This window comes from Eucalyptus grandis, chromosome 1, assembly GCF_016545825.1.
Source record: "Eucalyptus grandis isolate ANBG69807.140 chromosome 1, ASM1654582v1, whole genome shotgun sequence".
NCBI classification, from domain to species: Eukaryota; Viridiplantae; Streptophyta; class Magnoliopsida; order Myrtales; family Myrtaceae; genus Eucalyptus; species Eucalyptus grandis.
In genome coordinates this window covers 43802869-43865707 of record NC_052612.1, presented here as the reverse complement: position 1 = coordinate 43865707, position 62839 = coordinate 43802869, and the positions used below count along the sequence as shown (strand labels likewise).

General features: G+C 39.4%; 3 protein-coding genes across 3 annotated transcripts; 2 read left to right on the top strand and 1 right to left on the bottom strand.

Annotated features, from left to right (window-relative positions):
• Window positions 1-2252: 2252 nt before the first annotated feature.
• LOC104441546 (pathogenesis-related protein 1A) lies at window positions 2253-7539 on the top strand. Its single transcript, XM_039299508.1, has 2 exons — window positions 2253-2426; window positions 7051-7539. The coding sequence occupies exons 1-2, from the start codon at window positions 2253-2255 to the stop codon at window positions 7528-7530; spliced, it is 654 nt and encodes a 217-aa protein (XP_039155442.1). The 3' UTR covers window positions 7531-7539.
• A 6040-nt stretch (window positions 7540-13579) lies between these two features.
• Window positions 13580-17463, top strand: LOC104441548. Its single transcript, XM_018872180.2, has 4 exons — window positions 13580-13893; window positions 15439-15534; window positions 17054-17120; window positions 17313-17463. The coding sequence occupies exons 1-4, from the start codon at window positions 13749-13751 to the stop codon at window positions 17461-17463; spliced, it is 459 nt and encodes a 152-aa protein (XP_018727725.2). The 5' UTR covers window positions 13580-13748.
• Window positions 17464-21906: 4443 nt separating this feature from the next.
• LOC120286904 (putative receptor-like protein kinase At3g47110) lies at window positions 21907-23160 on the bottom strand. Its single transcript, XM_039299500.1, has one exon. The coding sequence runs from the start codon at window positions 23158-23160 to the stop codon at window positions 21907-21909; it is 1254 nt and encodes a 417-aa protein (XP_039155434.1).
• Between the last annotated feature and the right edge of the window lie 39679 nt (window positions 23161-62839).

Below are 62839 nucleotides of genomic sequence, written 5' to 3'. Positions count from 1 at the left end.
CTAATCGACTCACCAAAAAATATATTAGTGGCGACTCCTGATTGAAAATCAATTGCATGTTAAGAACTTGAACCTAAAGTTGCGAATTGGTATGGGCTTGAGAGAGTCCGAGTTAAATCTAGGCTTAACAATCCATTAACCAAACCCTAGGTAGTTCACATCCGAAAAATTGGGTCGTGACAAAGTGCTTTAAGTATACTTTCTACTATTTCTTTTTATATTTTTATTTAATATATATTTTAAATTTTAATTTATAGTAATTGTTCAGGCCAATCCAGGCCAGAGATGTTAAAGCCTAAAATGGTCCTTGAAATCACGGCACTGACCTATTTGAGCTCGAAAATTCAGGCTAGCCTAGTCCAAGCGAACTCAAGCTTTTAGTCTTTGTAGCTCATCTGTAAAACTAATTGCCATGTATAACAAAGTGTTACCTCATGGGAGCCACTTTTTGAAACTCACAAGGGTAAAGTGCTATGTGGAAGGAACCAGATCTTGAATCTATGAGGGTCAGCTCTAGAATCTTTTATGTTTGACCGCTTGGTTACATTAGTGGGACTAATTCTATAATATGTTTGATGTACTATTATAGGACTTATGATCCCTAGAAGAGATGGTAGATTACTTGGTTGGTGATTTGCTTATGTAATAGTGAGGCCAACTCACTAACAAGTTTGCTGGCTGGAACTATAATATCCTAATATTTTGACACCTAGTGATATGTCAATGTCCATTCAAGATGTTATTCAATTGTGATAAAAGGAATATATCTGTTGGGATTTGGCATAAGAAGGCTTGTTTTTTGGGTTGCACCATGTGGATATAATGTTTAGTGGACATTTGGAAAGTACCTCATGTTCACATAAATTATGTAAATGCCGAAGAAATAAAAGTGTATCTATAAATTAAATAATATATAACAATTTTATATGGTTTATTTGATTCCTAGAAATTGGCCGACCAAGAGCCATGTATGAAAATATATTAGTCCATCATATCTTTGATTCCTAGAGAGTGGATACCATGTGTGGATGAAGTTTGGAGGGAAGTCTAATTAATTTCAGGGTGTTTTAAGTGGTTTTTCATGAGATATAGCTGGTGTCCAGATTTTCCAGATTTGAAATTGGACAAATTGTGATTGAGTTTTCTTGATTTTACTTAAGATTGATCCTCAATACGTTGACGTATAAATAGTGGGGTTATTCTCATATGTTTTCTCAAGAAAAAACTCGTTTGAATGTCTAAATTAGTATAATAGACATAGAGGTTGTGATATTAAATCTGTTCTTGAAATACTATATATAAACCTGGCGTGTTCAGAATAAAATGAAATGGTTGAATCTTAACATGATTTTGATGTTATTGAATCTCAACTTTAGTTTAGACTTTAAAACAGGGGAATGGATGAACCTCAATTGTAAGATTTATAGTTTAGCTCAATATTATGATTGATTAAATACATTGTTTTACTAGCCTTAAATTGCTATGGGCAGGTTATTGATTATTTGCCACAGATGTATATATGTTGAGTTCAGACTTGAGTAGGTCCTTAAATTGCTCCATTTGGGTCTCGTGCAAACCTCAGCATCCTTGGACATAAAACACATAGAGGGTAGAGTTAGGTATGGAGCTCGATAAAGATACCACACCAAATTTGGGAAGCTGGGTTGTACGGGTATTGGCACATTAAAGTAATAAATGCAGTTTTGTTAGCAACCAATGATATAAGTGTTGAGAAGGTGGGGCGGTCCTCAGTGGGTGTCACAATACACCTGCTTCTTGATGAAGAATCCTGTACAAACCCCAGTTGAATTCAAATTTAAAAACGAAAAATAAAAAATAGTATATTTAAAGTAATCTTTATATTCGACAAATAATACAAATAAGGTTAAAGATAAAATACCTTGCATTGGCTTGTGTCTCCATGGTTGATTTGGATTGGGATCAAACTTCAGTGGATGTCCGATTAGCTGAACGGGACGAGATAGACTTCGAGTTCCTCAGCGACGTGTCCGGGCAGCCTTACATTCTCCAAACCAATGTATTTGCTGACTAGTTCGACAACCGCGAAGAGCGGATTTACCTGCGGGTTAATAAATGCGTGAAAAATCTGATCATCCGTGAAATAATGGATGGAAAACTCTTTGCAGTTTCTTTATGGATTCGATCCCGACTTGGACGTACCGAAACCACGCGGACAAGTGGGTGGGCGTTCCCTAAGTGGCAACAGATGGGTGTCAAAGCCACCCTAGGGGATGGCGACATCTGGGGGACACGAGGTAAGCGTGACATGGTCGATTGGTCGAAGGGCCCTTCGTGGCCTCGTTCGGGGACTACAAGATTGGCGCCTGTGTCTGGAAGGGCAATCCGAGGTTTTGCAGGCCGAGAGCCCAGAAACTGGTGGAACAACGAGGAGGTGGTTCAAATGGGTCAGGAGACAATGCAAGGTTCCAAAACAACCTGCCCAAGGAGTGCTCTCTTCCCAAATACTAAACTAGCTGATCCATAACACATCATCTCCAATTCTTTCATCTCATTTTCTTCTTTCCTTCCACATTTGATTCAATGTGCCGCCGAAATATTTATGAAACTGGTTTGCCAGAGCACATAGCATGTGGTTATTGCACCCTAAGATTTTCGGCACGTACGTGATCCTTTGAGTTTGATATTATATGAATTAGTGATTTTCAGTGTATGATTGATAAATAATTCTTTTGTTATATTTTGGACAGTGCAAATGTTCTCTTTTTAGAGTGAATCAGCTTCAGTTGGAATATTTTAATCTTAATTAGGCTCGATATATTGGGTGAGCTATGCTTGAACTTGTCGAGGACTCGATCATACTGGAAGAAACATGATGAGCGGGCAAGAGCTAGACCGAGCCTTCCAATTGGGCCAACATTATGGCCCAGTCCAGCCTATCAAATAAAAAAAAATCCAGCAAATGCGGGAGAATTGCAATATATCCCTTAGATTTTCATATCATTACAAATTGCCTCCTAATTTTAGAAAATTTGCAATGTAACCCATGATCTTCTAAAGCCGTTGCAAAGTGCCCGATATATTGATTGTCAAATAAAACAAGTAATTTAGATTAAGTAGAAATTGAAAATTTAATGAAAAATGACACATATTTTGGTCGATGAGTACTCAAATCATTTTCCTAATGGACCCTTAGTTTCCATTTGTTAACATTTCTAGTTTTCTATTTTTCTGTTATTTTGTTCTCCGGAATAAAAAAATAATAGAAATCTGTTTGATAACGTTAATTAATTTTTCTATTTCCTAGAATAAAAAATGGCTAGAGAATAGATTTAGAGTATGAGCAAGAAGTAAAAAAATAAAAAAAATAAAAACCTAATTCCTATTCCCAGGAACAAAAACAAGAAACTGCTTCTTTTTTAGAGAAAACCCTGAAATTGCCTCTCGTCTCTTTTTCACTCTTAAACCTGAAGGTTGCCTTTCATTTCTTCTCAGCTCACCTTCGCCTTTGTCCAGTCAACTCTCTCCAGTCGTGTCGCCTCTGTCTGATTGCCTCTGCTCATTCTCGCCTCTCTCCGCATTACTTCTCTCGTGCTACTCTCGCCTTGAATCCAGGTTTCTCGCTTTAATTCCTTCTTGTTGTACATTTTCTAGTTTTGATTCTTACTTCTCGAACTTGAATCCTTTGTCCAGTCGCCTCTCTCCGGTCGAGTTGCCTTTGTTGTGTTGCCTCTGTTCGATCGCCTCTATTCATGCTCACCTCTCTCTCCGTTGCTTCTGTCGTGCTTGTCTTGCATTGAATCCAGGTTTCTTGCTTCAATTCCTTCTCATTGTACATTTAATAGTTGTGATTCTCAATTCTTGAAGTTGAATGGCTGCGTTCTGCACACGGATTTGCTCTGCTCCTTTGGAAATTTGAAATCCTAGTGTCGATTGTGTTTAAAGTGGTTCTCCAACGTGATTGTGAAAGTACATTCAAAGGAAAACTTGGAAGACTTTGGCATAGCATGAACTTGTCTTCTTCCTTTTTGTTCTTTTTCTTCTGTATACTCTTGGATTTTCCTCCCTAGATATTGATTTTTTTGGTACACCATCTCTTGTCAATCGGCTCCACTTTTTCATGAGCTTCTTAACTTCCATGATTTATTAACAACCCGGATAATATGCGTTTTAGTATTTTCTCAATGAATCAGTCTTCATTCATTTAGTCATCTTTTGCTGTGAGGAAAAAAGAAAAAACCAATTGCTAAATGATAAATATTGTTTTATGGATCTTGAAGTGGAGGGTTTGGAAATTATCGAATAAGGTTACTACTGGAGCTTTGCACATGTGCAGACATGTTTGAGAAAAGTATCCTGACCTATATGTATTATGTCATTTGCTGGGTCTTTGTAAAGATGTTAATGCTATTCAACTGTCGAATTTGATAAGATCTAGGTGTGACTTACATATGACCCAAACATTTTCTACAATTCAGATTCAATTTATTACATATCCCCAACTCATAATAATTTCTATATTATAAGACTTATTTATGGGGTGATAGACTAATACAGGATGCACATCCAACCGTTCAATGGCAAGTGGGGATGTGAGGGCGTGCCCTTCGCATCCATGCCAATTACAGAACCGTAAAGGTAGCTGCATAAAATAAAAAACGCAAATTATACGGTTTTCATGCGTGGATTCATCAAAGAACAATTGGATGATAACTTAATTGAGACAAAAGAGAAGTACATGTACATGTCAGATAGCTTAAATTAAGGAAAATGGCAGAGACACTAAGAATGATTTATAAATTTTATCTTTTTTATGGAAGATTGATTTATTAAGCAATATGTTGCCTCCATTTATGTATACATCGCCTGTCGCTATTACGAGATCATGTCACTTGTCTAACTTATTTTAAATATTACCACACCAATGAGCAATGGGTGGCCACCTGCCCGGTGAGGACGACGGATCCAGATCCCACTTCCTCTAGACTTGGAGTGGAGGGATTGAGTCTCTAGCTAAGGAGGATGCACCTCTAGATCTGGACGCTTGCCGCAACCTTGATAGCATCAAGGCCTCAAGGGCCGGTTAGGGCTCGTTGACATCTCAACGGCAGCCATTGCAAGGAGTGAGAGAGGGGAAAAATTTAGTAGAAGTGTCAAAAGTTGTGTGTAATGCTAATTTTGGTGTCAATTTTTTTTCCAAATCACTCAATTGTCACTTTTTTAAAAAATAAAATGATCATTTAAGTATCAATTCCGATCTCGAGTGCCGGAAATTTGGTATGGCAATATTTTGATTTTTTATCTACTGACGTGGCTCGCCAGCAGTTTGACTTAGGATAAAAAGCTCAAGACAACTTCATTTAACAAGTTTCACTCTCCTGCATGACCCAAAACGACTTTGTCCAACAAGAAAAATCAATTTCTTGCTGAACAATCGACGGAAAGGGGATGAACGGGGAAAAAGGGAGTACATCAGGGAATTTCTCTCTGGCTTCTTATCTGGATTCATCAAAGCCACCTCAAAATCCGCCGTTAATGAAGCTGATTCATTGAAAAACCCGACTACAAACTAGAGGCTCGGTTGGATCCATTCTCGGCGAGTTCAAATTGCGGTTGGTGTTGCCTCCTTCACCGGCCAAGTCCCTCGAGGCGGTTTCTAGAGCCAATTTTGTTCCGATCTACCTAGCAATCGCGTCCGGCAACTTTCCTTTCGCAGGATACGCCCAAGCTCGTTTTCCCCTATTTTGTCGAATCGATGGAATGGGGCTCGCCGGCCCCAGTTTCGCGCGTTCTGAGCCTGCTCATTCCTTTCTCTGTGTATTCCTAGTGTTTTTTTTTCTGGTTATGGTTGGTTCTGGCATGAATTTGCACGCCTGAATGCTTTCTGGTTGTTGTACCCTTAGGTGTTCGATGAAATGTCTGGGAGAAGTTCGCGCGCTTGTTCTTGGTTTTCTGTCCAACCTGGGCATTCATTGATTGCTGGACGTGCTTCATGGCTTTCTAATTCGATGAAACCAAGCGATCTTGACTGAACAAGACTCCTTTCACAGATCTGAACCATCTCGTTCCTTGCCTGGACCATATCATCCATCGATTCTTGGCGTCGTTTGTTGAGATTGTGGCGCAGCTCGGAGGTTTGGACGGTGATGGGTGAGCCTCGATGAAGTTGTGGTTGACGAGTCCATTTACAACGTGAAGTAGTGAGGGTGCACAAGGGAGAAAAGAGAAGGAAAAAAAAATAGAAAAACAGGAAAAAAATTGACGTGGAGGGAGATGAGGAGAAATGTACACATGGAAATGCCACGTAGACTTTTTTTTTAAATGCCAGCTCATATTAAAATTTTATTCATAAATGCCATGTATATATTTTAGTCAGAATTTCTCTCCGGAGACATAATTAAGTAATCGTTTTTCATTAAATTTGGTACTTAAGTATCCGGTGAAAATTTTTGATATTAAAGTGAGTGCTACACATAATTTTTGATATCTCGGATATATTTCTCCTATGGGAGGATAGTGACGTATTGTTTTAAGGTGGGGGACGCTGGAGATTGTAAATTTAGTTGAAGATGGACAGTGGATCTTCAAAAACGAAGATGGATACGATGACGAGTTGGTGGTGGCTTTTGATTGGCGTAGAGAGAGAGACCTGTTTGTTCATCACACTTGGACAAAGTTTTTTAGATCCCATAATAATTTAATTTCATGCACTAATCTCAATGTCTTTAGCATTACTCCAAATAACGTCTAACATTATACTTTAATTACTGCATCAAACTTGCTGAAACTTCAAACTTTGCTAAAGCCTTTTACTTTACTTCCATTTGAGGAAAGAAAGAACATGCAAAACCAATTACCTAGATGCCGCATTTACTAATTTTATCATTTCTTGATCAGTCTGGATTTTAACGCAAAGTTGAACTGTCCAAAAGGAGATGTTCCGGATAAGTTCATCGCACACAATGAGTTGAAGCCCTGAAAATCTCCATGTTTTTTTTTTTTTTTTTTCTATAAATAGCCTAATGATCACCAAAAATGTCACCTTGAACCAACATCAGCTAATTCCTTGAGCATCATGAATTCTCGACCATCATCATCTCTCTTGTTTTCATTTCTCTCTTTCAACCTAGTCATGCCCAAAACTCACCCCAAGACTATCTTGACTCTCATAATGTCGCTCGGAAGCAAGTTGGTGTGGCGAATGTGACATGGGACAACGCCCTTGCTACCTACGCCCAAAGCTACGCAAATCAACGGGTCGGCGACTGCAGCCTTGTGCACTCCAATGGGCCCTACGGCGAGAACCTTGCCAAGGGCACTAGCACATTCACCAGCACCTATGCCGTTAGCTTGTGGGTCGCAGAGAAGCAAAACTACAAGTACAACACCAACACTTGCTCGAGCGGGTGCGACTGCTTGCACTACACTCAGATGGTTTGGCGTGACTCGGTCCGAGTCGGGTGCGCTAGGGTTCAGTGTAACAACGGGTGGTGGTACGTTGTGTGCAACTATGATCCTCCAGGCAACTATGAAGGAGAACTTCCATACTAGGAAAGTCTTTTAGAGTGACAAGCTTACTTATGACCTATTATTATACGCATCATAGGGTATTATATAAAAAGTAAAGGACAAATAAAAGCGACTAGCTTAATATGACTTATGAGCTAGTTTAGGAAAATATGGATGTATAACATGTTGCTCATAAGAGCAACTTAAATAGATTATTACAAGCAAAGTAGCAATATTTCGCTACTGTTTGCAATGGCTTTGGCAGATTCAAAGTGTTCTTGATCATCAACTGGTTATATATACCTTTGTAAGTGTTCCTTCGGCTTTTATGCTTCGCGATATAAGAGAAAGGGCTTTTTACGTGTGGCGATTCATGGATGTGCCAATGGTTTGGAGTTAAATATCCCATATTAGATTACTTCCCTTTTTCAATTGCACAATACACAATTCAATATTCTCACTATCTGACTCCATATTGTTCCTATTTTGATCTCAATCCATGTTGATATTGATCCTGATGCCGAACTTGAGCTTCTTGACAGCATTCTATTACAAGTTGTCGTATGCTATTTGTGATTGATCAGCAGTTTAGTATATATCTCATGGACATTTGCCTAATATAGCCTATGTTGTCCATATTGCGAGATAGTTTTTGTTTGCTCCGTACTTTACTCACTATGCCGTCGCGTTATGTATTTTATACCACATCTAAGGCATTGTATTTTATCGCCTTCACTATCACTATTCATGTCTCTTTGTTAGGGAAATCCCTTATGATGTTTTGAAGATAACAAAATAAATCAAAGGCTACTAACATGTTTGATGGTTGAGTAATAGACCATGCAGATAATAAAACATGTAGAGGATATTATCAAAGTCCGAAGACTGCCGACTCAAGACTCAAAGTCTGAAGACTCAAAGTCCCGAAGTTAGACTCAAGACTCAAAGTTCGAAGACTCAAGACGGACTTTAGTGTCAAAGTCTGTTCTACATCAGAAGTTTGTTCACTCTGACAAATTCCAGACTGAACGTGAATGATGAACCAGAAGACTAAATCTATGCTGAAGCTGAACTGGGTACAAACCCAGATTGTAAAGTCTACAGACCCAGATTGTAAAGTCTACAGACCCAGATTGTAAAGTCTAAAGACTCAGATTGTAAAGTCTATGGCTATCAGACTTTACATCCAAATTCGATGAATCGTAACTCAAGCCCAATCATACAACGGCTAGTGATCTGGTTTGGATTCCACATCAAGATTGATTTGATTGATTCAATCTAATTGATTGATGATTGGATCTTGAAGACAAGAACTTTCTAAACGAAGAAGCTTTACTTATGGAAACCAAGATTTCGTTTGTATGGGCGATCGGAATCAATTTGGAATTTTACCTTTGTCACTCAACGGCTACCAAATCTTCTAGATACAGAGCTGTCCAATGGGTATATTGGAAGACGATTCTCCGGGATGCTGTCCAACGGTAGTTTGGAAGTGGAGGAGTATTTAAGAAGATGAAGGACCGATGAGCAAGTAAGAGACGGAGCGTAGAGTTTATAATTCCAAAGTCGAGCGACTTTAGATCATATACTTGTCTCTTGAGAGCTTAAACGTTTGTAATCGTGAGAGAAATACCAAGAGAGTGACTTAGTGAGATAGTGTGATCTACTAAGTGTTTGCACTCGAAGTTGTAATCTCTTGTTGATTGCATAGTGGAATCCAGCCAAGAAGGCTGTTATCGTGGGAGAGTGGACGTAGGCTTGGATTAAGCCGAACCACTATAAATCTCGTGTTTTTATTCTCTTCCCTAACTCCTTTATTTTGTCCATACTAGCACTCTCAATTGGTATCAGAGCCAAGTGCTCGGTTTATAAAAGTGTTTTTACTTTTGAGCTAAAGATTCTTTATGGCTAGTATGTTGGCACCAGGACTTATGGAAGGGCAAAGCAACACAAGGCCACCATATTTTGATGGAAAGGAATATGACGTATGGAAGAACAAAATGAAAGCATTCCTAAGATCCAGAGATCTCTTACAATGGGATGTTGTGGAAAGAGGAATCAACCCCATCGCTCCTATGTCTCGGATGGAGATGTCCAAAAGAGAAGCGCTTGATGCGAAAGCAATTTTTTCTTTATATTGCGCTTTATCTCTTACTGAATATAATAGAATCTCTTCATGTGAAACAGCAAAAGAAGTTTGGGATAAACTTCATGTTACATATGAAGGGACCGATTGTGTAAAAGAGACAAAAGTAAACTTCTTGCTCGGCAAATATGAATCCTTCAAGATGAAGCAAGGAGAGTCAATTGGAGATATGTTTAATCGTTTTACAGAAATTGTAAACGGTTTGGCATATCAAGGTCATCCAATTTCTTCCCCAATGAAGGTCAACAAACTCTTGCGATCTCTCTCAAAAGATTGGAATCATGTCAAGACCTCAATCCGGGAGACTCAAAGGATTATGCCACTCTCCGTTGATGAATTAATCGGCACTCTTCAATCCTATGAAGTGGAGCAACTCAACGATGAAGATCCCGAAGGTAAGAAGTCCATTGCTTTAATATCTAATGCTGTTTTTGATGAAACAGACTCAGAAAATGACATGGACGATGAAGAATTAGCCTTTATGGTCAAGAAATTCAAAAAGCTGAGTAGAAAAGGAAGGAACTTCGATGGAAGAAGTCAATACAAGCATAATGACTAGAAAAGAATAATAAAAGAAGACGATGAACAAGGAAATCTATGCTTGATGGCACATTCAGAATCTGAGTCTAACTCAGACACAGACTCAGAAACAGAGTCTCATTCAGAACCAGACTCAGAATCCGATGAGGAAATCAAGGGGAGAAATCAAATCCAAAAGAAAAGGAAAAGAATCGTGATCATCTCAAAAAGGCAACAAATTGAGGGGGAGCTTTGATCAATTATGGAAAAATCTTTTTGATTGATCGTGATCTTATTATGGATGGAAGGAAAGGTAATTGTGTCAGAATTTATTCTACAAAATCCGGTTAGTGCATCTCTTATTACCTTTTGTCATTAACAAATCTCATATTGATATTATCATGACAAAAATGGTACGTGAATTTTATGATGCATCCGTGATTTTTATTGGATATTTGCTGATATGATCGAAGATAGCTATATTGCATATCTTTAATATTCGATAAAAGCTTATTTTTCGAAATTGTGATTCATGCAAGATATTTGTTATCATTCTTTACGTGAATCCATCATTATCGCTTTTTGATTATGACAAAAAGGGGGAGAAGTTATGAATATGCATATGTGCTAATTGGTTAATATTATATTATCTATGGCATAATATTGAGCTGCGATTATTTTCTATATATTATTATGCTCAATTTATTTGCTATCTTCTAATATCCTTTGATTTAAATTAAAAGCATGTTTACAAATCTGCATATTCAGAGATTGTTTTGTCATCATCAAAAAAGGGGGAGATTGTTAGGGAAATCCCTTATGATGTTTTAAAGATGACAAAATAAATCAAAGGCTACTAACATGTTTGATGGTTGAGTAATAGACCATGTAGATAATAGAACATGTAGAGGATATTATCAAAGTCTGAAGACTGTCAGACTCAAGACTCAAAGTCTAAAGACTGTCAGACTCGAGACTCAAAGTCTGAAGAATGCCAGACTCAAGACTCAAAGTCTGAAGACTGCTAGACTCAAGACTCAAAGTCTGAAGACTACCAGACTTTAGTGTCAAAGTCTGTTCTACATCAGAAGTCTGTTCACTCTGACAAATTCCAGACTGAACGTGAATGATGAACCAGAAGACTGAATCTATGCTGAAGCTGAACTGGGTACAAACCCATATTGTAAAGTCTACAGACAGATTGTAAAGTCTACAGACCCAGATTGTAAAGTCTACAGACCCAGATTGTAAAGTCTAAAGACTCAGATTGTAAAGTCTATGGCTATCAGACTTTACATCCAGATTCGATGAATCGTAACTCAAGCCCAATCATACAACGGCTAGTGATCTGGTTTGGATTTCACATCAAGATTGATTTGATTGATTCAATCTAATTGATTGATGATTGGATCTTGAAGACAAGAACTTTCTAAACGAAGAAGCTTTACTTATGGAAACCAATATTTCGTTTGTATGGGCGATCGGAATCAATTTGGAATTTTACCTTTGTCACTCAACGGCTACCAAATCTTCTAGATACAGAGCTGTCCAATGGGTATATTGGAAGACGATTCTCCGGGATGCTGTCCAACGGTAGTTTGGAAGTGGAGGAGTATTTAAGAAGATGAAGGACCGATGAGCAAGTAAGAGACGGAGCGTAGAGTTTATAATTCCAAAGTCTGAGCGACTTTAGATCATATACTTGTCTCTTGAGAGCTTAAACGTTTGTAATCGTGAGAGAAATACCAAGAGAGTGACTTAGTGAGATAGTGTGATCTACTAAGTGTTTGCACTCGAAGTTGTAATCTCTTGTTGATTGCATAGTGGAATCCAGCCAAGAAGGCTGTTATCGTGGGAGAGTGGACGTAGGCTTGGATTAAGCCGAACCACTATAAATCTCGTGTTTTTATTCTCTTTCCTAACTCCTTTATTTTGTTCATACTAGCACTCTCACTCTTGGATGTAGATCCATTGTAACGTTAATTTACTTATCTGCTGTCTCCACCACCAGATCAAACCATGAGTCTGTTATTAATTTTATACCTCACCCAATCACTCCTCAAAATCCCAACACCGCTCTCTCTTCTCCTCCCCATCTTTTTCCCTCCTTATGGAGCCCACCCCACAACCACGCGAGGCTTGTGTCATTTGAGGGCGAGGGAGAGGGCGGAGGCAGCGGAGGGAGGAGGAGGAGGAAGTTGGTCTTGGCATTCGAGCCGCGGAGGCTGCCAGCGGCATCGTCATTGGCGAGAGCAGCCTCCTCGGGGTGCTGAAGGTGCCGAGTCGGAGCGGCATCTTCTTCAAGGGGTCACGTATCTCCAACACATGGTGGCCTCACGGCCTCTTTGCAGACAACGCCATACTGGCCCTCCTAAGGCGGCGACGGCGGTGACAGCAGTGGCGACGGTGATGAGGTTAATGACGAGGAAGGTGTATATTAAGAAAAAGGAGGGTGGGACACACTTGCGGTCCACGCCCGTGATCTTCTGCTGGGACGACAACGCCGTTAGTTTTGTAACACAAAGCACAATCAAAAGTACAAAACATCGCCAAAAGAAGCGCGAGATCCACCTCAAAAGCTGAGATTCTGGCAGTTCAACCACGTGTAGCTATCTCTCTCCCTCTCTCATTTAAGGGCGACCATGATGACATGATGGAGAAAGTGGCGAGACGTGGAGGAGGCAGCGGTAATGATAGGTGGCCACAATGGGCGGAGATGGTGGCAAATTGTGAAGAAAGAGAGAGAGAGTTGGTTGACTGGGAAGACTTGACAGGATTATTAGACAATGTGATAACCCATCGACAAGTGCAATAAATATGTGTCTGCGTTTCCTTTTTGATCTTGTCTCATTTATGTGTTTGTCAACTCTATATCTCTATTGATAAAAAGAAGAAGAAAAACTCTGTAATTCGATCACATGGCAAAGAAAAAAAAAGATAAAAGAAAAGGAGGCTTGGAGAGGAGGTAGGGGCCACACACGGTGGCCGCCGGTGACACCCAACATTATTAACATAATTTAGTTGGCATAGCAACGTTGACAGTTGGCCTTGAGCTCATGATCTTGTGATGAGGTTGCCTCCCTTTCCTTGTCTTTGGATTTGATCAAGCTTGGTCTCCAATTGACTACGGGCTCTCAGTTAAGTGTGACATTAAGAGTTGGCCATGAGATCATGACCTCCTCACAGTGAGGCCACCTTCTAGTACACAAGCAAGCACGGAGAGAAAGAAAGGTGAGGGCAATGGCCTAGTTATGGTAATTAAGCAATGCATCGATCCACAGTGGCATCAGAAATGAAGAGAATAGGACAAATAAGCAAATTCATCAAATTTTACATAATTACTTGGTGGAAATAGGTAAACATAACTCCATACATCCACTTCTGTTTTCTTTCTTTTCGACCCCCCCTGCGAATGTCTTCTTTTCCTTTTCTCCTTATTACTCTTCTCTATTCCTTTTTCTTTCAGCCTCATCGCTGTTTCCTTTGAGCACGCCCAGAACGCCCGAAGGTTTGCTTCCCGATTCCATGTCTACAACACACTCGCACGTTGACTTTTCCACCAGCGCGCGATGCTACGCAACCAGTGTGCAGTTCCATGTCTCGTGATGGCCCCGACCTCTTCAAATCTTCAGGCCGTGAAGTCCGACGAGCTGAGAGATTTGCTGGAGCTTCTTCTCAGACGCAGATCACCTGTGACGACGTCTTCGGCTGTTCTTGGCCAAAGACGGACTCTGAGGGATGTACGTCATTGCTCTGTTTTATTCAGTTGAATCCGAGATTTGTTATTGAGGTCATGAGTGAAAGTAGAGTGGTGATTGTGGATCTGTTAGTAGTTTAAATATGTTCTGGTGTCATTGAAGTTGTCTATATCGGAATTGACTCTTCGATTATGACTCCGTTCTAATTTTTGAACTGACCACCAAATATTCGCTAAATGCCTGAACGAATTCAGAATACGATTTTGAGAAGCGTTCTTATGCTTTAGTGTCTGGAATGATTGTTGCGTAACGTACATGTTCGACTCACTTACAGCTCCTCTGTTTCCAGTGATTTTGGACTATGGCCAAGATCTCCATGTGCCATGACTACTTGAATTGTTGTTCAAATCCATCCAAATATGTTGTCTCTGATTCTGATGTTATGCCAAGTATAGATTCGTGTTAATCATATATCTAGATTAGCAAATCATGTTGACTTACGTATACCCAAGGGTTTTAGCATCTGACGGATTGTATTCACTGGATTGAGAATATGCTCACTGGTTGTGTATTCTTTTGCTCGGCTGATTGGTGTTGTGGTCTCAATTTGGTATTTGCTTTAATGATGCTTAATAATTATGCACTTGCGAATTTGATTACACTCGTGAATTTCCTTTGAGCTGTTGTGTGGGCTAATCGAGGATTTCTCAATTGCGTTGATTGCTATTCGTCATAGTGGCTGGGGAAGCTTTCATATTGATATGATAGGATAATTTCTCAAGAGCCAGATGCGCCTATTGGCTTGCATCATAATGCGATTTTTCGTCCGGAAGGTAAATCCGTTTGTCGTGCAAAATACATGGACTGGTGAATTCTGAGTGGGGTAAATAGGAGAGATGTCTTACTCTTGAATCTATAGAGAAACTGGAAGGTCCAACCTTGGATGGATTAGTTCTTGGACATGAACTAACATAAAAAAAGCCTGAGGAAAAACAGAAAGCAGTGAGGTGCTTGGGAAGTGCTTGTGCATGTATGTGTGTTAATGAGTGAAGAGTAAAGAAGTGAGTATCTTTTAGCTAAATCTTCACAGTGCCATGCTAACATCTTCTCTGTTTGCTATTCATGCTTTCAGATTGTAAAGAATTTCGGTCCTCAGTTAATCGGTGGTACATTGGTCGTTGTCCTTTCTTGCACATGGAGTCCTATATGAAACTAAATCGATACTGAAGTATGTTTGCCAAATTCAAGTGGAACCGTGTTGATTCTGTTGTTCATATGCTTATTGTTGGTTTAAACTTGTTATACTCTTTTTGTTGGATTAGACTTGTCGTCTTTTTCTACAATGTTATGTTTACTGGACACGTCTCCCTTGTGAATGAGCAATGGTTTTCGCTGAAATCTGCTGAATATGCTGCCGAGAGCTTATCTCTCAAGATAGAAGTTCAGAGAAGCTTGTTGACTGGACTTGACGAGGCCACGATCATTAATATGGAGTCTCTATCTTCTCTCTGCTTTTCGTTGTCTCTATTACATGTGTTTTTTCTTTTCTGTCTGTCATTCACATCTTTGTTATTGCTGTGTTTCAAGGCCCTGGGAGGATGAAGTCGAAGTTGGACAGCACTGGGAGAAACTCTAGCTCTTTCCATATCCGCATTGCTCTTGACTTGAAAGGTTTGAGTACGGGTATATGCACGTAAATTTGGTGAGGAAAGATCAATTCAGTACAGGTGAATCCTTCTTTCCTATTCTCTCTCTCTCTCTCCTCATTTTCTCTTTTTGCTTTTCTTGCGAATTTGAAACCAAGTTTTTAGTAGGCTTTGCTTAACAGTTACCTCAGCACCTTTATGGATACAGAAACTCATTCGATTGATTGAAGCCAGGGATTAAACAAAGTTTTGATTTGCTATTAAATCATATTTGCAGTGTGTGTTTTGTATTCTGCTTTGCAGCCTGGACGTTTATTCATCTAGCCGATACTTGCATGTACTTTTCATAAAATTAGTGAGCAATGAATGGGCGTTAAGAACACATGTCAATTTTGAAAGAAATAGAACCTTTGGCATATTTGACCATGGTGGAATGAAATTTGGATTTGCTGGCTTATCTAATTGGAGTTCAATTTGGACTTCTTGTGATGTCATTTTTATCATTTAAACCTGTATGATGATTTAGGAGATTGTTAGGTGAATTGGTGAAATTTTTTCGACAAATAACCATTTTGCTGTGCCTTGAACTCGCTGGATATGGGCTGTCATCACCATTCCTTTGCTGGTCACTCTCTTTTGGGTGTAGATTGAATTGATCCAAAGGCCATCCAAGTGTTGTTCTAGTTACCCGCGATGTGGTGTTTTTATTTTCATAATTTCTTAATCACTGGGCATGTTTGTTACCAATTGCTTTGACTGAAGTGATGCTGAAATTCATGGAGTATCTGAGTGAAGATTTGATTCAGAGGAGGGATCGAGAATAAGATAAGAAAACGAAAATAATTCTGGAAAATAAAAATGGGAAATTGGTTAGAAAAATAGGCCTTGATTAGGTTGTTAGATTTTAGTATTAGAAATAGCTAGTTTTGAAAAATATTTGTGCTTAAAAGCAACTTAAGCAGATTAGCAATATTCTGCGACTGCTTGAAATGGCTTTGGCAGATTTCAACTACTCTTGCTCTTTCGACTTTTATGCTATATGCTACTAGAGGAAGGGCTCATGTGATGATTGTTAGGTAGTTGTTGGCTAATCGTAAGCTAATTGCAGGAGAGCGCTGTTTTCCTTTTTGATTTACCATAGGACGTGGTCATCCTTCCATTGCTTTGTTTATAATATAGCCAGGGCCACTTATCTCAACAGTCGACTATATTGACCAAAAAAGTGAAAAAAAAAAAAAAAGTTTCTAAGCTATAGAACAAATTTGCGAGAGTAATTACAACCTCAAACTTTCATAGAGAAATTCTTAGAAGCACTTGTTTATTGTTATGATGAATTACAATCGTTAGGAAATGTGCAAGTTTATGTGACTTTGTGTGGATTGTAATTGGTCATAATTGATTCCGGTGTTTTTATTAAATCCTGATTGAGCTTACTTCTCGTTTTGTGTTTATTGTTCTGGATACAAGTGCCTGTAAAATGTAATACATTGTTCATTAAAGCAATACACAATTCAACATTTTCTCACTATATTGTTCTTGTTTTGATCTCAATCCAGGAAGTCTACCGCCCCCTGATATTGGTGATCTTAATGCCAAACTTGAGCTTCTTGATGGCACGCTATTGTAAGACCTCGTAGTCTATTGACAGTTGGCTAGTAATGTAGCCTAAAATAGCCTAGGCCGTTCATATTATGAATTAGTCTATGTTTGCTTTGTGTTTTTGTGACTATGCCGTCTGGTTACATATTTTATGCTAGATCTAAGGCATTGTATTTTATGGCCTTCACCATCCCTATTTATGTCCCTTGGATGCAGATCCATTGTACCATTTATGTACCTATCCGTTGTCTCCAACACCAAACCAAGACACGATTCTCTCTTATTAATTTCACCGCATCAAGCTCCCCTAGTCATTACGATTAAGTTGTCGACAGTGATGAGGTTAGAGGGTCGTCTCCAGATCTGAGGACGCCTCCCCCTTATCTGGCCCGTCCACTAAGATCTTGGTGAGATCTCAAGGCCATGGCCAGATCAGGTCATCAATGGTTGTGCCGAGACCTCACAGAGATTTGGTGGTGAGGGAAGAGAGAGAGTGAGGGAGAGTGTTGGGTCAGCAAATACAGAGAGCAAAGATGGTTGTGGATGACACAAAGGAGAAAGTGGCGAGACGTGGGGGAGGCGACTGTGATGACAATTGGCCGCAACGGCCAGAGACGGTGGCTGATGGTGAAAAAAGAGATGGGGTTGGTTGAGTGGGAAGACTTGATGAGGAAAATTAGACAATGTAATAAGCACATTGACAAGTGCAACATATATGCATCCGTGTTTCCTTTTTGATCTTGTCCCATTTATGCCTTTGTTAACTCTATATCTCTATCCTTGCTAAAAAAAACTATATATCTCTATCAACCAAAAAAAAAAGTAAAAATAAAAACTCTGTAATTCGATGACATAGCAAATAAAAAAGATAAAAGAAAAGGAGGTTTGGAGAGAAGGTAGGAGCCACACGTAGTGGCAGCCGGTGTTGGCAACACGACCACAACATAATTTCGGTGGTAATGTCGCCCAAATTTGATCAAGCATGGTTTCCAATTGATAGTGAGGTCACTCTCAATGGCGACATTAAGAGTTGGCCGTGAACTCATGATCTTGTGATGAGGTTGCCTCCTTCTCCTTGTCTTTGGATTTGATCAAGCTTGGTCTCCAATTGACAGCGGGCTCTCGGTTAAGCATGACATTAAGAGTTGACCTTGAGCTTGTGACCTCACAGTGAGGTCACATATTAGTACACAAGCGTGCGGAGAGAGAGGGGCAAGGGCAATGACCCAGCCATGGAAATTAGGTAATGCATCAATCCACAATGGCATTAGAAATGAAGAGAACCGGGCAAATAAGCAAATTCATCAACTTTTACACGGTTACTTGGTGGAAATAGATAGACTTAACTCCATACATCCACTTTCTATGATTATTAAATATAGATATTGGTGTAATTATAAAAAAAACACATAATGGGTATGGGTAGGCAGGCTAGTGAGGGAGACATTCATGTCAATTTGCTAGCACTGCCTTTACACAATGATTTTCTCTACTAGTGAAGGAGTTCCAAGATGAAATGAGAAAACTGATTTAGCTACATACCTATCCTCCTCTCTTTGGCTTCATAACTCGCCTTTATCAAGTGTAATTTCCTGATCGCCTCAGTCATATCCATCCGATCCAGCGGTGATTCCATCGAACATGCGACTCCAACTTCAAATACAAAGAAAATGCAATCTCTGATCTTGATCTCCTGTTGTCGATCACCAGCTTCACTCAAAAGGCTTAAGTCTATGATGTCCATTGCCTGATCCGGAAGAGCCGTTTGGACGAAGTTGTGGAGGTTAAGATGGTGCCCAAAGGCCTCTTCAGTGGGTCTTTTTCGAGTGAACATCTCCAATAATAGAATGCCATAACTATATGCATCCCCAAGTGTGGAAACCTTGTGTCCCATGCCATACTCTGCAAATTTCATCAAGACATTAAATAGGAATGAATAGACACTTTTTTCTTGAATTAATTGTATAGAAAAAGTTCCTAAATCACATGGGATTTTGCTTGATGTCTATTTGCAAGAGCTTGCCAAGGACAGTTGTGAGGGCTCGCACCAATCGCTACCAACATAAGGCGATGCCTTGCAAGCCCTCACTGACTTCCCTGTCGGGCTTGCCATGCGCGGCAGAAGCCAATGGATCGTCTGCCAGAGCAAGGCAAAGGGTCCCAAAGCCCCTTCTGGTTTTTTGCTTTCATTTCTCCCTGTTTAATTTTTGTTTAGTTTTCTGTACATGGCTGATGTCTAGTGCCTGTCGTACGAACTCTTATAAAGTGCATCAACCGTTGAGAAATGCATCAACAGTAGAGAAATGAGATTTTAGAATAAGTAAAGTGCACCAAAGATCAGCTAACAACATATGAACTCTTCTTCTCCAAAACTACTAAGTGCACCCAAAGTTGTCGTATGTTTGCAACACAAATTGCCTAAACATCAAGAGTGGCTTTGTCCTCTAGTAAGGTACGGGTGAAAACAGGAAAAGAAGAAAATATGTTAGATGAAGGCCTTGGTAGAAGTTTATGTGTTAACTAAATTTGAATCGCCGGTTTTTTGAGTGGAAACATGTGAGATCCACGTGGGGCTTGTTATTTTCATGATCTAGATTTTGTTTAATACCTATACCACACTTTCTTTTATGCAAAGACGAGAAGAAATTGCCTAGAAGAACAGGCAAAAAACAAACACGGTGGGGGAAAAAGAAGAGACTTAGAGTGATTTGTCGATGGTGATGGATTTATACTTGTAAATGCGTAAATTTGTCTTAATATGCTCTAACCAAGAAGTTTAGGGAAAGTGAAAGTTGGATAGAGCTCATCATGTTGTCAATTAGTGTATCCTCCAATAATTTCTAGCATAAATGTCATGTCATCTAATATACCTTTCAAATATTAAATTATAGGTCATGAAAGGGTCTGCCATGAAGGAAAAATTACTTATTGTCAAGACCTTAAGTCATGACATACCTAAAGAGAATCGCAATCCGTTTTAGTGGCATGAACGTTATGTGAGACAAAATACTTATTATAGAAAGAAAATATAAATATGAGATGACGCAATATGCTTAATCTATTTGTTCTCATGGATTCACAAGTTTTGTCCAAACATTTTCCACTCATTGGTCAAAATTACAATTGTTCATTCTCATCTTAGTTTCAAATACGATTAGGACAAGCTACTAGTAATCTTTTTGTACAAAAAGATATGTATTTTCTTTTTCTGCGGATGCTATTAATAGGGGAAAGAGAAATTGAGATGTGAGAAAGAGGTGTCTTAGCATACAAAACATAACATAACGTCAAGAATCATTGTTTATTCAAACTTTTGGCACTCTCATATTACTATCGCAATCAAATAACAAATAATCGAGAAAATATGACAATTTCATACCAGGAGGCACATAGCCAATGGATCCTCTGACTGCGGTTGAAGTTGAACTACCTTGGTCTTGAACTCCTGTGGCTTCGACACACACTGTTGAAATGATCTTTGCAAGCCCAAAATCTCCAACTCGAGCCACCATGTCATTGTCCAAAAGCACATTACTTGGCTTCAAATCTCCATGAACAATTGCTGGATAACAACCCTTGTGGAGATATTCGATCGCAGTAGCTATGTCGATGGCGATGTTTAACCTCTGCACTAGGCTCAAATTTCTTGATTCATTACACTCATCATCTCGTCCCATAGTCCCAAGGTGCAGCCACTCCTCCAAGCTCTCATTAGCCATGAACTCATATATTAGAGCTTTGAAGTCATTGCCACGAAAGTCCACGCCCGAACAGACACTTAATATCTTCACGAGGTTTCGGTGTCTAATGGTTCCTAGAGTTCGACATTCGGAGATAAAACTCCTCAAAGCACCTCTTTGCATTAGATTGAGCACCTTTATTGCCACCATGGCACCGCCATCAAGAATCCCCTTAAAAACCGTGCCGTATCTCCCTTTACCAATCGAATTGGTCTCAGAGAATCTATTAGTCACTCTCAGGAGTTCTTCATAAGAAATCCTCAAGAATTGGTTCTCAAAAGATAATGAAGTGGAGGCATGGTTGTCGTCTCTGCTTCTTTTTGTGGTAAAAGATAGATAGACATAGGAGCAACAAAGCTAAACATAACAAACTGCCAGCTACCCCATATATTACTCTAGCCTTGGTTGAAGAAGACTTCTTAGAGCTTGATGATTTGCAAAGAGGTAGCTTTAGACGGGAACACCTCCACGAGTTTCGTATTTCCATAAATCGATACAGAACTTGCATTAAGAAAAACTCCCGCTCTAGAACTCGTCCTTCTAGTTGATTGAAGGATAAATTCAAGTACTCGAGTAGTGGAGCTCTGCGAGAAAGCTTGGGATTGGACCAAAAAATTATTATTGGAAAGGTCCAGCTCTTGTAGACCCCGTAATGGACGTAAAGCTTCAGGGATTTGACCATGAAATGAATTAGCTTCTAAGTGAAGTCGCTCCAATACCAAGCACTCACTGATGGATGCCGGGATTAAGCCGGTCAGTCTATTGTAAGACAGATCTAATTTGCCAAGGTTCTTTAAAGATCCAACTTGCAATGGAAGAGATCCGCTTAAATTATTATTTGCTAAACTCAACGCGATCGACAAGGAAGAAAGGCCCACGATTTCGGCAGGAACTAAGCCAATTAGGTCATTATTCGAAAGATCAAGCTCAATTAGTTGCTTACAGTTGCCAAGACTTTGCGGTATGTAGCCTTGGAAAATGTTGGAGGAAAGGTCAAGGTGACCTAATGACGTAATGTTACCAATCGAAGATGCTATCTCTCTAGTAAACATGTTACCACTTAAAAGAAGTTACTCCAAGTTGGAAAGTGTTCCGATGGAATGAGGAATGCAATCGGTTAGAGAATTATGGCTCAAATCCAAGACAGACAAGTTGAAGAGATTTCCGAGGGCTAAGGGAATAGATCCTTCGATCTGATTGCCTGACAAATAAATTTCCTTCATGCTGGTGGAGAGATTGGAGAAGGAGCTTGGCAATGATCCGTGAATTAAGTTCCAGTCCACCGCGAGAGTTTTTAAGTTGGAACAATTAGCTAAAGAAGAAATAAAACTCAAGTCATCCTGCAAGTGGTTATAAGCCAATGTAATTACGTAAAGGCCCTTTAGCCTTCCTAGATTTTTCGGTATTGGCCCATGGAAATTGTTGTTCAAAAGTACAAGCTTTTTAAGACCTGTGGCATTCGTTAACGTTGACGGAATCATCCCGGTGAACAAGTTATAGCTGGCGCCAAGGAAGTAGAGAGAAGGAGAAGTGATGCCGACATCATTGAGAAAACTTCCCCGCAACTGGTTATGACTAACACTGAATACCTCAATGTCAGAGACGTTTAAAATCCCTGTTGGAACCTCACCGGTTAGTTTGTTGGAAAATAGTTGGAAAAGTGTCAATCTCTTGAGTTTGGACAATTCCTTGGGTATTTCTCCGCTCAACTCATTTATTGCCAGGGAGAGCTTTTGTAGCTGTGAGACGTTTCCAATCCAACGAGGAATAGGACCTACAAGATTGTTCTTAGACAAGAGCAATTGTTTAAGTCTTGTTAAAGAACCAAGATCGAAATGAATTCCCCCCTCAAGTTGGTTATCTATGAGATTCAGGATCTCGAGGTTCAAGCAGTGGGAAAGATTGGAGGGTATTGGCCCACCAAATGAGTTGTTACTAAGATCGAGATTACGGAGCCGAAACAAGTTGCCGATCTGTGGTTGGATTTCGCCATGGAAGCTGTTGTTCTGTAAAACCATGACCCTTAGGAAAGAGAGGTTACCTATATGAGGAGACAGGAAGCCTCCCAAGCCTTGTGATCTTAGGACCAAGGATGTGACCCTCCCAAGATGCCTTTTGCTGCACAAAACACCTTGCCACTCACAATGATGGGTAGAATCATTCCAAGAGCTCAAGACTCCGAACGGGTCTTCATGTATTGCATCTTTGAAGGAGGCTAATGCAAGCCGATCTGTTTGGTTTTGCGAGTATGATCCGGAGATTGTGATTGAGCTCCACCACCACAAGAGAACAAAGTTGAGAATAAGAAATAGTTGTTTCCCCATCTCGTCCAGTGATCCACTGATCCACTTTCAGTCTGAGCTGAATTTATAAACTTTTACTCTGCTCACAAATCAATTATTGACTAACTCCATCATGGGAAGTTCTGTGAACTTTCTCTCTCCTGAAGACCGAAGACTTGTGAAATAATATGGAAACTAACCAAATTTTGTAATTAATGAATTAATGCGAAATTACAGAGAAATAAATGAGAAATAATAAAGAACTTCTGAGATTTACATGATTCGGTCTAAAAATCGATATTTACGCAACTGGAAGAGCAAGCAGCTATAATCCACCGATACTCGGAGAACCATAGAGTTACAATTACTCGCAAGTTCGAGTGTCTTCTATGCCTTGATTACATCTAAACTCATCGACTCACGTCACAAAATCCACTGTTTTCAAAACTCCGTGCGATCAAAGAAAGCGTTACTGGTGCGTCCCCTTTTTTTCTTCGCTAAAGAGAGTCCTCTCGTGCGGGGATATAAAATAGAGACTTCAGCAGTACGTCTTCTTCAGGATATTAGAAAAGGCCTAAAACTGGACGCGTTGAGTGGAGTGCGACTAATGTTTGCTCCCTCGGTTAAACTTGGATATTTATCTTCAACAGAACCAAACCTTCAATACATTTAATAGTTAAGTAGCACCGCCCAACAAATCAAAATATGATATTGATTAAAAAGGAACACCATATTTTGAACAAATCAGAATCCTTTAAATGAGTTGGGTCTCGTACCAAGTTCAAACTCAAGCCATAATATAATAACCGGTGCCTCATATTTCCCATCAATCTAATAACGATTGGGAAGAAGAAGAGGATACAAACATGTAACTTATTTCAACATAAATGGCATGTAATTGACGACAATTACCCCATTGGAAAAATAAAAAAAGTGAAATGGAATATGCTAACAACGCATATAACCGTAAAAAAAGAGGAAGACTAATGAAATTTGGGACATGTATGTTATCCTAGCATGCATGCCCTTTCCTTGTTTAGTCCTTAAATGAAACTGCTTGGTGGTCTCCAAAATATCATTAGCCTTCAATCAAAGGCTTCATGGCCTTGGAAAAGCTTTCTCATCCGTAGGATTTGAATAACAAATAGAGAGCAGACTTGTTGAACCAACTCATCTTATATGATCAAAATTGCAATTTTATCCTTCCAATGTCACTAGACCTAGAAGAGAAAGATTTGTAAGAAAACAAGGAGAACAGAGCAGAGGTTTGGGGATATTTCCCTTCTTCCGACTTTGCCTTTTATTCAAACGTCACCTCGCCTCATATTGCTGATGTTAAGGGTAATACATGCATTTTCATTACCAGTATGGCCAAGAAGTATAGCCAACAAAGCATATTACACATTGCACGGAATATTAGAGGGCTGACAAAATTTCCTTTAATTTTTTTGCCACAAAATTTCCTTTAATTGAACTTGCCTCATTTATCACTTCTCCCCATTTTACAAAATAACGCTGATTCCACTCTTATTTGACGACACGCCGCACATGCCGCACAGCACATAGTGTCCCATTTCATTTACTGACAAACTCTAGTAAAGTCTCAGTTTATGTAGTGTTACTCTTATTTTAAAGTCTTGCTTGCTCTCAATTTTACAATAAAAATAAGAAAAAAAAAATGTTAGAAGGTAAGATTGTTTGATGAATTTGACGTGACATATTGTTATTAGTTATCGAAACTCAGAGTCTAGTATTTGGTTTAGTATATTAATATTAATTGTTAAATTATATCTCGAGTTTGAATTCATATACGATACCCGATACGTACAAAACGATATACATGCCAAAACGAGAAAGAACGTCCACAAAGCTTTTAAGGAGAAATGGCGTGTGATAGGAGCCGAGAGGATACCGCTTTCGATCTGCGCTTCACGTTGGAAATGAAGACTACAATCCATGGGATTCTTCTCATTTGTCAGCACGAAATAAGGCTTATGGGTTGATCGTCTGAATTTCTTCTACGTCATTAAATGCATGCACATGGCCATGTGCATGCTTTCTCGTAGAAAAAGTTGGTCAGCACTTGCTGCCTCAGAAGCCTATCATGTAGGCGCCGAACTCTCTCCCTCTTCTTGGTCATCTTTTGTGAACTTCTTTCGTCTTGTTGTGGATAAATGAGGAAAGGCAGAAGCTATTCTTCTTCACGCTCACACATGCTATCATTAATTGCACGGAGGCGCATTAAAGATCGGCATGGTGTTGACATTTGTGGAGTACAATTTTTGTTTTGTGTCCTTCCCTTCCATCGATTAAAGGAGAAGACGTCTGGAGCTCGAGAAGCAGCAAAAATAAAGAGCTCGAAAGAGAGACGTGAGCTCAGACAGGTTTGTGCAGAGTTGAGTCCATTGAGCTGAGTTGTTAAACACCGTGTGTGTCGGATATAAAGTAGGACTGGAAAACACTTAAATATATAAATAATTGTAATATTATAATTCTCCGATTTATAGTGAAATTATTTTGCTGGCTCTCCCTGTGGATATAAGTTCTGATATTCGGATCGAATCACGTAAATTTCTGGTATCATTTTTTTTTTATTGTTCCTCGTTTTATTTCTGACGATTTCTATAACTCCCGACATAATTACAAAATTACGATCCACTTCCACTATGCTGTCGATTCAAACATTAATATATAGCATAGCATCATCTAATAGGAAACACCATAAAAAAGTTGGGAGTAATAACAAAGAAGGATAGGGGGAGTCCTAAATGTCATGTCAGACCTCTTTGAACATGAAAATGTTGGCCATCTGATCTAAGCCAACTCATTGCATAGATCTTTTTTTTTCCTCAGCTCTAGAACTAAGTATCACTTGGGACAAAGTCCCACCCCTTGGGAGTTATTTCTTGAATCTTGTAAAGGCAAAGTGCTAAATGCATCTTTGGATTGCTTCAATGATTGTTAGTCAAATTTGAATAGAGGCTCCCAGTAATGCGTGAGAGCACTTTGTGCAATTTTGAGAAGAAATGATGGAGGAATAGAAAAGTAAATTTCCTTAAATTGATCTTGCTCAATTTATCTCTTTTCTCGTTTTCACAAACTCCATAATAATGCTGATTCCACACTTATTTGGTGACATAGGTGCATACCACACTACACACCATTTCATTTAGAACATCCGAGTAAAGTCTTAGTACATGTAGTGGTGTCATTCATTTATCAACGCCTCACTAGTTTTCACGTTTACAACCAAAACAAGAAAAAGAAATGTCAAAAACACTAAGAATGTTTCATAAATTTGGTGTAATAAGTGACATGGTATATTGTCATTAATTATCGAATATGGCTTATTATTCGCTTTTGATCTGCCATGTGGTTTGTATATCAATACTAATCTATAAGATAGGATTGTCCAATAGGACACTCCTTTATAAAGTTGAGGGGAGAAAAAGCAATATCAATATTGGTGCCTCGTATTCTATGAAGTCCATGGAGTGAAGACCAAAGACTGAAGAATGAACAAATTGGTGCCTTATAATTCACCGTCAATCACGAGAGGATTGAGTACGAACGAAGCTTTCATATCCTTGACAAAAAGTGCCTCCGTCAATTATTTATATGAACATGAGACTCATTAAAAGGTGAAGTTAATTTGAAACTCTTTTTTCTCATTCCACAAAATTCATTTTACATCTGTCATGTCTTTGGTAAAAGTTTTCTCCCTTGCTTTTGATTGTTTCTTTTGGCTTTTCACACGAAATTGGTTTAAAGTCCAAGTCAATTATAAGTCAGGCACCAAAAGCTGAAACATCAAGCTCAAGTAGTCAAGCTTGATGCAATCTCAATTTTTTTAACTCATGTTTGTAGGAAAGCGCGTTCCAAAAATATTATATCTATGAGTAATATATTTATTTTTGGTTGCGATTAAAAATTTGATGATAACTTCTGAAAATATTATATGGTGCCTTCTTGATTGAGGTTAAAGAAATGCTAAATGTACTAGGAATATGCATTAAATCCTCTTTATCAAATGATTTGTGAAGTTTCCATTGGTCGATTGAATGAAACCCACAAGCTTGTTTTGAGTCCTCACACTTGTATTTCCCATTCAAATTATCTCCTAATGTATTATCGCATCGTTCTTTTTTAATTAACTTTTAATGCAATTACTTGCTAGTTGAGCTCACCCCTAGCCCTAGGATGGAGGGAATAAGGGGCGCCTGGTCCCAATCCCCGCGTCAATTATGGTCAAAAGGCCTCATCCTATCCCATTCTTAGAGCTGGTAGTTGCAATTTCATATGATACGAACGCTCCATGAGATAAAACATCAAATATAGGGGAAAACATATATATCTGACTTTGACTTGATTAGATACACTTCATTAGACTTGATCACTTTTGAACAAATAAAAAAATTAGACCACCGAAAATATTATTTGATGCCCTCTTAATTGAGGTTATAGAAATGCCAAATGTATTAACAATTTGCATTAAATCCGGGTAAATTACCTAAAAAGTCATATATATTGTGTTTCTACCAATTCAGTTCTAAACATTTCAATTATACCGATTGAGTACTAAACATTTCTAACTTTTATTTTTTTGAATCTTTTAATTAGTTTTTTTCTTTATTTTTTTTTTCATTTTCTTCATACTCTTCTTTTCGTTTCCACGCAGTGGCTAGTGAGGCTCGCTGGCCACTAGGTGAGGCTTGAGGACTGCGGGTGAGGCGGCTTGGCCTAAATCTAGGTGAGGCTAGCCTCACCATGGCCTTGCCGATTACGGGCAAAGACGGCCTCCTCCATGGCTGCAAGGCTGGCCACCTTCACCTACAACCTCCAAGCCTTTTTACGACTGCCTCAAATCAAAATTGAAGTGTGGCAGCAAGGCTCAATCAAGAACAACAACCATTGGTATACAGAGAGAGAGGAACCAAGGGGGAGGGGGAGGGACCATGAGGTGCCTCACGAAGGCCTAGGAGCCATAGGCAAGGGTAGCCTTGCTAGCCCGTTCGAAGGTGGCCATGGCCTCCCCAATCACGTGCGAGACCTTTTTTGCTCACAGCTGGTGAGGCCATGGCAAGGCTGCCCTTGCCCAATGGTTAGCAAGGGCTTCATGACCCTCGTTGGCCACTATGGGAAAAAGACAAAGAAGAGTAGGAACAAAATGAAAAAATAAATAAAAAATAAAAAATTCCAAGATAAATAAAATATTATTTAAAAATTTTCACATTAGTGTTAGCCAAACGATTTGTGCCAATCGGCATCTACGTCAACGCCAACAGGCCAAAATTGGCCGAATGCACTGAACTAGTACAAATGCAAAAAAAAAAAAAAAAAAAAAAAGACTGAATTTTTAAAAAATAAATAAATAAAGGTTTATGATTAAATTGACACAATTATAATAGATATAAGACTTTTTGGATAATGATGGACTTATCTAGTCAATTGATACCTCATCAATTACGTGAGGATTGACAAGTCCATGGAGACGAAGACCAAACATTCCATAAAACATTCCACCCTCAAATTATCCCCAACCACCACGCTATTTCCCAAATAATGATGGACATATCTAATCAACTGATACCTCATCAATTATGTGAGGATTTACAAGTTCATATAGACGAAGACCGAACATTCCATCAAATGTGTTATCAATATGTCCACCCTCAAATTATCCCCAACCACCACGCTATTTCCCAAATAATGATGGACATATCTAATCAATTGATACATCGTCAATTACGTGAGGATTGACAAGTCCATGGAGACGAAGACCGAATATTCCATCAAATGTGTTATCAATATGTCCACCCTCAAATTATGCCCAACCACCACGCTATTTCCCAAATAATGATGGACTTATCTAGTCAATTGATACCCGTCAATTACGTGAGGATTGACAAGTCCATGGAGACGAAGACCGAATATTCCATCATATATGTGTTATCAATATGTCCACCCTCAAATTATGCCCAACCACCACGCTATTTCAACCTCTATTATTGCGTTTCATAATCAACTCTCCAATTTTGGTTAAAGATAAGTTGTTCAAAATAATCTTCACAAAGTCTGCGAAAAATCACTTTTCGTGATAATATAACCTAGTTTTAAAAGGTCGCACTTAATACGTATCCACCCATTAATACGATTAGAGCTTTTCAAAAACATAAGTATGGATCAGACCTAAAATATCATATTTCTTTCTGTCAATTTGGTTCACCTATGCGTGACTTAATCTTGCATGACGAAAATGAGAGATATTATGATGAGGCGGACGTCACTTAAGATAAGAATAATGCGGAAGTGATTGTAGAAAAGGAAAAAAGAAATAAAGGTATTGAAGAAATTTGAACTTTATAAGGATGATCAAACCAAATTTCGTTTTGAAGACCATCTACATACAACTGCTAAATGATTCAAGATTTTCAATTTCATACTATATTATTTATAATAAACTATTTTGATATGTCTTTGGGGTCACATGATAAAGCTCTATATTCTTGGGTTTAAGTTCAGCGTGAACGTTAACTGTAGTGAAGGCGAAGTTAATAAAAATTATATAAATATGGGTGAAATAGTAAAGATCAACGTGAAAATACTATAATTACAATGCATTTCGGTATAACAATTTAAAAACCATTCGAATGGTTTCAACGTTGGTGAGACAAACTTTAATGGCAGTTAGAAATAATGCTTGAGAAGATTTTTGTGTAATTTTGAGAAGAGATGATGGCGAAATGAAAAACTAAATTTCTTTTAAATGGTCTTGCCTCAATTATGTTTTTTCCTTTTTACAAAAGATTATTCCTATGTTTACTCTACACATAATTGATTACATGGCGCACGCCACATAGCTCGCTATTTACTGTAGGAAACGCGAGTAAAGTCTTAATACCTGTAGTGTTATTCATATTTCCAAAGTTTGGCTTGTTTTCACTTCTACCGCAGAAACAAGAAAGAGAAATGTCCAACATTAAAACTGTTTTATACATTTGGTATAATAAGTTATGTGGCATATTGTTATGAATTATTGAATATGGCTTATTGTCCATTTATAGTTTGCCAAGTAGCATAGCACATAAATTTATATATAACATAGCATTGTCGATTAAGAAACATACTAAAAAGTTTAGGGAAGAAAAAGTAATAATTAAGGTAATAACAAAGAAGAAAGTGGGGATAACACAAAATAATTAACAAAACCGAAGGGTCCATATAAAGGACAAGTTGGTGCCTCATATTAACAATGACCCTCCTCCGGATGACCTCTAGAAAAATTAATAAAACCCTCATTTAATGATTTAATGATATTTACTCTGTAAATATGAACACAAAGATTAAATCATTATCACAAATTAATTAACCTTTTCAGTATATTAATATTCTTTTTCTCCCAAAAGGGAAAGATTTTTCACAAAATCTCTTTTTGAATGGGAAAGTCATCCAACAAATTTTCCCCCTGGTCGAATGATATGGGTTTTGGCATCTTTTCAATCTAGAAATGGAAAAGCAAAGCAAAAGTACTTTAAGTTTAATTTCTTTAATCATGATGCGATTTACAAGGTTTCTATATTTATTTGAAGGAAAAGATCATCAAAAATCTCAAATTTGGCCAAAAATGATAAATTTATCCCCAACTTTTTTTTTTGGTGATATGAAAAATTCCAAACTTTATTAACCATAACATATTTACCGCATCAATGTAATTTTTGTCTTATTTTTTCTGTTTTTCATTTCTTTCTTTTTTTCTTTCTCTCTTCCCTCCGCCATGGCTGGCGGAGGGAAGCCAGACTTAGGCGAGGGCGGCTCTCGGTTGCGTCAAGCGAGGGTCGCCCTCGCCTGGGCTGGCTAGGGCCGCCCTCACCAACGTTGGGTGCCGGCGAGGGCAAGCTACCCTCGCCAGATCGGGTGAGGGAGGCCCTGCTTGACCCAACCGAGGCTCGTCGAAGCCTTGCTGGCCATTGTAAGGAGAATAAACCCAAGGAGGAAGAAGAGAAAAAAGAAAATTTTAAGACAAAAATTAGAAAAAAAATTAAAATTATTTAAAAATTACCATATCAGCGTTCACTGACTGGAATCCATGTCGGCATCAACCAATCAAAATTTGTACTTTTTTCCTTTTCTTACGTTCATATGCTCAATTGAAAAATTAAACCCTGGCTTGGTCGTTTTCCCACCACAAAAAATCTGATAAATTACTCTCATGAAGCTCAATCTAAAATAATTACTTCAAAGGGGAAATCATATGGTAATCAAGTTTTTGAGAACGTATGCAACGCGTCTTCTTCTCTGTAAAGGAGGAGAACTGGCCCACCCGAGACAAAGAATTGTGAGTTATGTGCTTGTCGCTTCCTTCGGAAGCAGCTGCAGAGGGCGGGAAATGAGGAGGATACTGGCTGTCTGAATCGCAGGGCCCTTGGATCCGCCGACGTACTGCGTGTGGACAGGAAAGTCGGTCCCCAGCTTCTAAAGGAAGCCACACGCCCAACAGAGAGAAGGCTTAGGGCCTGTTTGGTAACCATCCAAACAGTGCCAAATTCTGATTCTTTGTTCCCGGAATTAGTTTCGGCCTAGAATCGCATTTGGTAAATTTTTGTTTAGGGAACAGTTGGGAACGAGAATCAAGAATAAAAAAGTTGATTCTTGTTCCGAAAACGAATTTGAGAATCAAAATCAATAAATTTTCTTCTTCCCTTCGGCCATCTCGCGACTGCCATCCACCATCGCCCGCCACCGTCCGCCGTCCGCCACCGCCGTCCGCCGCCACCGCCGGCCGCCGGCGGTCCGGCGAGCTCGCCGGAGGCAAGCCCAGCCACCGGCGAGCTCGCCGGTGGCCAAGCTGGCCTCGCCGGGACTAGGCGGGGCCGGGCGAGCCTCGCGACGCCCGGCCCCACCGGTGGCGGACGAGGCTCGCCCGGCCCGCCGGTGGCCAGCGGCCTCGCCCAACCCCGACGAGGTCGGCTGGCCACGGTGGGGCTCGACCGAGCCAGATCCGGCTCGGCCGAGCCTCGGCGGGGCTAGGCGAGCCTCGCCCGGCTGTCGGCGAGGCTCGGCCGACGAGGGCCCGCCTCGCCGAGGGCGGCGACGCTCGGTGAGGTCGCCACGAAGAAGAAGAAGAAGATGAGAAAAAGAAAAGAAAAGAAAAGGAAAAAAAGGAAAATGAAAAGAAAAAAATGAAAAAATGAAAAAAAGAAAAGAAAACAAAGGAAAAAATTATTTAAAAATTAAAATAAATTTATTTGGAACAGAATTAATGAACACGATACCAAACGCAATTCTATTCCAGAATCAGAAATTTTGGACAATTACCAAACGGCTTAAAATGCTTAGAATCAGTTCCCGGGAACAGAATCAAAAAGAATCAATTCGATCGAATCGGCTCAGGGAACAATCGTTACCAAACACGCCCTTATACCGTAAGCCCGGGCGAGGAGGATAACTTCAACGTGTGGATCGGGGTTTCGTTCGGAGTTTCTTCAGTACGGTCCCTATTATGTCAATTCATTTTGACATTTGCGCGCACATGATAGACTCTATGAAATCACACAATGGTTAGTACCGTCAATTTCAAGGAAGATGTCACGTTTTTAAAATACATTTTTAAAAACGTTATTTTCTAAAAAAATTGACAATATTTTTTTTTATATTCAGCTCAAATTTGAAAATAAATTAGAAAATATTTTGCGCCATTTAATATATGATTTGATTTTTGAGGAAAATTACTAAAAGAATTTAAATATTTTAATTATTTTTCTTTTCATTATTTCATTTTTCTCATTTTTTTCTTTTTCTTCTTTCTCTACCGATTGCCAACCATGGTGATAGTCAACGACTGGTCACAAGCAACCTCAAGCCTCACCTGAGGTGGCCAGAGCCTCATTGACCTCTAGCGATTTTAGGTGGCCTTGAGCAAGCTTGGGCCTCCTCAGATTTAGCAAGGCTCGACCTCATTGGAATCTAGCAAGGTTTGAGCTCTACTATAGCCAATTGTGGACTCACGTTGTGGCCCTCGACCGGCTAAAGAAGAAGAAGAAAAAAATTAAAAATAATTAAAAACTCAACTTTTTCAAAAAAAAATAAAAACAAATGAAAAGATATTTGGTAAAAAAAAAAAAAAAGTGCTTGGTGTAGAAGTGAAAGAAAGGAGATGGAAAATGTCTTCCACTTTCTGAAAAGCGAAAAATATTTTCCCCATTTTTAAAGTTGTTTCTTCCATTAGCGTCTTAACTAATTTATTTCCCGCGAACTGAACACTGAATTATCCAGGAAAGGTTTTCGTGGAAGTTGTTTTCCGTAAAATGAACTGAGTCTTAGTGTTTGTATGAAACTTCATGAATAAATAAGATTGGACGTCTGAGTTTTTCTATTTGAGAATTACTGAAAATACGAGATATCATGATCGCACCATTCCTCTCCTACATGTTTAGATTGACAAAAGGAGCATGTCGTTTTCCAATAAGTTGACACATGTTGGGTTATACTTGAAATTTAGCGCAAAACACTATATATTGAAGTTTAAAAGGTTGGAGAACAACATGCATCATTATTTATATCTGAAACGTGTGACGGAAATCCGTCAGGGATTGAATGGAGTATCATAAATCGAACTTGGAATTTCTTGATTCTATTTTAGCTTGAGGTATAATAAGTATATAATTTACTGAAACAGGTTGTTCTAAAAATTAGCATTAATTTCCCCACTTTGAGATCCATATTTAGTGAAGGTCCTTAGTCGATGGTCAAGAATGTCCCTAGAAAAGCAAGAAGGCATGTACATAATCAGGGATCCGATCACTCTAATGTTAGGTAAACGAGTTTTTGGTGCTGGGTAGTGAGACGGGTTTGAGGTCAATTGCTAAATCAGTACATTATTTAACACTAGTTTGGTGTTTTATTATTGGAACACTAATTTTGGAATGTGATATGTATATAAAACAATGTTTTATGAAGGTTGACGATGATCTGTAATGACTAACGACTAAACATCATAAATTTGGAATTTTTTTTAATGACAAAGTTTTATAAAGTTGTTGACATCTAAGTTTTCATGGATAGATCGTTATTGCAATTCTTTTAAAAAAATAAAATTAGGGACCAAGTTCGCTGATAAGGCTAGAATTCAACCCCTAACCAAAAATTGATTGATTTTGCAGCATCTTGGACCGTATTTCATTTCTCTGCATTCGAAAACTAGAAGCATCATAGTAAAAAAAAAAATTATTGATCATGAATATTATATAAAAAAAAAAAATAGGAATCAAATTAACCGATAACGGTGAAATTCGATCCCTCAAAAACCACCGACCCCACCAGATTTTGCATTCATTTCATTGCATCTAGTGATTAGAGACAAGGTAATTTTTAATACCTCAGGCCCCACAACAGAAGATTTGGAGCGACGGAACTCTTAAGGCCCTCAAAGCTCGAAGGAACTCCTGGCACCATTGTGCCCCACTAAGTCTCGTCACCTTGACCTTACATTGGCCATGAAATCGGACTAAACAAAAGGTCAAAATTTGGCTAAATTGAAAGGAAGTAGCGGCTGCAATTGAAACGAAACAAAGGAGTTCCTTCGAGCTAGTGGGGCAATTGCCATGTTAGCGTTCATCGGCCACACATCAGCATCGCAAGGGTAAAATTGATCGGATGGACTAAATTAACATTAATGTGAAAACGTTTAAAATTAAATTGGTCTAATTAAAAGATTTATAACTGAATTGATATTGATGCCATAAATTTATGACTTTATGATCAAGGGACCTATTCCATTCTTTCTTAGGGCTGGTAGTGGCACTTTCATATGACACGAACGCTAAAACATCGGATACGGAGGAAAACACATCTGGAAATGATGTGACAAGATACACTTAATTTGACCTTTTCACTGAACAAGTTTGGTTTGAGCTTTTAAGGGCCATGTCCAAACCCAATCCAGCTGGTTTTGACAAGTGCCAAGCTCACTCACTTGAATTCATTGGCCCAATCACATGGGGAATGTCTTGCTTTTTAAAGCAAAAAAGCTGAGCTAAAAAATAGATAAAATGGAAACATAATTAGATAATAATTCCATAATTTTTTGGTATTGTACTTTAATTGTGCCATGAAATACTTTTCTTCTTCTGTTTTAAGCCTCACTTTCACTTTCAATATTTACCAAGTTTGTATTTTGAGGTAGATAAACTAAAATAAATATTTTATCGATGTAATTTTTAATAAATTAATGGGCGAACTAAGCCGAGCCTCAAAGTCATTGCTTAGGCCTAGGCCACTCACCAACAAGGCCCTAGAATGCATTGCTTGAGCCCGCCGAAAAGCGCAAAATTTTCAATCAAACCTCCCATTTTATCGGAATACCTGCAAATCGTCAAACTTATAATCAAGTCTACGATTAATTTATAACATCAATTGACACTTTTTTCCTAAGTCGATCACTAAAATTTTTTAACCAAAGTTGTAGATGATGTGTTTTGATGTTAATACAAATTAATAAGAACTAAAACGGGAGTGTCCTAGGGCACGACCGACAAAGATGACAGTAAATTATTGACCTAATGGAACTTATAATGAAGTAGCTTTATGCAATTTCAGGAATAATGTCACAGTTAAACTTCTTGCTTTAGGGCACGACCGATGAAGACCCGCCATTTCAGGAATAACATCACAATCAATTGCAGAAAATATTACATGCAATTCCTCATTTTGGCTTAGTGACAAAAGAATAGACACAAAGGTGTGGATCAAAAGCAAGATATTAGCTCAAATATGTACGTTACTCGTATAAATAATCTCATGTTTGGGTTGCTCATTTGATGTCTTGATCCATGTCTTATATGATTATTGAGGTTAGTCGGATATTCTATAGATTGGAATTTGCGGTTCCTCATCATATTTAGAAGAAAAGAAGGGAAGAAAAAGAATATGCAATAGAATTTAAAAGACGAAATATTGGAGGCAATTAGCGAAATTAGATAAAGTAGACGTGGTCTACTAATTTTGGAAGTGCTTCGGGAATTTTCCCGACCCTTTGTGGGCTCCAATTAGGCTTTTTCGGGCTAAGTGGATATTTTTAGAAATATTTAATTATTAATTTTCGACTCCCCCACCGAATTAAATTAAATAATTATTTATTTTCTGAAATTTCAACCGCCCGCCGCTCGCCGCCGTGAGATGGCCCGGGACCTCCCCGAGGAATATTGTGCTGATGACCGTGGTGAAGTTTCCGTTTAGTTAATCGGGCTTTATTTTGAGTCTAAATTTGAATTTTTAATATTAATTATTTAATTTTTGAAATTAATTATTTAATTAATTATTTTTCGGAAATTAAGATTTTGATGACGTGGTCTACTAATTAGAAATCTCGTCCGGACCCTTTGTGGGATCGTCGTCGGGCCTAAGTGATATTTTTAGTATTTAATTATTAATTTTCGAATTAAATTAAATAATTATTTATTTATTTGAATAGCTGACCACGTTGTATGGAATTGAATATTTAATTGTGATATTTTATGAAATCTCGTGCTGATTACCTAAATTGATTGGAATCGATTGAGATTGAATTATCGATTGGTGAATGGCCAAGTATGTTTATTCAGCATTTATAATGCTTTGTTGAGTTAATTTAATTATTTGATTGAGTATTGATTGGTGAATGGCCAAGTATGTTTATTCGGCATTTATAATGTTGTGTTGAGTTGATTTAATTATTTGATTGAGAAATCGTTGGGCATTGGTTGTCGATATTGAAAGTGAATTGGTAAACACTACAAAGAGGACACGTGGCTCGGTGAATTGGAATGTCACTGGAAAATGCACGTGAGTTCGGTGGTTGAATATGTCACCTTGGCGAAAAAGGTCGCTGAGAGAATGCACGTGGCTCGGAGACTCGGTATGTCGTCTGGAGAATGCGCGTGGCTCGGTGACGGGTTTGGCATCTAAAAGGACACGTGGTCTCGGCGAATTGATGCATCGCTTTGGTGAGATGCACCTTAGAGAATGCGTGGGTCGGCGTTCCGGAATGGCATCTAAAAGGGCACGTGGTCTCGGCGACTTGATGCATCGCTTTGGTGAAATGCACACGAGAGAATGCACGTGGGCCGGGCATCTAAAAGGGCACGTGGTCTCGGTGACTTGATGCATCACTTTGGCGAAAAGGTCGCCGAGAGAATGCACGTGGGCCCAAGGTTCGAGGCACGTGGACTCGGAGACTTGGAATGTCGTCCTAGAGAATGCACGTGGCCTCGCTTTTAGATACTCCTCTGTGGAAGTGATTTGTTTGACATGTAATCGACTAGGTCGATGCTTTGATTTGATGTGAATTGATTGGTGAATGGGAACGAGTGAGTGGTCTTGTTGGAATATAATCGACTAGGTCGATTTGATCGATCTTCGATCGGTGATATGATTGCAGGTGCCTATTATGAATTGTGCGACTTGCGAGGTGGGATCGGAGGCCAAGGTAAGTCCTCTCGCCCCTGTGCGTGTTTAGGCAGCCTTTAGTATAATAGTTTACTAATCGGGCTTAGTGGGGTAGAACTCGGCGGACGTAGTCTCATCCGGTTTGGAAACCATTTCGGGACCCGTCGAAGAGGCTGTGGAGGAGGAATCGAGAAGGAGAACTCGGAGGTGAGATGCGAAGAGAAGGATTTTTGGAAGAAGGAGATAATCCAGAGGGGCCTTGAGTATGGCGGATGGGGTGAGAGTCTATCTTCTTTTGAGAATTCATTTTGATGTGAATAGTTATGAAGTGATTTATGGTTTGTATAAAAGTTTGGTTATAGATTTCAATATGAAAAATATAGCCTGCTTTTCTATCCCATCGTTTTATTGTCTGGGGATTTTAACTGCTTCCGCATGTGCTTAATAAAAGAAAGGGGCGGCGATACATTGTCCAGGATATCGCATTATAAAATCGACCAAGGGAGAAGGATGTGTGCGTGCGAGGATCGGGCGTGACATCCGGTTTAAGTGGTATCGAGCCGAGGTTGAAGATTGGAGTGATAAGGAGCGTTGACCATGGGATAGTTAGTAGGAAAGGCCTTTAAATTCACAGCTGATGCATGTCTGTGCTAGCCGAATGCTAGAATTGTTTGTTGTGTGTGGATCGCTCATCTTCTAATCCGGTGTGGATTTGGAAGACGGGTTTCGGTGTAAAAGGCGAACCATGAGCGAGCGAGAGCTGAGAACTCTAGTGAGAGGACAATGTCCTTTGTGACTCGGGATAATGCACCGACAAAGGTCGGCACCCGAGGTGGTTGTGGCGAGTGTTGGCTGCGGCCGGCTCGTGTGTAAGAGTACCACGCGAGTTGGTACTAGTGTAGCGCGTCGAATGATCCTAAGTCGATAGGATCGTTCGATGCTAGTGTTCCTTGGGGCTGGATGAGCTAGTAAGCTCGGGATCAAGCCATTGTTGTTGTTGTATTATCCAACCGTTGTTGTCACCTTGCATCGAGATCAGTGGAGATGTGATCCAGAGCGAGTCATTGCATTCGAGCGAGTATAGATCCGATTCGGCGAGAAATGGAAATCGGTGGGGGAAAAGGCGAGGTTGAGAGAAAATATTATATTCCACTCACGAGGAAGGATGGAGTAGTCAAGTTGCACTTAGGAGTCAAATAGATCAGGTTGTTTCTGGATGTGATAATGGAGATCGGTCTTACGTCCTTCCTAAGATGTGAAATTGTTTGGAGTATAGCCAACAGGGATATCTGGTCAGGAGTGATCCTAGCAGAATGATGGGCAACCAGAAAGAGTGCATGCTTTCGCCTAATAGAAGATAAAAGATGCACCATATAGGTGTCGAATTGTAGAAGGAAGTATGGATAAATCCGAGTGTCAGTATGACTAGAACATGTTGTGATGATGACTAGCATGGCCATCAAGTGAAGGATTGTCGGTGGAAGTCCAAGGTAGCATAGGCATAGCTCTTTGCGGCGAACGCCACTAGGATGGCGAAAGGAATGGGAGTAGAATTGATCTTGCACCGATTAGAGAAAGAATGTGTTGGAAGTGATCTCATCAGTATCGTAGGCGAGTTTTGTCTTGAGTTGGTTGAACTTAAATTGTTGACATAAAAGTGAAAGAGAATGAATTACTAGCAATAGTTGTGCTTGACTAGTTCTTTGAAGTGTGAGTTTGATGCCACATGAATAGTGTGGGCTCATGGAGCATCTAGTGATAATGAATCACGATCATGGAGTAAGCCAGTTTAGTCCATTAAGCATGTGAAAGTGTCAAGGTTATGGGAAGTCGAAAAGAATCTTCAATTTCATTAATATCGTTGGCTAAAGACAATCCGTTTGTTAGACGGAGGTTGCCAAGATTGATTTGACAACTGTAGTGGATATGTCAGTTGAGAAATAGAATGATAAGAAGGCGGCCGTGATACAGAAAATTTCTAAGATGGTTCCAAAGGAATTGCTTGGGTTACCACCAGAAAGAGAGATTGAAATTGCAATTGAGATAGCATCGGGATAGAGCCACTCTCGAAGGCTTCTTACCGGTTGTTGTTGCCCGAATTGGTAGAATTGAAGATGCGAGATGTGAAGATTGATGAATGAGGAATTCGTGTATATCGTGCATCACTTTTGGGAAACATCAGTTTTGTTTGTGAGAAGAAGAAAGATGGTTTATTGCAAGTGTGTATCAACTATCGTCAACTCGATTAGGTGAAGATCAAGGACAAGTGTTCTTTGCCAAAGATCCATGAATGGTGTGACTAGTTATAAAGAGTATCGATGTTTTAAAGGTCGACTTGAGATTATGAAGTCATTAGTTACGAACCGGGAAGGAGGTTGTACGAAAGCAGTGTTCGTACTTGATATGGTCTTTACGAGAGTATTGTAAGATCGTTTGGGTTGGTGAACACTCCAGTTGCCGTCATGGATATGATGTACAGAGTGTTCAAGGAATATCTGGATCAGTTTGTGATAGTGTTCATTGATGCAATCTTGGTCTATTCGAGAAGTAATGAAGAATATAAGAATCATCTGAGATTAGTGCTCCAGACCTTAAGAACTCATCGGTTTGTATGCTAAGTTTAGCAAATGCGAGTTTTGGTTGACTCGTGTTGCGTTCTTAGGTCATGTGATTTCAGGAGAAGGAATCTCTGTCGACCCAGGAGCAAGATAGAAGCCGTGATCAATTGGCCGAGGCCGACATCGGTGTTAGAGGTCGAAGTTTTAAGGGTTAACGGAGTTATTACGGACGGTTTGTGGAAAGGTTCTCATCGATAGCGTCGCCTTTGACAAAGCTCTGAAGGAAGAAGAGAAATTTGCATGGTCGGACAAGTGCGGCGTAGTTTCCAAGAGGGCGAAGGAAAAGGCGACTCACTTTGTCTTGACGATTCCATCGGTCTGGAGGATTCGAGATCTATAGTGATGCGTTATTCGGCGGTGGGTTGCGTGCTAATGCAACATGGCGGAGGTGTGGCATACGCTTCCCGGGCGGTTGAGACCTCATGAATTGAATTACCGACGCATGACTTAGAACTCGTGACCATCATATTTGCGTTGAAGATTTGGAGGCATTACTTGTGTGGAGAGAAGTTTGGATCTTCCTGAGACCATCGAGTCTCAAGTATTTGTTCTCTCGAAGGAGTTGAACATGAGACAACGCCGATGGATGGAATTGTTGAAAGACTACGATTGTGATATTCTATATCACACAGGAAAGCGAACAAGGTCGCCGTGCATTAGTCGGAAGTCTTCAATAGCGCAAATCTTGATTAAAGAGTGGAACTTGATCGAGAGAGCTCGGGATTCGGGAATTCAAATTCGAGGTGGCCACCTCTCGAGTCTTATGGCCACCCTCGGGAACTGACCAGGATGTCAAGTCAAAATCAAGCAACTTCAACCAAACAGATCTGGACATATAGAAAATTCTTCAAAAGGATGCGACAAAGAAAAGTGATTTTCAAGTTTCGATGATGGAAGTGCGAGGCTTCGTGGACGTTTGGTTGTATCGATGATGTAGAGCTTAGAAAAGAAATTTTATCGAAGCACATCGTAGCAATTACGGCATTCATCTTGGAAGCACTAAGATGTATCGGAATTTGCGTCAACATGCGGTGGTCAAGTATGAAGGCGGACATCGCCAAGCATGTGGCCAAGTGTTTGACTTGTCGGCAAGTAAAAGCCCGCATTGCAAGCGGGAGGATTTACGCAACCTCTCGCGATCCCAGTGGAAATGAGAGTATATCACGATGGACTTCATTTGGACTACCAAGGAGTCGAGAGGGGAATGATTCGATATGGGTAGTAGTCGACGAGGTTGACAAAGTCGGCTCACTTCATTGCGGTTCGAAAGGACTGAACGGATAGACACGCGGACTGTATGCGCGTCGGGTGGTTCGTAAGCATGGAGTGCCGATTACGATAACATCGATAGAGACCGAGATTTCCGCTTGCTTTTGGAAGAGCTTGCGGAGTGCTTTAGGTACAAAGCTTGATACGGTCTGGCATACCATCCTCGGACGGATGGCCGGTACGAAAGGGCAATTTAGACTCTTGAAAACATGCGAGAGCGTGTGTAATAGACTTCAAGGAAGTTGGGAATATCGGCTTCATCTGGTGGGTCGCTGCAAGAACGACAGGTTATCGCGAGCATCAAGATGGCTCCATTTGAGCGTTGTATGGCGGAGCTTGCGAACTTCGGTGTGTTGGGATGAAGTCGGAGAAAGGAAGATAACGAGGCCCAGAGTTGGTTCAACAATCGGTAGATGCCGTGGCGTGATCGAGAGGCAGTTGAAGACGGCGCGGAGCGGGCGGAAAAGTTATGCGGATAAGCGTCGAAGGTCTTTGGAATTCCAAGTTGGTGATCACGTTTTTCTGAAAGTGTCACCAATGAGGGGAACTTTGCGCTTTGGTAAGAAAGGTAAAGGCGAGTCCGAGGTACGTAGGTCCGTTTGAGATTCTTGAAAGAATCGGAACCTAGCGTATCGTCTTGCGTTGCGCCAAGATTGGCGCAAGTGCATGACGTCTTTCACGTGTTGAGGTTAAGGAAGTGCGAGCGACCCGACCCACGTGTTCAATTTCGAGGTGGACGTGGATGACCGTGTGTCATACGTGGAAAGCCCGGCTCAGATTGTCGATCGCAAAGAGCAAGTTACGCGTACAAAGACCATTCCGTTGGTCAAAGTGGTGCAGCAACACCACGGTATTGAAGGAGCGACTTGGGAGGCGAAGAGTCGATGAGACAATTATACCCCCGCCTTTTTGAGCAAAGTGTGTAAGGGTTTAAATTTCGAGGCGAAATTTTTATAAGAGGAAGAGTTGTGACATCACGAAATTCGACCCCATTTCGATAAAGTGAAATGTGCATATCGTCGGCGTGCCTATGGTCCTTTTTCTGCGGCGATCACTCACGAGTTAGCTAACCTATTGGGTGAGGCCGTTAAGGGATATAACCGCGGTAAAATCCCTAAAAGCTACCTAATTGGTTGGATTGGACTAAAATCGCGCCGGTCGATTTTAATCATGAAATTTAATTCGGTTTTGGGAATCGAATATTTGGACGTGTTACAATTCATTTTTAGGACCGTCTCATCGTCTATCAATTTATTGTCGAGTCAGAAGTTTCAAGAAAGAAATTATCGGAGGAAGATTTGAAGACCAAAAGAAAATAGAAAGTGAAAGGGAAGAGAAAAAGAAAAGAAATAAGAGAAGTATTATTATTTGAATTCTTTTCTCTCTCTCCCTTTCTTTCTTTTCTCTCTATCTTCTCTCTCCTCCCCCTTTTCCCTTCCCCTTCGTGCGACTCCCCCACCGCCCACCTTTTCTCTCTCTTCCCTTTGACTAGTCCAAGCTTATCTTCTCTCTTCTCTCTCCTCTCTCTTCTTTCTTCCCCCTCACGACAGAACCAGCTTTTCTTCTCCTTCTTTTCTTCGCGTGCGAACCGGGAGCTCGGAGATCGCAGCTCGCGAGAACCGCCCGCCCTTCGCCGCCGTGCACCGCCGGCTCAGTTCCCTCGCACCGGGCGACCTCCCGCGAACCGGCCTGTTCGGCTCGGTTTCGCCCGACCCGGCCCGTCAGGCCACCTCCGGCCACCGCCTAGCCTCATAGGACCTCCCGGCGTTCCCCTCGTCTTCCGCCGGCCTTCCCTCGCCGTTTTGGCCGCCCGGATCTGCTCCGACCAGCCATGGGCGAAACCCACGAAATGGGTTTCCACTGGTTCGGGCCGTTTTGGCCGTTTCCGCCGAACCAGCGGTGCTTTGGGAAGAATCGTTCCTCGCGTCGCCGCCGTCGGATTGATCCGATTTGCGGGCGATTTGGTGAGTAATCTCACTAATCCAGGATTAGTTGGCTAATTATGCTTAAGGTTGTTTAGATTTAATTAATTATGTTTAGGTTGTTAGATTAGAATAAATTAGCAATTATTAGTCAATTGTGATGCGCTTTAAATAATTTGATTGCGCAATTAGCAAGTAGACGTGGTCTACTAATTATTGGAAGTGCTTCGGGAATTTTCCCGACCCTTTGTGGGCTCCAATTAGGCTTTTCGGGCCTAAGTGGATATTTTTAGTATTTAATTATTAATTTTCGGAATTAAATTAAATAATTATTTATTTTCTGAAATTTCAACTGAGATGGCCGGGACCGGAATATTGTGCTGATGACCGTGGTGAAGTCCGTTTAGTTAATCGGGCTTTATTTTGAGCTAAATTGAATTTTAATATTAATTATTTAATTTTCGAAATTAATTATTTAATTAATTATTTTTCGGAAATTAAGATTTTGATGGCCGACGACCGAAATCTCGTGCTGATCGTCGTGGTGCAGTCCGTTTATTTATTTGAGCTCCACGTTGTATGGAATTGAATAAATTGTGATATTTTAGGGATTTACCCTAAATTGATTGGAATCGATTGAGATTGAATTATCGATTGGTGAATGGCCAAGTATGTTTATTCAGCATTTATAATGCTTTGTTGAGTTAATTTAATTATTTGATTGAGTATTGATTGGTGAATGGCCAAGTATGTTTATTCAGCATTTATAATGTTGTGTTGAGTTGATTTAATTATTTGATTGAGAAATCGTTGGGCATTGGTTGTCGATATTGAAAGTGAATTGGTAACCACTACAAAGAGGACACGTGGCTCGGTGAATTGGAATGTCACCTGGAAAATGCACGTGAGTTCGGTGGTTGAATATGTCACCTTGGCGAAAAGGTCGCCGAGAGAATGCACGTGGCTCGGAGACTCGGTATGTCGTCTGGAGAATGCACGTGGCTCGGTGACAGGATTTGGCATCTAAAAGGACACGTGGTCTCGGCGAATTGATGCATCGCTTTGGTGAGATGCACCTTAGAGAATGCACGTGGGTCCAGCATTCGGAATGGCATCTAAAAGGGCACGTGGTCTCGGCGACTTGATGCATCGCTTTGGTGAAATGCACCTGAGAGAATGCACGTGGGCCCGGGCATCTAAAAGGGCACGTGGTCTCGGTGACTTGATGCATCACTTTGGCGAAAAGGTCGCCTGAGAGAATGCACGTGGGCCCAAGGTTCGAGGCACGTGGACTCGGAGACTTGGAATGTCGTCCTAGAGAATGCACGTGGCCTCGCTTTTAGATACTCCTCTGTGGAGAGTGATTTGTTTGACATGTAATCGACTAGGTCGATGCTTTGATTTGATGTGAATTGATTGACTGAATGGGAATGACCGTGAGTGGTCTTGTTGGAATATAATCGACTAGGTCGATTTGATCGATGCTTCGATCGGTGATATGATTGCTTGGGTGCCTATTATGAATTGTACTGACTTGCGGGTGGGATCGAGAGGCCAAGGTAAGTCCTCTGCCCTGTGCGTGTTTAGGCAGCCTTTAGTATAATAGTTTACTAATCGGGCTTAGTGGGGTAGAACTCGCTGAGACGTAGTCTCATCCCAGTTTGGGGAAACCATTTCAGGACCCCGCTGAAGAGCTGTGGAGGAGGAATCCGAGAAGGAGAACTCGGAGGTGAGATCTGAAGAGAAGGATTTTTGGAAGAAGGAGATAATCCCGAGAGGGGCCTTGAGTATGGCCTGGATGGGCTGAGAGTCTATCTTCTTTTGAGAATTCATTTTGATGTGAATAGTTATGAAGTGATTTATGGTTTGTATAAAAGTTTGGTTATAGATTTCAATATGAAAAATATAGCCTGCTTTTCTATCCCATCGTTTTATTGTCTGGGGATTTTAACTGCTTCCGCATGTGCTTAATAAAAAGAAAGGGCGGCGATACATTGTCCTGGGATATCGCATTATAAAATCGACCAAGGGAGAAGGATGTGTGCGTGCCCGAGGATCGGGGCGTGACACATAGGACACGTAGATTGCAGGCATGGGATTGCAATTTGTTTAGTCGCCAAAAGATGCTGCCTAGCATTTCATATATGTTATAAAACATCAATGGCATAACTTCCTTATTATTAAGGGAGAAGAAACAAGAAAGCGGGGTGAGAGAGCCTGCAATGTCAACTCTTATACTCCTATCCACTCAAGAAGAAAAGCTTGAAATACTAGCTACCATTAAATAACTTTTCACGTGTAGGGAGGTACGATGATGTCAAAACCACTGCAAGGTGAGGGAGCTTAGCTCAAGTCTAAGAACCGACTGCTCACCTGACTTCTGGTTGTCAGGCTTGAGCAAAGCTCCGCTCAACCTAACATTTCAAATATGTTACAAAATATCAACGGCAAAAATGTCTTAATAGCAAAAAAAAAAAAAAAAAAAAAAAAAAAAAAAAGGGGAAAATTCTTTGCTCGCGGGAATGAAGAAAAGTCAACGATGGGACAAGCAGCATCGCCGGATGCATTTGATGGTTTTTGTTATCTTTCTCTTATATTTTTCCTGCTTTGTTTGGTCCTCCTTACTTGCGGAAAATAGTCCACGTGACAATGATGATAATGATAATATCTCCCATCCGAAAATAATAACTATATCTAATGTATGTGTCGTGATCTCCCCAAAGCGGATGTATCACCTAGGGATTTGGCTAATAAATTATTAAGTTTAAAGTTAACTCAAGCTCTTTCAAACCCATATTAATTTGCGACTTAGGGTTTAGTTCTAACAAGTGAATAATTTATAATTAGAAGTTGCCATTAATCTATTTTCCGGTTGATTGATTAGAAACCCAAATAAAGTGATAGGAGAATTACTTTACTTCTATGAAATATAAAATGTGGGTACGAGTATTTGATTATCCTAGATTTCTGTAATGCCCTTTTGATATATTTACTCTTTTATTTCAGAAAAATGTATCATAAGCAGATTGTATTGCTTTTAATTCACTCACATGCGAGGTGATCAAGCAAATGTGCAGCCATTATTTATCACTCAACAATCAAAGCATTAAATAAATTGCAAGGAAATGGAAGAATTACTCACCTTGAAGCTACTAAAGCATATGTAGTTAGTTAGAAAATGACATTAGCAACCTAAATATAATTTTTCATTAACATGCAATTTCCCTCAAATGTTTTTTTTTTTGAAAACTTGTTTAATGACGGTAATGCATTATGCAATGCATTCTACTAATCTAACGTGACATATGACATAACTTATTTAAATATCCTAATTCTAATGATGATTAAATATATTATTCTAGCACGACACAAAATTTCCTAAGTATACAAACCTAAACATGCACTTTTTAATGACAGGCAAAATCGACATGCACTCCTAATTAAACTAGTCTACATAACATGCAATTTAATTAGATGAACCTCGACATAGAATTTCTGAAATAAATAAACTTAACATGCAAAATTTTATGACAGGTGATTTTTTAATTAAATTTCTTCCTTTTTCTACTTCTTCTTCCAAGTGCAGGATAACCCCAAGGGGTTGTGCGTTTTTTTCTACCAATGACCAAAACATATAGATCAGTACATGACATGCAAGCAATGACGTGACATATATGATGATATGACATACGGTGTGGCACAATGACACCGCATACAATGACATAGAAAATGACATCGCATATGATGAATGATATGGTAAGATGACACACAACACGATGCACGTGTGACACGTAGTAATGACATAGTGGCAATGATGTAGGCATGATGCAATTAATCTACATGATATGCATGTGATTTTTTATTTAAATTTGAAATTATAAAATAATCAAAATAAACATGCAGACCCTAAAAAATAATCTACTTTAATTGTATCTAATCTTTTTTCGATTTTTTAGATAAAAAATAAAAATCAAATCAAATCAAATCAAATCTATCACCCAATATATCATCCATACCCATCTAAGTTTGGAAATAAGTAAAATCAACCAATTTTATATTGGGCATGAGATTAGATTGGCGGGTTTTTCACATGATCATGAGTCGTATTTGGACCATAAAATTAGACTTTTTTTTTTTTTTTTTTTTTGATAACCCAAGAACCCGTATAGCGGCAGCCGACCGAGCAAACCTGGGGGACGCTAGCGAAGGACCCACCACCCCGACATCCCGCATAAGACACCAAGTGCCGCCACTAGGTTTCGAACTCCTCACCTTTGGGTAAGGATCAACGAAGTTCTTATCTAACGGAGCCACCACGGCCGGTGGTATAAAATCAGACTATTGATCATTGCATATTGTAAAATTAAGAAATTATCCTAATTCACGAATACTTGAAAAATCTTTTGTTTATGGCATATCTTAAAGACGTCTAATTAAGATCACAATATATTCAAATTAGGTAATTAATAATTCAAACTTGGATAGGATTTGTCACCTAATTTGAAGATATGGTTCCAACTTGAACAGCCGCGGGTTTGAACGGTGGTTGCGTGGCTGTTCACAACGATAGACGGTGTGACCGGCGGCGGGTGTCTTGGGTCACGGCTTTGGACAACGGCGGTGATGCTTACTGGTGGTGATTCGCAATGATGGAGATGCACAAGGCCAGCAATCTGCAAGAAGAATAATAGCAGAGCAACCTGGATAACAATGACACTCAGAACTCGCCGAGCATGACAACATCAAAATTTCCTTTTTTGTTATCTCTTTCTCGGGCGTATTCTGTACGTGACCAATGTGAGTGGATCTCTCTCTGTTCCCGATTTCCTCCCCTCAGGTGTCGAATGTTGGTCAAGCGTAAGGAATCACGTGAACAAGTAGTGGCTCAAAGCTTAGAGGAACTCGAACACCGCCTTGAAATTCTTCGGAACGGCTCAAAGCTTTGTCGTGGTAAAGGTCGTGGCTTTTCCGTGCAACAAGAATCGGGTCTCTGTGGCTCACTGATAACCACAGCTGGCGGTTGATTGGCAATAAAAGCGTCATCGGGACTCCACGGGACAGCAGCAGATCGGTGGTGAGCTTAAGCAGCAGTAGCTCGGGCGCATGGTGTTCGGGCGATGAGGAGTAGCGGCTCGTTGTTGTCATGCAGTGGCGGGTTTGGCATTGTCACGCTCAGCAAAACAGCGAGCAGCAGCAGCGACGACAGTGATGACACAGCGGAGAGTGTGGCCGAGACAACTCTCTATACCTTTCCTCTCCCTCTGTTGTCTATTCCTTGCCTGTGTCGGACTGGAAAAAGAGACCCCGCCAAAGGAAGAAACAAAATTTCTTTCCTCCTTCCAATCACGTCTGTTCGGTCAAGACACAATCTCCTTACTTTCATTTTGTTTTCCTTCCTTTCTGCTCACGGCTACTGAGGATTGAAGACCTCTTTTCTTGCGTTGGTGTTTCTTTTATTAACCAAAATATATGTTGCCTAAAGAGTGACACCAAATATATCCCCCACACGGATCATTCCCTTTTATTTTCCAATATTACTCATCTGAAACCTTGCTTTCTGCCACGAGCATGGACGCGTCAAAACGAGACATATCACTCAATATATATATGCCCATGTTGGCTGATTCTGCCGTAGCGCACTTTCCTCTTATTTTCTATCTTTATTTCCTTCATATTGCATGAATATAAAATTAGATTAACCGCAACTTCATTCTTTCTTTTGGTTGGCCAAATTTTCCTTCTATGCTCTTAAATGAATATTGTAAGAATAATATCAATATTTTTTTAAAAAAAACCAAGCTTCCAACACTCCTCATAAGTTAATTTTCAGCCATTAAAGAATGACAGGCTTTTCCACATTCTCTTTCACCGCGGGCTTAGTCCAACTCGTTAAATTAAAGTAAAGAACCATTTATTCAAGCCATTCATCACCAATCCAATGCAAATGCAATAATAAAAAATATAAACTAAATAATAAATGCTCCTAAATTTTATATGCAATTTATCTTAATATTTTTGTTAGGGGTCAAGATCGATTCCTAATTTACTAAGCAATGAATTACTAAATGGGATGCCAAAATTTAGGTATCAACATTATGTACTAAACTGAATTTAAATCATCAAATTTGATAAGTGCAACAAGAGTCCTACAAACATGGGACCCACCATTTTCAATAATATGGCTCAATTTAGTCATTTTATAGTTTCTCCCCTTACAATTTCATTATCTGCTTTACATCCTTTATCTCTGTTTTTAATTAAGGAAAAATTATGAAAGCCCTCTAATTTTGGAAGTGACATGCATTTTGTTATGAACTTTTTAAACGTCGATCCTAAACTTTCACTTTGTTATGTCCTCAGAACTTTGTCTGATTTTACATTAACCACTGACTTGAGAACTCAAGAGACAACATAAACAGATTGATAGTTTGGGGACAAATACATGCCCCTCTATCCTCTTAATTCGAAAAGATGCATAAATTCTCCTTAAAGCTATGTATGTTTTTTTTAATGACTCATGAGGATTTAAAAACCATGAACTTTACGCCTGAAATTTAAGATAACCATAACGATAGATGATGCAAAGAATTGGTTTTTTTTCTCCTATACTTATAATTTTACAATGCACTATAACGGTCTGGTAGGGTTTTTTTTTTTTTTTGGGTCTATTTTCAGATTTGATGATCGGGTGTCGAAAACTTTAGATTTTCACCCAAGCTCCCATTGTGTGAGGCCTAGACAATACAAAGTGCGAACCTGACATGGCTGAAATATTTTGTCACGTATGTTTAACAAGAACTCCATGCTTGATTCAACCATCCTGAGAGATTGGACTAATTACGTACATCAATGATGGTTATAACACGTGAGGTAGTTAGATGTGTACATATGAAACATTAAAGTGTTTCGCATTAATCTTTTTGGTCCATATCAAACATTTTGCATCTAAAAGTTAGCGCATCTAAAAGTTAGAGCATCATATGAATAATGCTCTAATCACTTGAGCTTTGTCTAAAGTCTCGTCTAGCGGACGAGCATGGTAGGCATATAAAAGATAACTCGTAATAAGTTGTCTCATTAATTAAGTGGGTTTATTTTGAGCACGGTCGATTCTGTCTTCTAAAAAAGGAAGGTTATTACATGCATGGCGGGAGGAAGAGGTAGTTCTTGCTCGATCAATGGTATTAGCCTGGATTGAGGTTGTAAGAGGCTGTCGATTGGAGGGAGGGAGATGATGGTCGTCATAGTGGTAGCCAGTGGTAGACTTCATTTCCTTGTCTTTTTATTTTAATAACTACGTTAGGATATTGGGGGATTTGTTTCAATTTTTTAGTAGTTATCCACTTAGATATATAATATGTAGTAGTTTCCTATTAGTTTATCTATATCCTGTCTTAAACTTGGAATTTCATTAGGTTTTTTTAGACATAAATATAAATTATGTTCTCTCGTAATTTACATCAAAAAATTTATCAATTATTTTACATCAAATTTTTTTATTGAAGCAGATTGAATGTAATGTTAAAATACGAAGGAGGAAGATGATTATTAGTTTTTTAACGTGCATGCAGTTCTGCTGATGAACGTAAGAACCATGATTTGCCAATAAAATGAATAAACATTGTCATCTTCCACCAGAATTTGTTAATGGTTCGGACTTGAACTCATTTTTTATTTTTCTATTTTCCAGATGAAAGTTTCAGACTTGTATTATGCCGTCCCAACAGTCAAGATTTCTAGAGCTTTCGCAATACTTTCCCAAATTATAGGTTAATCATTTTATCCACTTAGTCATATACAACAAACTCATATCGATTCCAACAATTGACTTCACAAGTGTAAAACTTATAAATCAGATTTCATTGACGCAAATTTTGGCGTGTTCTCGTGTCTTAATTTTTTAAACATCATAATTTGAGACGGCATGAAAATTTATCGTAGGTGGTTATGTCCAAGTACATAAAATCCTCAGGGATGAATTTTCCAACTGTGACGAGTCTATATCAATAAATAACATAACACTGTCTAATAGGAAACACTTTTAAAGGTTCCATATAATGATGGGACTTGTTCCGTCAATTAAACAAAGTGGTTTTCCTCCATCATATCCTATTGACTTCATTAACCAGTGATGGACTTGTTTAGTCTATTTATACATCGTCAATTATGTGAGGATTAACAAGTCCATAGAGACAAAAGACTCACCATTCTGTCAAATGAGTAATCAATATATACACTATCCATATGTCCAGCCGCCACGCTATTCTAATAGCTATTAAGTAGTATTTCATAATTCATACTTATGTCCCCAATTTTAGTTTAAAGATAAGTCGTTCACAATCATGAGGTTTTGGACGCCACCTACATATAAGCTTAGTCGGGAATAGTTTTTATAATTGGTGGACCCATGGGACGCTCTGAATTTACATGTGGCTCATGACTAATCAATGCATTGATCCACTGCTAAAGAGGCTAGTGCAGCATTCAGTTTCTGTTTCTTGAATTAGATAGAAATGTTGATTGATCGAGTTTATGGATTTTAATGTCTTAAGTATTTGTAAATTGTATATCATATTCTTCATGTAAATTGGATCTCATGTGTTAATATGCATTCATCATGTGTGAAATGGAATAGCAAGTATGAACTAAGTAGGAGTAAGCACGGATCAAGAGGGCTAGCTTCAATGCTTTTTTGGCTCTAAGCCGGTTTAGGCCTAGCTTGATTTTCCTTTAAAAAGATTGGTTATTATTTTGGGCCTAAAAAATTACTTTGTTTTATATATTGACTTTGTTGAAGTGCTTTAAGTACAAATAATGTACTTTCTACTATTTCTTTTTATATTTTTATTTAATATATATTTTAAATTTTAATTTAAAGTAATTGTTCGGGCCAATCCAGGCCAGAGATGTTAAAGCCTAAAATGGTCCTTGAAATCACGGCACTGACCTATTTGAGCTCGAAAATTCAGGCTAGCCTAGTCCAGGTGAACTCAAGCTTTCAGTCTTTGTAGCTCACCTGTAAAACTAAGTGCCATGTATAACAAAGTGTTACCTCAGGGGAGCCACTTTTTGAACCTTGCGAGGGTAAAGTGCTACGTGGAAGGAACCACATCTTGAATCTATGAGGGTCAGCTCTAGAATCTTTTATGTTCGACTGCTTGGTTATATCAGTGGGACTAATTCTATAATATGTTTGATGTACTATTATAGGATTTATGATCCCTAGAAGAGATGATAGATTACTTGGTTGGTGATTTGCTTATGTAATAGTGAGGCCAACTCACTAACAAGTTTGCTGGCTGGAACTATAATATCCTAATATTTTGACACCTAGTGATATGTCAATGTCCATTCAAGATGTTATTCAATTCTGATAAAAGGAATATATCTGTTGCGATTTGGCATAAGAAGGCTTATTTTTCGGGTTGCACCATGTAGATATAATGTTTAGTGAACTTTTGGAAAGTACCTCATATTCACATAAATTATGTAAATGCCGAAGAAATAAAAGTGTATCTATAAATTAAATAATATATAACAATTTTATATGGTTTATTTGATTCCTAGAAATTGGCCGACCAAGAGCCATGTATGAAAATATATTAGTCCATCATATCTTTGATTCCTAGAGAGTGGATGCTATGTGTGGATGAAGTTTGGAGGGAAGTCTAATTAATTTCAGGGTGTTTTAAGTGGTTTTTCATGAGATATAGCTGGTGTCCAGATTCTCCAGATTTGAAATTGGACAAATTGTGATTGAGTTTTCTTGATTTTACTTAAGATTGATCCTCAATACGTTTACATATAAGTAGTGGGGTTATTCTCATATGTTTTCTCAAGAAAAAACTAGTTTGAATGTCTAAATTAGTATAATAGACATAGAGGTTGTGATATTAAATCTGTTCTTGAAATACTAGATATAAAGCTGGCGTGTTCAGAATAAAATGAAATGGTTGAATCTTAACATGATTTTGATGTCATTGAATCTCAACTTTAGTTTAGACTTTAAAACAGGGGAATGGATGAACCTTAATTGTAAGATTTATAGTTTAGCTCAATATTATGATTGATTAATACATTGTTTACTAGCCTTAAATTGCTATGGGCAGGTTATTGATTATTTGCTTAAGATGTATATATGTTGAGTTCAGAATTGAGTAGGTCCTTAAATTGCTCCGTTTCGGTCTCATGCAGACCTCAGCATCCTTGGGAAGTTGGGTTGTACGGGTATTGGCACATTAAAATAATAAATGCAGTTTTGTTAGCAACCAATAATATAAATGTTGAGAAGGTGGGGCGGCCCTCAATGGGTGTCGCAAAACACCTGCTTATTGATGAAGAATCCTGTACAAACCCCATTTGAATTCAAATTTAAACAAAAAACAAAAGATAGTATATTTAAAGTAATCTTTATGTTCGACAAATAATATAGATAAGGATAAAGATAAAATACCTTACATTGGCCTGTGCCTCTATGGTTGATTTGAATTGGGATCAAAGGTCAGTGGACGTCCGATTAGCTGAAAGGGACGAGATAGATTTCAAGTTCCTCAGCGACGTGTCCGGGCAGCTGTACATTCTCCAAACCAATCTATTTGCTGACTAGTTCGACAACCACGAAAGAATGGATGGAAACCTCTTTGCAGTTTCTTTATGGATTCGATCCCGACTTAGACGTACCGAAACCACGCGGACAAGTGGGTGGGCGTTCCCTAGGTGAAAACAGATGGGTGTCAAAGCCACCCTAGGGGATGGCGACATCTGGGGGACACGAGGTAAGCGTGACATGGTCGATTGGTCAAAGGGCCCTTCGTGACCTCGTTCGGGGACTACAAGATCGGCGCCTGCGTCTAGAAGGGCAATCCGAGGTTTTGCAGGGCGGAGAACCCCCACAAACTGGTGGAACAACGAGGTTTTGCAGGGCGGAGAGCCCCACAAACTGGTGGAACAACGAGGAGGTGGTTCAAATGGGTCAGGAGACATCACATGATATATGAGTATTGCCAGGTCAATGCAAGGTTCCAAAACAACCTGCCCAAGGAGTGCTCTCTTCCCAAATACTAAACTAGCTGATCCATAACACATCATCTCCAATTCTTTTATCTCATTTTCTTCTTTCCTTCCACATTTGATTCAATCATGCCACTGACATATTTATGAAACTGGTTTGCTGGAGTACATAGCGTATGGTTATCACATCTTAAGGTTTTTGGCACGTTCGTGATCCTCTGAATTTGATGTTATATGAATCAGCGATTTCTAGTGTATGATTGATCGATAATTTTTTCCTTCCACATTTGATTCAATCGTGCCGCCGACATATTTATGAAATTGGTTTGCCGGAGTACATAGCGTGTGGTTATCGCATCCTAAGGTTTTCGGCACGTTCGTGATCCTCCTGAATTTGATGTTATATGAATCAGTGATTTCTAGTGTATGATTGATCGATAATTTTTTTGTTATATTTTTGATAGTGCAAATGTTTTCTCTTTTTAGAGCAAATTAGCTTCAATTGGAATATGCTAATCTTAATTAGGCTCGATATGTGAGGTGAGCTATGCTTGGACTTGTCGAGGACTCGATTATACAGGAAGAAACATGATGAGCGGGTAAAAGCTAGACAGAGCCTTCTGATTGGGCCAACATTATGGCCCAGTCCAGCCCATCAAGAGAAACAATATAATAACTATGCAAGCTGGGCGGGCTTAGATCGGGCCTTCGAGTGAAAGGCCCTTGTCCAGGATTCAAGATCATGCGCAACCAAAAAAATAAATAAAAAATCGGACCCTAAGTAGGGGAACATTGCACGTGGCAAATAACCAAATTCCAATTAAAGTGAAATCCTTAGGATAAATTAATGCAATTTGGGAGGAATCAATGAAAGGACATCAATTCAAATTCTTGAATTTTCGAGTTGACAAAGATGTTTAGAGAGATCAAGAATTCAAACTACATGTTTTGATTGAACACCTTCCATTTTGGATTTTCCCTTTTTTTTTGAATGAAAATACGATTACTATTGATTACTTAACCAAGTTTGGAGGAAATACATCAAGAGCATTGGCACATAATAAGTCAAATAGAGCAGGCGGGGGGTTAGCTAACCAATTAGATGGAAGCCACACTGATCTACATGCTTTGGGAAGTCAATCAGTTGATCTATTAGAATCCTTGCTACAATGGGCCAGAGAAAGGCCCAAAAACTCCTTCATTTTGTCTTGGTCCGATCCATAATGTTCTACAATTCGCAACTGATGTCATCGAAGACCTAATCCCTTGCACGAGCTGGAGGCAGTCAGACTGTACTTCCAAAGTGAGAGTAGTTCGGTTGGAGAAGAACTCTAGGATTTCGAGAAGGGCAAGGGCTTCCGCTTGTTCCGTCGAGGAAGCCATGACCAGTTTGGTGAAGCCATTGACAAGTCGACCCTTGAAGTCTCGGCAGATGCAGGCGACAGCTCCCTTGTTTTTGTCCGCTCCTTTGCTCTCCTCAGAATCTGATTCAGCTTCATCGTTGATGGCAAAGGAAGTGTCAATGTTGATTTTTAGCAAATCTAGAGTCAGGGGTTGCCATCGGTGAGATTGGGTTGCTCTGTTCTTCTCTCCTTTTGGTTTTCGGTTCCATGTAGTGAAGCTTTTGTGCAAAGTGGCAACCTTGAATAGTGCTTGTTGCGGGTGCAAGGGACGGTGGCCGAAAATAAACTGATTCCAGTCCTTCCAGATGCTCCAAAGGGTAGCAACGGTTTGGTCGAAATTGATGGCGCTTCTTGGGTTTGCTTTTACTTTATGCAGCCACTCATCAAGCCGAGTTAATCCAACTCTAGAAATTTTGATTTTCAAGGGAGATGCTCTCCATATCTGAGCTATCCAAGAGCAAAGCAATAGAGTGTGCTCGATGGTTTTGGCTTCCTGTTTGCATATAGGGCATAACGGGTCAGGTACCATTTTTTTCCTGTACAAGTTGTTCATTGTGGGTAAAGCATTTTGACATGCATTATATAGAAATAGTTTAACTTTGAGGAGAGTTCCAGAATGCCATATGTATTTCCAGAGATTTGGATTTGTTTGATGAGATGAAGTTGCTGTTGTTGTATGTGTGCTGGTTGAACTTTCTCTAGTGGTGAAATAACTGCTTTTTTCTGTATGTGACCCTAATTTGTTCTTCGTCTAGACCAACTTATCTTCTGCAGTAGGCAGTCCAATAGGGGTTGCAAGTATTTCCTTCACTCTTTGATCATCAAACATCGATTTTATCATTAATACATTCCATTTTCCAGTCCCTTGCTCAATTAAATCAGCCACTTGAACTGGCTCACATTTTGTTGCTGGGCCACCAATAGGTCCGCTCTTCAACCATTTATCCTCCATAATCGAAATTTCCTTTCCATTCCCAACTGAGTACATAATATGCGGAGATATAGAGTCTCCTCCCATTAGAATACTTTGCCACCCCCACGAAGGGTCGGGACCCTTTTCCAGCTTTCCAAAACTCATACTGTGGATAATACAGACCCTTCATTACTTGGCTTAAAAGAGACTGAGGATGCTGTGAAATATGCCAAGCTTGTTTCCCTAGCATAGCTTTATTAAAGGCAATTAAATCTTTGAAGCCAAGGCCCCCCTCATCCTTCCCGAGTTTCAGATTTTCCCATTTTTTCCAATGAACCTCAGCAGTTTTATTACTATTTCGCCACCAGAAATTAGCAACTTTCATCTCAATAGCTTTACAGATTGAAATAGGGATTTTAAAGATGGACATGGCATATTGAGGAATGACTTGTACCACTGATTTTATCGATATTCCCTTCTCCACTTTTGATAACAAGTTCTCCTTTCAACTTTCCAACTTCATGTTGACTCTGGCAAGAATCCAAGTGAACATATCTTTCTTTGAAGTCCCCCAATCTGAAGGAATCCCTAAGTATTTCTCAGTTCTCAATTTCTGGAACTCTTAATTCTGAAGCCATGTTCCTCCTCAAGTTAATTGGACAACATTTGCAATATATTCCTAATTTGTTGAGTAATGGCTTGACCTGATGCAAAACAATATTGGTGAAGGATGGCCGCCAGATTTTGACATTCCAATATTGTTCAATTAAGAAAGAAAATGGAATCATCCGCAAATAGCAAATGTGATAGAGTAGGGCAGCTGCTATTCATCTTAATTCCTCAAAGTGTGCCATCAGATACTGCTTGTTTCATCAAGTTAGATAGAACATTAGCCACTATAATAAAAAGATAGGGGGATAATGGATCACCTTGACGAATCCCATGTGTTAGCTTGAAGAAAGGCAGAAGTTCCCCATTAAAATTGATGCTGAATGACACCATTGAAACACACTACATCACCCATTGTACCCACTGATCACAAAATCCCATCTTAATTAAGGAAATCTCATTCAATTTGATCATACGCCTTATGCATATCTAGCTTTAGAACAGCTTGGAACTTCCTTTTCCTATCGCAAGTTCGCAATCTGTGAAGAGCTTCTTACACTATCAAGATGTTATCTTGTATTTGCATTCCCCCCACAAAAGCACTTTGTTCTTCAACAATGAGATTTGGTAGCAAATGTTTGAGTCTGTTGGTCATTACTTTAGAAATGATTTTATAGATAAAGTTGCACAAGTTGATCGGGCGAAATTGTTCAAGCTTTTCTAGGTTTGGGATTTTTGGAATAAGGGTTATTTGTGTTATGTTCATATTAGGGTTTAGGTATCTAGTAGTGAAAAAATTATGTATTTCCCTGAAAAATATATTGACATATATCCGGCCAATGATTTCTGTAGAAAAGTCCGTGAAGCCCATCTGGTCCTAGAGCTTCAGTAGCTCCTAATTTTTGCATAGCAATAGTTATCTCCTCCAAAGTGACCGATCCTACCAACTGTTGGTTCATGGTTTCATCCACCGAGGTTGGAATATGTTGTAGAATGGGCTGCATATCGCGAGGCCCCACTTACTCATAGAACTTTTTGAAGTATTTCTCCGTCATCTCCTTCAAAGGATGGTCCTCTTTAACCCAAACATCTTCTGCATTCTTTAGCAAAGATATTCTATTTCTGGTTCTTCTCTAAATAGCTATGGCATGGAAAAATTTTTTTTTTCTATCCCCCCATTTTAACTAGCTAATTCTGGACCGCATTCCCTAATACATCTCCTCTTGTCACCACAATTGTTCTATTTCTTTGGTTATTTTCTTTGCTGCCTCACTCTCTTGAGAGACTCCCGTGCTATTCATCGCACCTTGTAGTTCATTTTTCAGCCATTCAATCCTCAACTTAGCAATAGAAAATTTGTTTTTGCTCCACTTCAACAGCTTATGTGCCACAACGTGCAGTTTCTCCATCACGTTTAGTCATTGAGAGTTGGATTCAGCCCAAGTTTCCTTGACTAGCTATGCACATTCCTCATCCTCTGACTAGAAAGCTTCATATTTAAATCTCTTCACCCTCTGTTTCTTCTGTGGATTTAGTGATAATATAATAGGGTTGTGATCATATCCTATAGTTGGTAATGCTGTACATTCAGCAGTGGGATATGCAATTCTCCATTCTGAATTACATAGAGCTCTATCAAGGTGCTTTTTGACCAAATGATCTCCTTTTGTGCTATTTGTCCAGCTAAAAGCACATCCTTTACACTCCAAATCCATTAAGGAACAATGGTGCAGAAAGTCTCTAAAAGCTGTGAGCTGATAATTTTCTACTCTTTTTTTACCTACCTTTTCCAAGTGATATAAAATTTCATTAAAATCTCCTAAGCACAACCGGGGTAGGTGATAATGTAGACTTTCTCTGTGGATAGCCTGCCATAACATTACTCTCCTGAAATTCATTTGGAGCATGTAGAAATGTAATGTGCATTCCTTGTTTGGTTTCTTTAATTTGACATTGAGCATTAATAACATTATCCGAGAAAGAGTCAATAGATAATAGAACCTGATCATCCCAGAAGATGGCTAAACCCCCTGCAATTCCTTATGGATTCACTAAGAAGCTATTCTGAAATTCAGCCTCCTCCTTAAACATAGCACCTTTTGCTCTTGATTTTTCATTTCCATAATGAAGATAATACTGGGCCTTTCCAGAGTCACTAAGACTCTCAAAGCTTGAATTGTCAAGGGTGTGCCCAACTCCTAACAATTCTAGCTTAAAATCTTCATGGATAACCTAGTGGCTTATTAGAGCTAGCCACCAAAGCCCACTGATTTGACTTCTCTACCACTTGAATGGGGGTCTCTACCAGCTGTGTATTTTCTAAGGTTGGTGCCTTTGATGTTTGAGCACCATAAGAGCATAATCTTTTTTTCTTTTTTGGAGGATGAGACCTTGATACCTTTGGATTTGTGCTAAGTTCTCTTGCATTTTCGCTTCCGCTTCCTTTAATTGTTCCTCGTAGAGCACCATAGTAGATTCCTCATCTAAGCAGCAACTTCCTCTCTTCTGCGGGCCTTTCTCTTCCATAAGTACTAGTGATAGAGAAGGAGGAGGATGGCTGTACTCCTTTTGAGTTGGGTTTTCTGTATTGTTTTGCCCACCAATAAATAATATTTGTTTCATCTTTTGATCTTGCAACTATTTCTCTTTTTCAGGAATTGAAGAGAAAGGGGACTCGGGCACACTCTCATCTTCTTCTTGCAGGATATCTTGTTTTCCATAGAAAATTTTCCCGTATCGACTTAGTTCCCGTGCTTCTGCTCTTAACCAATGCCCAAATCTTCTTGGTAAGTCCCCTGCAATCCTTGAATTCTCATAAGGTATTTCTTTACAAAATGTGGCATAATGCCCAACTTTACCGCAAGAATAACAATAGTGCGGAAGCCTCTCGTATTTGAAATCTATCCATAGCCTCTTGCTGTCCAAATTTACAATAACTCCAGTCTTGAGATGATTTTCCAGATTTAGCTTTACTTTTGCCTTGCCAATCTTGTAATTACTATTCCCTTTTGCTTCTAATTTCACATCTATTACTTCTCCAAGCTTTGATGTAATATCCCGGACAACTCCATTCGTAACTCTCCCAAAGGGAAGGCCAAAGAATTGCACCCAAAATGCACAGTGATTAAATTCATAGCAAATCTCAGGGGTGTCAAGGTCACATTGCTGTAAAACTAATACATTACTAGAAAATGACCATGGCCCAGAATCTAAAACTCTCTGTTTCAGCTTCCGACTAGAAAGAAAAGGAGACATAGCCAGGCTCTATCAATGCACAAGTAAAATTCTCAGTCCTCCAAGCTCTTTTCATAGTGTTTACAAAAGCTGTAAAGTTCACGTTCGGCTTAGAGAAAAGCTTCTCGGACAAAGTTTTTCAACATTCTATCAGATTCTCTTCAGAAATGTCTCCCGTAACATTAACCACATCTTCTTTGGATCATAGCTTACCCAAACTCTTGCAGAGGGCCACCAACCTCCTTTCTTCCTCGTACTGATCTGCCATCTATTGTTCTCCAGGAAATAAGGACAAACAGGAAAATGCAAGCTGCGCCCTTTTGAATATGATTTACCTTCGCACAAGCTGGCCTAAGTATTTTGGGACCAGATGATATGGGAAACAAGTCTAATATGGATGAAGGGAGCTCTTAGTCAGTGGTGGGGTGAAGAGAGATGAACTGCGCCAGAGGGATGGTGATTCTGGGTTTCTCGAATGGGATTGTCGCTCGTATGAGGTTGACCATCACAATGAGAAGGGAGGGGAGATGATGGGTGTTAGGGTTTCTCTCGCAGACGAAGGGGAGGGTGACATTCCACTCGAAAGGAAGGTGGCCATCATGATGGGAAGGAAGGAGAGATGATGGGTTTTAGGGTTTTTCTCTGACATTGAAATCTAAATCGGAGGTGAAGGAAAGGGTTAGTGGTGGATGGATTAGGGTTTGCCATTGGGGCTAAAGTAAAACCTACCCTGAAGGTGGAAGAACACTACCCAGGTGGTAGAGAGAAATCTCCATTGTTGGATAGGATTCAATAAGGATTTGAGTTCTCACCTCCATTAGTAGTATGTCTGCTTCTTTTGGCATGGGCCGGAATTTGGTGGGATCAAGTCTATTCTAAAAGCGATACTAGAATTCCTCGGGATATTTGTGGCCCCTGTGTTCTGGCAATTGTGGCAATTTGCCCCTTATATCTATCTCAATATTAACATGGCATTTTGAAATTAGTTCTAATGTTCTCTCTTGCGTGGACTCTAGCCAAATTCTCGTTAGAAACTTTAGTCATGTTCTCTTACGTGACTAGGTGGTGCCTAGGAAAAAAATTTCCAGCAAATGCGGGAGAATTACAATATATCCCCTAGATTTTCATATCATTACAAATTGCCTCCTAATTTTAGAAAATTTTCAATGTAACCCATGATCTTCTAAAGCCATTCCAAAGTGCCCAATATATTGATTGTCAAATAAAACAACTGATTTAGATTAAGGAGAAATTGAGAATTTAATATAAAATTACACAAATTTCGGTCAATGAGAAATTACTCAAATCATTTTCCTAATGGACTGATTTTCTGTTAATATTTCTATTTTTCTATTTTTCTGTTTTTTATTCTCCAGAATAGAAAAATAATAGAAATCTATTTGGTAACATTAGTTAATTTTATTTATTTTCTAGAATAGAAAAGTGGCTGGGGAATAGATTGGAATAGATTTAGAGCAGGAGCAAGAAAAAAAAAAAAAAAAAACCTAATCCTAATTCTTATTCCTAGGAACAAAAACAAGAAATGGCTTCTTTTTTTTAGAGAAAACCCTAAAATTGCCTCTCGTCTCTTTTCACTCTTAAGCCCAAAGGTTGCCTCTTGTCTCTTCTCAGCTCACCTTCACCTTTGTCCAGTCAACTCTCTCCAGTCGTGTTGCCTCTGTCCGATTGCCTCTGCTCATGCTCCCCTCTCTCTGCGTTACTTCTCTCGTTCTACTCTCGCCTTGAATTCAGGTTTCTCGCTTTGATTCCTTCTTGTTGTACATTTTCTAGTTTTGATTCTTACTTCTCGAAGTTGAATCCTTTGTCCAGTTGCCTCTCTCCGGTCGAGTTGCCTTTGGTTGTGTTGCCTTTGTTCGATTGCCTCTGTTCGTGCTCACCTCTCTCTCCATTGCTTCTCTCGTGCTTGTCTCACATTGAATCCAGGTTTCTCGCGTCAATTCCTTCTCCTTGTACATTTAATAGTTGTGATTCTCAATTCTTGAAGTTGAATGGCTCCGTTCTGCATACGGATTTGCTCTGCTCCTTTGGGAATTTGAAACCCTAGTGTCGATTGTGTTTAAAGTGGTTCTCCAACGTGATTGTGAAAGTACATTCAAAGGAAAACTTGGAAGACTTTGGCATAGCATGAACTTGTCTTCTTCTTTTTTGTTCTTTTTCTTCTGTATACTCTTGGATTTTCCTCCCTAGATATTGAATTTTTTGGTACACCATCTCTTGTCAATCGGCTCCACTTTTTCATGAGCTTCTTAACTTCCATGATTTATTAACACCCCGGACAATATGCGTTTTAGTATTTTCTCA

Excerpts from the sequence above, each read along its gene's own strand:
- LOC104441548 (XM_018872180.2), top strand. The coding sequence starts at position 13,749 with ATGTCTCGTGATGGCCCCGACCTCTTCAAATCTTCAGGCCGTGAAGTC. Across the intron at positions 13,894-15,438 it reads AAAGACGGACTCTGAGGGAT|GCCCTGGGAGGATGAAGTCG; the intron begins GTACGTCATTGC and ends CTGTGTTTCAAG. Across the intron at positions 17,121-17,312 it reads CTTCTTGATGGCACGCTATT|ATCCATTGTACCATTTATGT; the intron begins GTAAGACCTCGT and ends CCTTGGATGCAG.
- LOC120286904 (XM_039299500.1), bottom strand. The coding sequence starts at position 23,160 with ATGGGGAAACAACTATTTCTTATTCTCAACTTTGTTCTCTTGTGGTGG.
- LOC104441546 (XM_039299508.1), top strand. The coding sequence starts at position 2,253 with ATGGCGACATCTGGGGGACACGAGGTAAGCGTGACATGGTCGATTGGT. Across the intron at positions 2,427-7,050 it reads CGAGGAGGTGGTTCAAATGG|CATCATGAATTCTCGACCAT; the intron begins GTCAGGAGACAA and ends TAATTCCTTGAG.